This window comes from Diorhabda sublineata, chromosome 2, assembly GCF_026230105.1.
Source record: "Diorhabda sublineata isolate icDioSubl1.1 chromosome 2, icDioSubl1.1, whole genome shotgun sequence".
In the NCBI taxonomy this organism is placed as follows: domain Eukaryota; kingdom Metazoa; phylum Arthropoda; class Insecta; order Coleoptera; family Chrysomelidae; genus Diorhabda; species Diorhabda sublineata.
Window position 1 is genome coordinate 11,496,673 of NC_079475.1, and position 72,089 is coordinate 11,568,761.

Below are 72,089 nucleotides of genomic sequence, written 5' to 3' on the forward strand. Positions count from 1 at the left end.
GTTCATAAATTTTAGAAAATAAATGGTTTCGATTTTCAATGATTATTAGAGTTTTATGTGAGGTGGCCAAGGCCGGGTGGACGAGGACTCTAATACCGAACGAGACGACGCAATTCCTGACGAGGCATGGATCCTTTAGAAAATATAAATATGGAATAAAAAAAAAACCAGAGATGACCTATGTATTGGAGGTATTTGAGTGCCTGGTCCACGAGGAAGAACAATCTGATAGGCACCCTCGACTGCAAGACCATGATGATCGCTGCAATCAACAGTAAAAAAATTTACAACCAGGTTATTGAGATCGATACGGTGATAATGAAAGAAATTTTTATTTGTTTTTTGGGTTTTTCGTATTTTTTGCTTTTTGATTTTTTACTTAACCTATCGATTCAGTTGTCTTCTCATCTTATCGTTTTTCCTGTAACTCTCTGGTGTACTGTTAGAATATATTGCCAGCTCTGTGGTCCAGCACTTTTTGCGGCGCTGTTTCCTCTTATTTTCCAGCGGACATTTAATGATTGTTAGTTTTGTTGGGCTTGTCATAATGTCAAAATCGGTATAATCTTTATAAATATGAATTTTGTTTCCGTTTTTATCTTACTTTTTCAACCGATTAATCCGCATAGTCTTACTTGACACTTTAATGTTCACAATATACTTTTTCAACCACATCATCCTTATTTTTCAAATTAGCGATTAATTATTCCAATAATTATATTTTTAATACAATACTTGTTTCATTATCGTCCTGTATGTTGTTTTTGAACAACAATGTTCAGATAGTATTGCTAGTATTAACATTTAAAATATGAAAACATCATTTCTATCACAAATACTTTAAAAACATTATCATTTTAAATTTATTAAACCTAAATCAACGTTAATTGATGACTTGACATCGTTTGAAAATATTTCTCTCTAGCGGTATTCAGTTATCAATTCAGGAAGTCGAAGAAAAACGGGATGTTTAGTGACTCTTCGTTGTAGGTCGGTATATACTATTTGTTGAATCCGTATAAATTTAATGTGAAGACTGCCTTAAACTACCATTTTTTTTCTCTCGAATCTATACAAGTATATACTTTGATGTGTTCGTGTGCGCTGACATCGTAATGATGTCCTCTGTTAGCCAGATCCAAGAGATTTCAATTCTAGTCGAACATTTGATTGAAGATTGATTGATAGGTTCGAACAAGTTGGAAACATTAGTTGTTATTATCGGTTGAAATAATCGTGGGACTTTGGAAAAGTCTGGTTGCGGTGACATGTCTACCACAGCGACGTAGATTCTAGCGGGAATCGTTGAAAAATAACCGCAAGTTTTTTTTGTCATTGCGTTAGTTGAATAAATTGGTGTCGAATTTGATATTGTTAGAAAATTGATGATTCCGTCTTGTCAAAATATGAACAGAACTGAATTTCGTTTCCAAATTAAAATATTTGGTAGTTACGTTTAGAATTTTTTGAGATCTAAGACCTTCCAGATGATATATGAGATGCTATCGAATATACTCAACCCTTATATTTATACCTGATCCTAACAGGTTTCTGTATGATCCCAACGTACACCAAAGTGTATTCTTTTATTCAAGAAGACTAAATTCGCCGCAATATTAATGGAATATATGTAGAAAAAAAGTTATTATCACTTTCACAGAAACTGTTCCAGGCAGCCAAAAAAGTTTGAAAATGAAGATCTAGAAGCATTACTCGATGAAGATTGTTGCCAAACACAAGAAGAGCTCGCAGAATCTTTGCGTGTGACTCAAGCAGCCATTTCAGAAAGTTTGAAAGCAGCTGGATATATTCAAGAGCAAGGAAATTGGGTTCCTCAAGAACTCAAGCCTAGAGACGTCGAAAGTTGGTTTTGCATGTCCGAAATGATGCAGGGATGCTATATTGTTCTATGTCTCCGGTTCCAGTTTTCACCTTTGCAGTTTGGTTAGCATAAAGCGTCCCTATGATTATGAAGTCATTCTAGTCTAGACCTTTCCTGTAAAGGTAGTCCATCAGCTTATCGTATCTTACTTTGTCGAAAGCCTTTTCGTAATCAGTGAAACATAAGAAGAAGTTCTTTTACTGGTCTTGACATTTTTGTAGTAGTGTAATGAAACAGATCAAGGCTTTCCGTGTCCCAAATCCACTACGGAAACCAAACTGTTCATCGCTAATGTCTTGTTCACATTTCTTGTAGATGCGTTGGTGAATGCGACATTGAAGTAATAAGTCTAAAATCACTACATTTCTTGGTTTTGTTTGTCTTTGGGAGGCGGGTGAAAACTGACAAAAGCCAGTCTTGTCTAATGATAATGTTCAGATTTTTCTCCTCAAATAGTTTTATGACTTTTGTGTGTATGTCATCCGGTCCAGAAGCTTTACCATTTTCAGTATTTCGGATGGCTTTCTCCACTTCTTGTTTCAATATAGGAGAACTGTTCTCTTGTCTTTCATATTTCTAGTGGTCGGGCGTTATGTCTGACAATAATTTTTGTATATAATTTCCCCATACGTTATTTATTTCTCCTAATTCCGATACAGCTACTCTCTTGTTGTTTGTAAGTCTACAAGTAGGCCTTTGTTTTGTCATTCCTGCTAGTTATTTTATTTTCTTGTCTTTATGTTTCCTCATCAATTCCTCGATCTCCTGACAGATTTCAGGAAGTCAGAAAGTAATTCGGCTTCCACTATATTATTATAATTTCAATCCTATCGAATTAATATGGTACAGGAGGAAGGTTTGTTGGAGTTGGCCCAGATATAGGAATTGCTTCTCTGCAGGGTTTGAATTGTGGTTACTGTCCCGGCTGGAAAAGAGAACAAGCGAACGATCATTGAAAAACGAATAAAAAGCTCTGATATAAGTAAGAACGGTTCTTCTCGACTTGAGGATATACATTTTTTGTATTTGTGTTCTTTTTTTTAATTTAAATTGGGCGCAGGCGGGTACAACTGCGGCTACATTATAGAGAACCGGTTCACTAGGTTATAGTGTTATATTGTGCAAGAGTTAAAAAAAATATGACTGCTGAGAACTGGAGAAACTGTATAAAAAATGTGAAATAAATTTAAAACTCATATAGATATGTATGTGAAATATAAATAGTCTAGAATCCGTAAATTTAAAATTGTAAATCAACAGTCTTATTTAAATTTCAAACACAGCAATGATACAACAATGTTAACAAAATATATTCTATATTAAAACCAAATAAATTTCATAAAATTCAATTTTCTTTTTAAACTATAAGGAAAATTCCAGATATTATATTATGATAGTGAGGCCCTGCGTAATGGTCTCCCAATAAATAGCCATAAATTTTGTCTTATCGATTTTTACATATTTTTCGATTCCATATTGTGAAAAATACTGTTAATTGCGTTTTCTATATCAAAAGTATCAGTCTGATTCGTTATTGCCGCCTGACGAATCACCAGACGAAAGAATCTTCAATGTAGAATCTGCAAGCTTTCCAATAGTATGTGAATTAAAATTTAGGAACAACCCGAGAATGTTTGAATGGACAACAAAAACTGAGATTTCAAACAGTCAGACATGAAGAAGCTTCTACGTAAGCTATAATTATGAAAAAAAAATTAGCGTACACAAAAAAAAATCATATTTTATGACAAATAAAGATATCTATGTGAAAATCATGTTAAGTTATGATATAAATTAAGAATCAAATGTGAGAAGCGTTTGATCAAAACATATTTTAACATGGAAATCATTTATTTTAATAGATTGTTGTTGCTTAAGAAACATTTTAAGTTTTGAATTTTGGAACGATTTGAGATGTGTTGAGTACCTCAAAAGGAAGGATCTTCATTTACGTTAAGATCAAAACCATTGGAAGATTCAAAATTATTCAAAATTGAAATTTTTAAAGTTGTGTCCCTGATTCAAAAGTGCAGTTCTACGCCATTGTGGTAAGATAGACACTGCTACGCACATCTATATGTTCGGCAATTAAAAAAAATAACACGGATTTTATAGCAATAACAAAGTAAAAATTCGATCAAGATTGTGAGGACATCTAATCAAAGAAATTTAGATGGAAGAATTGAAGAAAGCGTATTCTACCGTTTGATTTAAACAGTTGTTAAAATAATTCTCATCGAATATATTTAAAACCGTATCTAATCTAAAACTACTAAATTCTTATCTCACATTTCTTTAGAATCGATAAAAGGTCCATTCCTTTCAGATACTTACGAGGAACATCGTTTCTAAAATTAATAATTTATTCGATCGTATAAAGTGAGTTCGGCGACAGTAGGATGAAATTTATGATATTGTCATGTTGATTTAGTCGTTAACTATATGTTAGTGATTAACAAAAGACCTTCTTCAATATCAGAGTGCTAACAAATCAACAGCAGTGCGAAATAAGAAAAAGAAACCAAATTAAGTAGGAAATTCTCGTCAAAGGGGGATACAGGACATTTATAACATATCAAAGAAGACTGAATACGAAGATAATGTAAACCTAAACCAGGTTGTAAAGAAAGATGATGTTAGAGTAGCTTAAAAAAACTCGCCGAAAATCAGAACTATTGAGGATAAGAGCAGAAGACATTAACAGTAAGAGAAATACCAAAGAAGCAAAGATAGTCGACAATAGAACATCAGATGAATTTGGAATACATATCACAATTAAAGAAGAAATGTTGGGTCAAAAGAAGGTGTGGAACATGCTATGTAACAGCAAAAAACAAGTAGTGAAACATAAAATGATCATGACAATACACTGAAAGATATCTCAGTGAATAATAATAATGATGAATCGTATTTAAATCTAAATGAAGTTAAAACGATGATAACAAAATTGAGAAATCGAAATGAACCTAGTACGTATTTACGAGGTTTAACTATTAAATAACTTCGCGCCTAGAGGGCGCCCTAAACGGGTGAGGTAAAAACGAGTAGTGCGTTGGGTATTTAGATATCTTGTCTATCTACGTTTTAAAACATGTTCCCGTCACTATTATAGTATTTGAGCAGTAGCGGTTTGAAACGAACGTGTTTTTTCTATCAAATTTTTCTTTAAATTGAAAAAAGATCTGACTGAGTGCTGTAAATTGTTGCAAGAGGCCCATGGGGACAATTCTCCATCACAAGCGCGTGTTCTTGAGCGGTGTACGTGAAGGCCGAGAGACCATTGAAGATAATCACCTTGTGACTGTTTCAACTCCGGAAACAGTAACCAAAATCAACCAAATTGTGCGTGCAGATCGTCGAATGAGCACCCAGATAATTGCCGAAGCCGTAAACGCCGATAAAGAAACGGTTAGAGAAATTTTACACGAGGAAAAAATCAAAAAATAAGGAAAAAGGATCCCATTAATATAAGAAACATTGTTAAGCTCAATTCTAAGATACGCTACTGAATATTATTGATTCGATATGTAGTTATGAATTTTATAATACCACACAGATATTTTTAGCGATAAATAGAATAAATCTAAACTTAATTACCTATCTACCGATAGCTTTCAATTGTTGTGTTGTATTCTTTCGTACGGTAGCCTTAGCCGTGGGCCTTTAGAATGCCAATTGCAACCGACTTGTTAGGCTTTAAACTAATTTCTTCATAACATATATGCATAATATCGATATTATATATGTACATGTTCATACCTACGCTAGCTAGAAATCTATCCTGCTTAAGGGTATTCCAATGCGCTTAGCACCAATGTCCGTGGGTATACATCACCTACTCTCACTTCATAACAATAAAACATTCATTTGATAGACAATGGTATAAAAAATAGAAAAAAAGTGAAACACTTTTGATTAACTGAAAATGTTTTAAACAGAAGGTAAATAACAATTGTTTTCTGGCTTTTAACAAAATCATAGCAATCTATCTATCTAGAAACAAGATATGTAATATGATTCATCTAATTCTATTTTCATTTATTATTTTTTATGAATTCAACGCGATGAATAACGAAAAATAGTTATAATGCACATTACATCACCTTACCGCTTTACTAGGTATTCAGTTTCAAAAGGGCACAATTTCCAAATTGCCCTGAGAAGGCAATAATCATACCTTAGAGAAAGAAGAGAGCAAGGCATCTAATTATCGCCTAATTGCCCTACTTCCCACGTTATCTAAGATCATAGAAATATTGGTCGAAAAAGGCTTTCGTCATTTCTGTTTAAACTCAAAATACTAGTCAACAATTTAGATTCTTGAGCTACAAAGGCATAAATAAAGATATTTTCCTCTTCTTAAATAATGTTTACTCCAGCCTAAACGACCACCACTCCACTACAAGAGCCATGTCTGGAGACATAAACACTCTTAAATCATGGTGCAATTTTATTTTTCTATGTCTCAACATTTCTAAAACTGAAGTTTTGACAAAAAAATACGTTGCGGTCTTTTGTGCCGTCCTTGAAATTGTAAAATTATCTGGGCCTGTTATAGAAAACTCTTTAAAATGAGTGCTACATCTAGCGAAAAATTTTCCCATGGGATTTCTCTGTTTCCAATAAATTTTTGCTACAATTTCATTTTGTCTGCTTTAATTATTCTATTAATTTCTTCTTATACTGTTCATAGGTACATATGCTTTTTCTTCTGTAGAGTAGCTCTTTTTTTTCTTTTCTTTCTGCAAATAGAGGATAATAGAAGCATTTCGATATCAATCAATCAATGAGGACAATTAATACGATTTCTATAGTAGAATATAGTTTTATTTCATCCTTATCGCTCTTTTTATATTTAGTTATAGATAAATATCGATCAATCTATTTAGAAGTTGATCTTCAATTGCTTTATTTCTTGTAAGTAGCGTGTTTTATAGTTTATTTTATTTTCTTATATCAAATACCAATCAATAATCATTCTTATCGTAGACAACGACATCACTAAATATCTTAATCAAGCAACTTTTATGTAGTCGTGAAAATGTCAAATTTGCAATTAAAAGATGATGCCGCTTGCTTTATGCAAGCTATTAATATGTTTTCCAACATGTATCGATAATAAACTTCAACTTTCACATTCAGTATGTTGTACAGTCTTTGGTTTGTATACAGGTGACAATAAATGAAATTGAATCAGCATGTGGTTCGAAATATTCTTCGAAGATCTAATGGTAATGAGATCTTCTTTGCGTTGCGAAGAAAATCTTCATTAAGTACCTGATTATATTTACACAAGAGTTGTAACGGTATTTCGTGACACATATTCATGAGATATTCATCAATAATCACAAATCAGCACCGATTTTATCAATGGATATTTCGTTTATCCACAGATAATTTTATATTTGTTTGAAACCGAGTCACAGCACGTTCAGACAGCATGGTTTCTAGAAAAGTCGAATCGCCTCGGAGCATAAAACGTTTTAAGTGTGCCTCGGATGGGAGGTGCCTCGTTTCGTTGCAGTGAAACGTACGAAGTGACGTGGGTGCAGGGACGTAAAAAGTTATTTTTATATCAATTTTAATATCACGATAAATAAATAAGTAGAAGTAAAAAACAAAGCGTAATACGAGCAATTATAATTGATGATTAAACTATGGACTTTTAATTCGAAATCCAAAAGAAATTCCATTTAGTGGCATCGGTACCAAAAAAAAGCAAAGATCACGAAAAGCGCCATAAAAGTGATGAGGCTACAATATTTTGAGACTGTCAAGGTATTGGCTTCCAGGACTCAAATACTCTGAATTACTAAGACTGTTGCGTAAGAAAAGTATTGAAAACTGATTCGTTTTCCAAGGATACTACACTTGAATACACAGAAATGAATCACCCATTATACAGCCCTGATTTGACCCAGTTTGACTATTTTTTGTTAACAAAGCTACAAGTCGAGTTAAGAGGTGGAATATTTAACAAGGACGATGAAATTAAACAGGTGGTGTACGAACAGTTTATTGTTTGGCTGTCTCGAGATATTCAACTTCTTTTACTCCTTTTTCTTTACAATAGTCCACAGAATCGTTACATTCTCATTTGTCATCAATGGCGAATCTCTGCAACTATTTTTGTTCAACTTCAACGTAATTCATTTCTATTGCTATAAAGTGAAAAACCTCAAAAGATAACGCCCGTTTTTTAGATCAAAATTTCGTTGGATCCAAGAAATTTATATCTTTTTTTTTTTAATATTTGATACTCACATGGTTTACGAGTATAGTACAGACCTTAAATTAAATTTGGCGGTTTTGATTTTCTAGATTCTGGGAGGTTTTGGAATATTGAATAAGTCCAGCAGCTCTTAACAAAATTACGTGCGAGGATTTTCGAAATTTCGGGACTCAAAGAAACTATAAGGAATTTGTAAAAAAAAACTGCCGCTACAAAAAATGTAGAATACAAAATTCTCTATAAATAAGAATACCAGGTATTTGTTCCTAGCCTCAAAATTTTCATCGTAAAATGGGTTCATGTATGTACTTAAAAACATTTTAAATTGTGGATAACTCGATTTCTACATAAATTACAAATACAAAGAAAGTTTCAATTTTTTCCTAACCCTAAAATTTCCAGTATAAAATTGGTTTGAACGCTCAAAAATATTTTGAATCGCGAATAACTCGAAAACTACGTAATTTATATTATGTTTATATGATGTTATGGAATACATCCATTGAAACTTCAAGTGCCTATATGACCAATATAACTTTTCATCTCTGAGATTTTCGAATAGTCGAAAAATATGTTAACTGACCCGAGTAGAAAATAGAGATTTTAACCATCATTATGCATTTTGATTTTTAGAAACTAAAGTAGTTTTTCAAGAGTTACAGTCGTTTCCATATCCGCCTAGCTTGAATTCTCACTGGCGGGAATTTGCGAGTGGAAGCTCCGACGTTGAGGGAGATTTACTCAGAAATAGTATTTCAAATGAAAAAATGACTTGAGATCTTTTTTGTAAAAAATTTTGTGCTCCACATTTTTTGTCAGAGTAATTTTTTTCGAATTCCTCTTAGTCTGCGAGTTATTCGCGTTTCAAAATTTTGTTGAGTTATAAGTCGCAAAATTTCGAAAATCCGTAATAATCAGAAATTTGTTAAGAGTTGCTAGACGGTGATCGAAATCCTCTGAGAATCTAGAGAATTAGAAGCGCCGAATTTAATTTCCGCTTTAATCCCAATTTTTTTGTACTATTTTCAAAGCGACTTTGAGACTGAATTTTATATAATTGCTTTTGAAAATATCAGTGATTTTACTGACTTTTTGAGAAAGGTGGTTCAGAGACTAGGTTCTTATGAAAATCTATGTTGGATGACGCCAAAATTCCTTCTAGATTTTAATGGTAACAAGGATGAACTCCAATTTTCTTAGAAAGTATCGATATAATTGCAAATTTTTACAATAACACAAATGCCGATAATTTTCAAATCGTTATCATTTTTAGAACTATATATTAAAATATTTCGCTCCATGTTCTTTGTGTCGTCTCATTTTTTCTCATCGACAATGTTTATACTTTCTCCTATCACGAATTTGTTAATATCATTTCAATAATGATGATTAAAAAAATCAATAAACATGAGAAAATCAACATTTACGCCGAATTATAAGAAATTAAATAGTTCGAAACTTGTCCTTGACATGGACAATTGGTGAGATAAAATCAAAAAAGTCAATTAAAACCGTGTGATATTACCTTAATGACGATACCGTTGAACTTTTCTCTGGGACATATTTATGCTTGAATCGAAAGCGACTCATGTCATTCAAAATTAACAAACTAATTTGCTTTATTTATATTTTTATCTTGGACCACCCAGGGAGTAATTGGCGTATTTTGTACAATTAAAATTAATGTGGGTGTTCTCTAATTAGTTTCGATATGAGTTATTCACTTAATTGTTTGTGAGAAGATACCATTTCATTTGGGTAATTATGACCAAACTACCAATTCTAGAACAAAAAAATAATATTACTTGATATGGACAGAACGTAATTGATCATAGTCTTAGTATTTACTTGATAACAATTATTACAAGAAACATTTTCTGTACGTAGTTTCTTCAACAAAAGTTTTGCTTGGTTCCTGTTGTTGTCGATTTCGATCTCTCGTGATTGAAATCGGTTTTTAAAAAATCGACATGAACGAAAACAGATTTTGAGGTTATACCCAGTTCAATAGTTGTCTTTTAATTAGGTCAATAAGCATACCCAAGAAAATGAAAATGAAAAACTGGGCTAGTGCAAGATTATATAGAGGGCATCACATAAATAATGTCAATATACAAGTTAATAAATATATTAAGGGAAAAAGGAGTTGATAGTTCCGACGTAACAATCATCGAAAAATTATATTGGCGCCAAAGAGCAGGCGTTTGAATCAACGGAAAATCAACAGAATGCAAAATCTTAAGAGGAGTCAGACAAGGTTGCATACTCTCACCACTTCTGTTTAAGATTTTTAAGTAATCTAGACACAACTTATGATATGGAGTAAAAATTAACGGCAAACTTATATGTAAATACAATTAGATACGCAGTTGTGTTGTGTGAAGACTTAAATGGACTTCAATGTCTTTTAAACGCCATTGACAGAGTGGTAAGAGACATGGGTCTAAACATTAACTGTTCTAAAACAAAATATTTGCGCTTGCCGTACCATGACACACAGCTACAGGTAAACGGACAAACGATTCAAAGAGTATCCAGTTTCAAATATCTTGGTTGCTACATTCCTGAACAACCGGATCTCGATAAGGAAATAAAATGTACAATTGAAGTAGCTCCTACATCATCCGGAAGCGGTCATATGGTCAGTTTTCTCATATGGTGTCGAAGCATGGACTTGTGGTTATATTGACGTAAGCTTAAAATACAGTGGAAAGCAATGCAAACACAACGATGCAGTCTTTAACAGAGCAAATTCAGTTCGTGAGTTGGTAGATAACATGCAGGAATAGCTTATTTGGGACACATAATGCGTGGTTGCCGGTTTAATATTCTCAGGTGGGTAAAGTTGAAGGTCGTAGAGGAATTGAAAGAAAACAAGCCTCTTAGTTGGAGACTATTAGAGAATGGACTGGGATAAAAGAAGCTGGACAGTTATTTAGACTGGCTCAAGTTAGAAAAAGTTTTGCCACGGTGATCGCCAACGTTAAGGGGACTTGATACGGCACGCTAAGAAAAATAAGAATACAATCTTCACTTTGTTTATTGAATAATTACACTTTCAATAACCAATTGATCGTTTTCAGACATTGAAGGTAAACTATATTGTGGGAAATCCAGATTTAATGTTCCTATTAAATCACATCAATAAAAAATAAATTGTATTGTAAATGTATTTCTCACAAAATCGACTACATTTTGGGACCTTTCATAACTATTTTTGTTATTTTCAAAATAAAATATAGAGCTCTTGAAACTGTGAAAATAAAAGTTACACGCCGCCGATGCTCTAGACGCTCCACTGCCCAATTAGTAAATCAGGCGTCGATTGCTTATCTTTTAGCGACTTCTGATGCCGCGTACGTCTATAGACCCTACGTTGCATGCGAAAACAAAGCTGACGACTCTTTAAAAACTAAAGATTTAGTTTAATACATATCTGTGATTCCTTCACACAAAATTGCGACTTCGAAAGGGTACTGAAAGCATATAATCAAGAAATATGTAAAGGTGATAGAAATGTTGAATGCTTAGGACGTTAATGGAATGAAAACAGACGAAGGGAAGATTGTGTAGCGCAGTAAGCGACCCACAGGAATCTATGTAAGTTTTGGCGAACGAAAAATTCTATAAAAAATAAAAGGCTAGATCTAACGTACGAACGATCTAACCTACTATTATCTTGAATGTTTTACTGCAAATCGATGTTATTCAAATATTCAGATATTCCAGTGTTTATCATTACACTTTCGCTACTTTCCAGTAGTGTCCTTATTTCATCAGTGAAAGATTTCTGTGGTTAAGTGACAAAATTTCATATTACAAAATAAAATTCAAGAACAAAAGAAAATGATGATGATACCTTGACATTTTTTTTGGATCATGCCTCTATCTAAGACCTCCATACACCAAGTCTTTCACTCACAAGGTCTCTAGAAATTTCTTCTGTGGTGGTTGATTTTTAGATAAAGAAAAGTTGCCTTCAAATGTGGGCCAAAACGTCAACATTGTTCTTTGCGACCTTATGAACATCTTATGAATAAATAAATAACGTAACGATAAAAGAGATCAAAACAGATTGAGTCGTGGAAGAGAGGAAATTACTCTCGCAAATCTACAAAAATGTGGAAAACGGGAGAAATGTGAGAGATACGAACCTTCAGATCAAGAAAAACATGGTTAAATAGTGAAGTGTCAGTTGTGATCAGAAATTTCTACCAATTCGAAAAAGCTTTATAGCTGTCGCTTGGAAAGCGTTCAATCATCCAGTGTACGAAGACTCTGAGCTTCAATTCTCACACCAAATGATTAATCAATCAATCCTCTTAGAAGTACTGTCTTTGATTAGCAATCTCTCACTATTATCTCAATTGTGACTTCAGCACTAAGTTAGTTTTTATTAGGATTCTTCTGAAATGACTTTCTTCTGGTGTGTTTTTACCTTCTCCATATTTTACTTTTACTCACAAGTATAGTCAGAGATCGCTTGGTGTTAAATTGTGTGACCAAGGCCAAAACGTCAACATTGTTCTTTGCGACCTTATGAACAACTTATGAATAAATAAATAGATGGTTCGAGAGAGACGCTAGATGTAGAGGCCTTTCTTAATGGAAAGTCTCTCGGAGAACAGAAGAAGGATTAGCAGGAAGTGGTTGGTATGGAAGCTACAGAATTTTTCTTCTGTAGAAAAACAATAAAATTTATTATTAGTTCAAAAATTTTATATTACAAATATGTCTTTTTAGTTCAATGATCCAGCGATGTTTTTGCAACTTTTCACTTTGAATAATAAGTGTACTTAAGGGCCAAATCTGGAAAATACGATGGATGAGGCAGTGTAGCCCATTTCTACTGGTTTGGCCGTGACTAGGATTGAGGTGTAAACTGATGTGTGGTCAGTGAGGAAAAGCAATTTCTTTACTCTTCCCCAAATAGTCCATTTATCTTCCAGAAACGTTCCGGACGATAAGACAATTTTTGACTTCTTAAGAGCGCGTTTTTTTGTTGAAGTCTACTGCTTCGACTATTCGTTGGTTTCGTTTAAGGTCACAAAACGATGACGCTTAAACAGCTCTGCTTTGATATTGTTTTAAAGTTATGAATGTTTTCCGAAATAAGCAAACACGGAACCAATTGCGTCGACTGTTTTCTCAAGTCGAAACTTTCTTGTGGCGAATTTTTGACATGCCTCGTGCACCTCAATAGGCGACATCGTAGATTTTTGTCACGTTATCCAGACATGGCTCGTCATAATCCTAACTGTGCGTCAGATACGGCTGACGTTCGACATTTCGACAGACGAAAATGTCGTATATTCCTAATATGATACTCAAATATCTATGCACAATATATAGAATTAAGAACTTGTAATCAGTCTACGTGGATGTTATAATTATTTAGTTTTATCCGAATAAAAAAAGATAATGTTTTAAATTTGATAATACAATATATAAAAATAAATTAATATTCATTGGGTGTTTACGTTGCTGTGTCCAGTGTCTTTGACCTTTGCTCATACAGAATATGTTTGTCGATATAAAAGTTTGCGTTAGTGATCAACTGCTATTTCTTATACTTAAATGCAATGGATTTGTTGTTCCTGATTACATATGGTAAGTGAACATTTATAGATTTACTGGATCAATTTTTTTCATTGTTTTGAATTTGCATTTTCGGTAGTCCCAACTCAATTATTGCATATTGAAATATTGAATACTAATCCTTCAAATAAGTTGATGACTTTTTTTGTTAGTAATAAGAATCAACAAATTTTAGGATTTATTGAAAAAGTTTTGACTGTGCTGTGAGATTATTAATATGTATATAATTAGTGGCTTTTTATATTCGAGGTGTCTCAAAAGAGAGTTCACATTCAAAAACAAAACATTTTTAAGAGAAGTGAAGAATTTATTGTGAAAATGATTGTTACATATCAACAAAATGCATTGCTTCGAAATTTCTTTCTTAAAAATGTGAGAAGTCTGTTTGTTAGAGTAAACTTTAGATTTAACATAACCTCACAGGAAAAAGTTCATAGGAATTAAATCGCGACTGCGTGAAGGTCACCTTATGTTACCTCTCTTGAACATCAAGTTGCCAAAAAAAATTTCACGAATTCTTGGATTCGAGATCTATGGGACGTGAATGAAGTTGCTCCGTCCTGCTGGAACCGTGTTCTTTCGTTAGAACTATTAAAGTTTTGCTGTTCAGACACGAAGAAGTCGTTCAAAGAAGTTATATGTAATTCCTGGCAACCCATACAGTCACTTTAGACGAATTCGGGAGTTTCTGATGTTTGTGTTTTGGATTGGTTGTAGTCCAGTAGCGGCAATTCTGCTTGCAGACGTATCCATTAAGAAAACAAGATGTCGGTAAGCTTGGAAAGCGTTCAATCATCCAGTGTACGAAGACTCTGAGCTTCAATTCTCACACCAAATGATTATTCAATCAATCCTCTTAGAAGTACTGTCTTTGATTAGCAAATTATCTCAAATTTGACTTTCATCACTAAGTCAATTTTTGTGAGGATTTTTCTGAAATGACTTTATTCTGTTGTGTTTTTACCTTCTCCATATTTTACTTTTACTCACAAGTAGTCAGAGATCGCATGGTGTTAAATCGTGTAACTAAGGCGGATGATGGAGAGACTTTTAGCAAGTCTGAAACTACTTGGGGCATGTGTCGGTGTTTATTATTGTGTTGATGGGGTGAAATTTGAATGAAACATGAAATGGGATACGAAACTATATCACGAATATTAATCAAACTATTTTATCAAAAAATGCTTACACAAAATCAAATTTTTCACCGTTAAATATACCAATAAGGAATTATGCTTTCATTTTTTCAGGTTTGGTGCATAATATAATGATGCACGACCATATGGTAAACTTTACGAAAGAACAACTAATTGTAAGTTTTAATATAATCAATAATATCGAATTTTGGTATCAAGGAATAGTATTTGGAATTGAATTGGATCAAATATGCATGGAAACAACTTACTATAATACTCGTAATTTGTTTTCTAATCAAATTTTATCTTTTAGTATTAATCAAATTATTGACTCAAATTCTGTATAATTTATGGTATACCTAATTATGAAATATTTATTTAATTCAATTTGATGATACAATTGATAAAATAATATAAATAATAAACAATTCTGCGTTGAAATCAAGCTCTTGTAATCTGTATCTATTTTATGTGAAAAAAATTGATCTAAAAACAAAAAATATTCTATATAGATATATACGAGGGTATTGTTTTCAACCTGCGATAGGGTATCAATAAAAAACAAGTTGAATTGAATTTTATTACTGTAAAAAACGTATTATTAAGGTCTCCGTAATGTAGTGGGTAGAGTAGGAGGCTCGAATGGGGATGTCACACATTGTAATAATTATTTCTAAGTGGCATTTATACATGCCGAAGAAAAGGATTTAATAACACAAATTCTTCTATTGTGTTCTTAATTTCTCCTAATCTCTAGTATTGTATCGAAACTACTTTACATACTTGTTACATAAATAAGTATTTTAGGATGGACGCGACTATATGGAAAATTGTACATTGAAATCAGATGCAGCATGGAAACTTAACCGTATATTGATATTTCCTTTAATGCCAGCTGATGCTTTATTAAATCTTAGATGTTCAGCAAGACCTATATATGATGAATGTGTGAATTCTCTCAACAATAGAATGCGAGTAAATTTGAATGCTACTCAAATAAACGCACTGAACTATTGGAGAAAAATCGATAGCGACATTTTAGATCATTCGTGTGATAAGATAGAAATGTTCAAGAGTGAGTATCTATTTTTCAATTTCTTCTATTCGGCAAGGATTTTTATAATGTTTGTTGTGTTTGTTAGCAATTTACTAAAGATGTTTGTAATATTGTTTACGGGGAGAATATGTGGACAGAGGATTCATTGGGAATTATTTGCAAAGCACGGAACGCGAGTCATCGCTCTCTCAGCCATCCATAACATACCTACATGCTCTTGATGTTTGTTTAAATTTTGTAACCAAGTATTTCCATTAAATTTAAGACTATTCAACCAATTTCTGTCAGTGTTTCTGCATGGAATTAAGCATCAACCTAAATCTTTTTTCACCTGCTTACTTTCTAATCGCATTTATCATCATCTATATCAAAATGACTAACATCCAAGGCCTAAAAAATAACCGTGGTATAATTCAGACAAAATTCCAAATGAATTTTTAATGACGTATCACAATATTTTCCAGATATGACACAAGAAGGCACGGCATGTAGCAGATCATCCAATAAAGCTTTAAAAGACTGTTCTGTACATCTCACAAGCTTAGATAACGTAGGATTCTATGATATTCCCGAATTTCAACAACGGTGCAGGTAAGTTCAGAAAATAGGTATTTGAGAATCTGTTTTTCACTCTTCATTGCTTTTAATCTTTACGTTAAACTCCAGAAATTATACCAATCACAAACATGTTTCACTATATAATGTGTAACAGTACAAGTAAGTTTTGAGGTATCATTCAGTCTGACATTTTGTGAAGTTTTAGTCGCAATGCAGGTATAAAATCAAAATTCGTCTAAAATGTAAAGTTTTTCTTATTTATTTATACGATTTATATTCGTGTGGTGAATCAATAAATACTGTCTTTTACGTTCTTAATTTATTTAAACACTATACACTACACTAATTCATAATAATTCACTTATCACTATCACTCCAGCTATATATCCCAAAATAATTTCTCAAAAGTTCGAGAAAATAAGGAAACAAAACAAATAAATATTTACTAGAAATTATTCAAAAGAAACAATGTAAATAAACCGCTTTCTATAATGAAATCTTATGTAAAACAAACATACGGATTCCGCGGTTTATAAAAAGTATGTTAACGGTGCCGTGCGCCTTCGCCGAATTTTATAAGTCCACTAGATCAAGGCAGGACCGGTTCCAGTGCGGACACGCGTTCGTAACAATATACATTCGAAAACTAAGCCAAACATTGATCATTGGAGATTGTGTTTATCGATTCGCTAGAAAAATTGGGTTCAAATATAAAATATTGAAAATACTCGTTAAAGGATGATTTTGAAGTTAGGGAAAACAAATTTTAAATCTAAACAACTTGGAAAAATGGGTTTTTAAAAATTTCCAAATATTCAATATTTAAAACTAAAATTATGTTAGATATTATTCTAGCCCGGGCAGGGCTGGACTCTAAAAAATGAAAATTGAAATCGAGAATTTCACGTCAAGTCGTCGCGTTTATTCGGGGGCTTATTATACGAGGGTTGCTACTTAAGTTTTGAAATATACAAATATTCATATTTGGATATGGTTTCATTGTTATTCAAAATATTCTTCATTAAAATCAATATACTTTTGGATGCATTTGACCCAATTGTCGAAGCATTTATTTCATTTCGATTGAGGTACCTCCAAAATATGTGATTTGAAAGCATTAATCACTTCCTCAGTTGTAGAAAAAAGGATTTTGGGCGAAAAGTCGAAGCGAGTTTATCGGCACACTGCTGTTGGTTTAATCCACGTCGAAAGTCATAGAAAATCATCGCACGAAAATTATTTGACCGACTATTTGAACGAAGGATAAATTTTTCAAGTATCTGTAAACAACTCAAATAACAATCGTATGACAACACGTGTTCTGAGTACGTTTACCATTAAAAATGTCAAACTTTTTAACAGCAATGTCAGATTTGACGTATCCATATCAGTGTTGCCATATTTTAAAACTTAAAGAGCAATCTTCGTAGATATATCGCTCAAAAGCACTTGAATAATTGATATATAATTCAATAGGAATAGAGAAATAATAATTACTAACAAGAAATTAATCGCACTTATTAGAATTGTAATAATTTAATATTTATAAAATGATTCTACATACAATGTTGTCAATTTTTTCAATGAATTCGTATAAAGCAACATTGATAATGATTTATTAATAAATAATATTGAAATTTGATGATTTTGCTGTTTTTTTACGTTTTCCAGTGATTTCGAGAAGTTTGAAACCTGTATGAAGATATCGTTTGCTAAAATTTGTCCACCAAATGTTAACGAGTACATTGGGGGTATAATACGCGCAATTTTATCCAATATTTGTCCCAAAAACGTTGTCTGAAAAGTGCCGATTCATTATTGGATTTGCAGTCGACTTATTATATTATTAATTGTGAACTGACAGCTTAAAAAATAAAGCTTTTGATTTTTCAACTGAGAATTTTATTTATAAACATTAAACCTATTAGTTTTTCCACCTTTCATTCGTATTTTACTTATTTATTTATAGGTTGTCTCAACTTAGAGTGATCAAAGACATTGATATGATTCTTTTTTCGATATGAAGAATCTGTTATAACAAGACGGAAAAAGTCACTTATTAAACATTAACTGATTTATCAAGTTATATCAATAGAAATACTTATAATATATTAATTTGGAGTCTCTTTCTAATGATACAGAAAAGTATTTAAACTGTTTAATCAAAAAGTATCTGGTTGACCGGCATTTTGAGTTTTTTAGAATAATATTCTTCGATCGTGCCGATTTAATAATAAAAAATATGAACTGGTTATTTAAATAAAAATTCTCGAGTGGAATTAATTCAGTATATTTGTCATCACAGTTTTAATTTTGAAATCATATCTTAATTTAATACTTCTTTCCATATTATATTGCGAGTATGTCGATGATTTTCTTTTGGAAGATAAACTTTTAACGTAGTTGGTCGATCAAATCTAGAAAATGCTACATAAAACTTGTCATGCATGAATACCGGACTTGAAGTCAACCCCAACAGATTTGAAAGTGTATCCTTGAGATTCGTTGATTGTCGTGGCAATTGCAGGTCTAATGGAAAATTAATTACTGTATAGTATACATCATTGGTATATATATAGATTTTTACCGGATTGTTCATCATTAAAAATTTTTAACCATTTTTTTAACATCTTTGTTTATTAAGTCATTCATTAGTTCTACAAGAATTGTTAGATTTTGTTTTAATACCTCCTGTAAGTATTTTAAATAAATAATTATAATTTATAATAATTTTCTTCAGAATGTTTCTTTGTGGCGAAAAAGTCTGATATGACCCCCCGTGTCTGAGTTATAGGAATTTAAAGTTGCAAAATCGGAACTTATATAAGTAAATCTTCTAGGTTTATATTCGAACATTATGACTTTTTAATAGATATTTAGAAAAACCAAAATACCGGAAAGCCAAATATTGGTAGAGATTTGGGGCTTACCATTACAAATAAAGTTTCAAAAATCCCCATCGATCCTCTGTGTGCTACAAAAGTTATTCGGGGTCAAAGGTCATAATTTGGGTTTTTTCGAATTTTTCTCGAAAACGGTGAGTTTTATCCAAAAAATCTTCTAAGCAAAGTTGTAGACCTTAAAATGATTTTTTTTCTTACTATTCCTGAGATATCTCGACTCTTCTATATATATTATACCATTCTGAAAACATTTGGTTGGGAATTAATAGATCTGGATCCTATTAAAAATGTACCTGTACCTGCTCTAGAAAAATTCCTCAATATAATTTTTGCAAAAAATGAAGTCGTAGTGCCAAATGTGTCTGTAAAAATGCTGGGTTGCAGTATTATCCAGCGGGTATCAATTGCCAAGTCTTGCTCAAATGTCCAGTTGAGTACAATAGAGGGAGAGATTTCTGTGATTTTAATAAAGAGACCAATGACTCAGCCGCATTTAAACAATTTATGAACATCCAGCAAGAGGAAGTAGAAGAAGAAGAAATCGAAGAAGACATAATTGTTGCAGTAGACTTTCAACAGTGTGAATCTGATTAAAATGTTAGTGGATTAGACCTACAGGGAAAACCACGGTAAAAGAAACGACTCACAGATGGTGTGGAAATGTGTACCGGGTGTTCCAATAAGAATGGCTCTCGGCTATATCTCGGGAACCGTTTATATATTATTTCACTTTTATTATAATTTGTACTATAGTACAAATTATAATAAAAGTGACCTCCAGAAAAACCTGGAAATTATTTACAGAGTTGTAGGTCCACCGCCAGGGGTCGTAGTTAAATACCAAAAATTAGAAAATGAATATATTACAAATTTTGCCCAATTAAGATGCATTTAAACTATGATTATCGTATTCTTCAAGAAATTCAGCGTATATTTAATTTTACAAGTTTTAGTCTATGAAAAAACTCCTGTAAGTCCAGTTCTACTCAGCCTATCTATGCAAACTTAGTCTTTTTGAAGAGAGCTCCTTTCTACCAATGTAAGAATTATAATTTCGAAACAACCTAATTAGTAACGTTTACTCTATTTATTTATTTTTTAAATCTAACTATCCTTGAAAAATGTTGAATGGAAACATGCAGTTTTAATCAAGGAATATAAAAGATCAAATTAGCAACAGAATAGCGAAAACCATATGTCGATATCTTTTTCGTATTACGAGATATCTTAAGAAATGTGTAAATTTTAAGCATTTACCTCTAAACATAAATTACTCTGGTTTGACTGAACGGATTTTAACATTTTTTGACTACTCAAAATTGTCTTTCCTTGTTCTATTAATAGTAGTTCCAATTATTATGTCAATATTACTTATGCTGTCACCGCGAAACTGCGTTATGGAAGTTAAAATGGAAATATAGCTTAAGGTACCTAGTGACGACCTAAATGTTCAAATCGTCGCCCATCATTTTCGATACAAGCGTTTATTCTTTGAAGAATAGATTGAACAGAAGTCTCAATTTCTGTTCTCGAAATACTCTGAACGGCGTTTCATATTTTCTCGATCATGTTATCTCTAGTACAGTACATACTAATTGCACAAACAAGGTCTTTAATCCGGCCCCAAAGATAAAAACCTAAGACGGTTAAGTCTGGTGACCTGGTTGGCCAAAAAAAATAGGCCTCCAAGTTCTATCCACTCATCAGGGTGAGCATTATCTAAAAATTCTCTAATTTGTCTGGAGAAATATTTCCATTATTATAACTCCCATCTCGTAATACGAAAAAGATATCGACATGCGGTTTTCGCTATTCTGTTGCTAATTTGGTCTACTTTTATATTCCTTAATTAAAACTGTATGTTTCCATTTAACATTTTTCAAGGATAGCCAGATTCAAACAAATAAATAAATAGCGCCCTCTAGCGTATACATTGGTAGAAAGAAGCTCTCTTCAAAAAGACTAAGTTTGCATAGATAGGTTAAGTAGAACTGGACTTTTTTTCATAATAAAGTTCCCGCCTCCCCCCACCTCTTATTTGAAGAGATAGACTGAGACTTGTCAAATCAAATATTCGATGAATTTCCTGAAGAATATGATGATCATAGTTTAAATGCATCTTAATTCGGCAAAAATTGTAAATTATTCATTTTATATTTTTTGTTATTTAATGACGCTCTCTGGCAGTGGACCTCCAACTCTGTAAATAATTTCCAGGCTTTTCTCGAGTTCACTTTTGTCATGAATTTTTTTTTCCCGAATCTGTTCTACAAACGTTTCCCGAGATATGGCCGAGAGCCATTCTTATTGGGACATCCGGTACATATCATGTATAATATGACTCTTAGTATCGCTATATCTAAAAATTATTGGAATCATTTGTATAGAGAATTTCAAGATCTACAACTTTAGTAAAATGTTTTCTTTGTTAAAAGTTATCGTTTTCGAGAAAAATTTCAAAATCCTTAAATTTTGACCTTTTACCCCGAAAGGTGGGGATGTTTGAAACTTTATATGTAATGGTAAACTGCAGTTCTCCACCAATATTATGCTTTACGGGAATTATTATTATTTTAAAGTCTATTAAAGTCTATATTGATCGGACTAATACGTGATCATCCATTAAAAATTCATAATATTCGATTTAGAAAATATACTTAAATATTAGTTCATATTTCTCAACTTTAAAGGCCTATTACTCAGAAACGAGGGGTCATATGAAGAATTTTTTGTATAAGTCCCCTGTATATATATATATATATATATATATATATATATATATATATATATATATATATACAAGAATTGCTTATTTAAAGATATAATATAGGCTGCATTAGGGTGACAAGTGAAAAGTGGAAAAATAATTGGAATGATCAACGTCAATATCAACGAAGTGATTGTCAATTTTCCATTTTTAGGAATTTTTATTTAAAATTTGATCCAAAAAAGAGACTATATCGGTTCAGAACGAGCAGAACAGAGCTTCCATTCACCCTGTCTCTTTTGGTCGAGACTCAATAATGGTAGAGGGCACTAATAGATCTACTGGTGATTGACGATGCTTTGTATACACGTGGATGAATTGAAAAATTTCTCCTAGTGGATAGCAGCGCCTTCTATCGATGGAGAGTTGAACAATAACAACTCGTTGTGTTTACGTTTTTTTCAACATTGATATACATAAAATAATTTAGCTATGTTTTCTTTTACACAATACAATAGAGCCTATTTGAGACATGTTTAAATCAGAATTACTGCAGTAGAAAATCGAGCGCAACTGACAGCTACTCTAATTGGCATTAACCTGCAACAAATTATTATCGATAATGTTATTCTGATAATGGGAAGATTGTTGATTGATAGTCAAAAGTGTTGCTATCATGTCTTTGAAATATATGCTCCCGAGACAATCTAAGTGAAGAGGGATGGGAAACAAAAATTTAATTTATTTAAACTTTAAAATCATTTAATGTTAAACACCGGTCTCCAATAATTAAATACAAAATGAGGTTTGTTTTGTGTGGAACCCGGACATTTGAAAATGACGTCAACACTAATGCCTCGGTCAGAGTAGTACCGACAGAACTTAATTTCGGCCGTGTAAGTGTTCATTTATGAACAAACATTGATAAGGATACTGTATTTCTGGTGATGTATTCTCGTGGTCGTTCTTCAATATACATTTGACCTTCTGGAAATTCTGTAAATGCCAAAATATATAAAAAATAGTGTGCTAGATCTAGACTAATGCAGTTCGTAAAGAAAAATCTAGGTAATTTGATGTTTTGAACAGATATGGAAACGGTTCATCATGCAAAGGACGTTGTGGAAGCTTTTGCAGAGTTTCGTGAAAATTAAACTCAACTCTGGCAAACACCAGATTTAGTATTTCATAATTTAATTCAACATTTAAAATCAAACATTACGAAAGCAAGCAGACAGAGATCTGTCTCAAAAGAACAAAAAAAAAAACAGAAGCTATAACGTTAATGACATTTATTATCACAAAAAGATGTTTGGTAACTATCATACACTTTTTCCACAATCACGGGATGAATCAGATCCAAGTTTTTTGAGGACATTGAATAGGCAAAGAAACGTTTCATTAGATTTTGAAAAGAATTTAGGACACCAAAAATATTCTACTTGATCCAGAGAATTTAAAAGAAAAAACTAGCACTGGATTTATCAAATTGCAGCGAATAAGATGGGTAGGACCCTTAGGAAACTCGCCCAGAGGAAGACCAAAAAGTTAATGGGAAACTCAAGTCCGTGGATGGCGGGGTAAAGCCCAGGAAAGAAAAAAAATAGCCAAAACATGCAAGGATCTTTGATTTGGAAAAATGAATAGAACGTTGATTGACTCACCACATGAAACTAGTCAAAGAGCTCATGATTGAGCGGTTACTATTTCTATTGGAAAATGCAATAGATAATATATGTCTCCAGTGGAAACGCTTCTTGTTACTTCAATCTAAACTAATTTAATTTGACATTACACTATGTTTAACACGCTGAGCCCTAACGAAAATCGAAAAACTTTTCCCTGAGCCCAAATATTTTTTTTGGATGTTCACACTCCATGGAAAAATAGAAAAAAAAATATTTGAAATAAAAAGTGCGAAAAAATGTTTTTTGTGTGGAGTTGATGTTCCCGCTCTGGACTCGAAGTAAATTTTACCACTAAAACTTTTCCCAGGGCCCCGAAAATGAGGTGTTGATGCTTTCTGCAAAGCATGCTTATAACAAAGACCTTCTATACATCTATCGGAACAAATGGCAAGTTATAACACTTCTTTCAAAAAGACGTCGAAGTGGTATAGGAAAAGAAGAAACAAACTATGGATGCTGGTGATCAAGAGATACCAAAACCAAAAAACCTATTTCCTAATGAAAAAAAAGCTCTAAATCAAAAAGTGAGAAGAGTTGGTCTAGGGTACAGTGAAAAAAATTATTGTAAAATTCAAGATGAAAAAAGTTATTACTTATTGCAGTGTTTGTTTTGGAAAACCACAATTTTTTAATGTTATATTTATATATTGATATGTTTGTCGTCATGTTTTTTATACCATTAAATGTATAATTAACAAAAATAGATACAGGTAATGTGAAGCCTAGAGCAAATTAAAAAATATAATCAAATATTTAAATTATGTCGAAGACAACAAAACAAAATATGAAAACTAAAACAAACCAAATGAGTCAAGTGTAGGGTAATGTTCCAAGAATCCAAGATGGTCCAACCTAACTGTAAAATTTATTTAAATACTGTTACTTGGGCCGTGAAGAAGTTTTGGAATAAAATATGTCGTTGGGTCCACTCTAGGTTATGGGGAAAGTTCAGTTGCGGGCCTATGAATTGCACCAGGGCCCAACGTCTTAATATTAAATGCAAGCAAATTTCATCTCAATGGAACACTTTACAATGAATATATCAATGTTTGTTAAAAAATGAAACGAACAAAATAATCGGCTGATATGAAGTTTGGTGCCGAAAACTCTGATCGAGGCCTAATGCGACGCATAACATCAACGGGTTTCACTTAACACCACAAGGTTTCTTGACGGCGTTCATAAAATCATTCTCAAATTTTGTTAGTTCCGGAGAGCTTTTGCAATGTTTGTGTACTTCGGTGATGAAACACTGATTGAGCGGAATGAATCTCCTGAAATAATATAAAGAATTGTAATGAAATATGTTTTTGATTAGTGAATTGGCACCTACTCGCAAAATTCACTCTTCGAATCTACCAGTTCGTCTTTAGTATTCTCCATAATCTTTTCGACGCATTCCTGATAAGTCCTGTTACTTTTTTCTTCTTGTAACTTTGGAAGACATGGCGTAAGCTCCGCTGGAATATTGGATAGCGTTAGAGTTCAAGATTATTATAAGCGGTTTTGATGTGATTTAAAATACTCATTCAACGCTAAGACCATATACGGATTGCTATCTTTTAGACTAATGTCAACTAGTGAGGAATTTCGATTAGCACTCTTCAAAACAGGATTTCGATTTCGTGAAAACGAATTCAAAAGGAATAATTGATCTCGATTCCTTGGAAAGAATATAACAATCTGATTCTTCTGAAACATTTTAACTTTTGAAAGAATCTAAAACTGTTTATAAAATATAGAAGCACTGGAAACGGTTTATACTTATTTAAAAGGCATTAAAATCTGCCAAGTTAATATTTAATAGTTTATAGCTGGGCAGGTTTGACCTTAATCCGTTTAGATGTTTTGTCACTTTAACATCTAACACAGTCTACGTAAATATTCGTATAGTATTCAACGTTACTTAGAGGCTCACATGGCCCAAAAATATCCCGGAATACAATACAGGACCTCGGAGTTTGTATGTACAATGAAATACAGAAATTTTCGATGCTTCAAAAGCTGCTTTGTATTTAATCAACACAATAGTTGCAGTACAGAATATTTTTCGCTCGCTGGGCTCCAACGATTTTGACTGACAACCACAGAACTCGCCCAATTTGAAGCAGCTATGGAGTTTCTTGATCATTGATGGAGAAGATTTTTAAAAATCTATTATGACATGGATTCTGTTGAGATGAAACGACAATCAAAACCATGGATACACATAAATTCTTTAACACGACCCACAAAATTACAACGAACCTTCAACAGTCTGGAATAATAATTAGACCAGATTCAATATGGGGAGTGAATCAAAATAAACGAAGATTTGATACATTGAACACATTCTTTTTCATCTTTTTGAGTTTTCATATACTCAGTGACATTCAGGAGGAATAATATATTGATTTCTTTCATATGACTTGTTAAAAGAATGAAATGGTAATATCTACGAAAAATATTATCCAAATATATACAGAAAAAAAAATGAAGATGCGTTTCATAAGTTCATATCCTTCTGTAAACTTTTAGGAATTGGCAAAAGGTGATGTAATCATTTGGACTTTGTATTCGACTGAACCAGAGTTTGTAGAAGATGTTGAACTTAGAGATTTCAAAATTGATAAACATATGTTCCTATTGAAAATTGATGATTGGAAATATCGACAAAAAAATGTTTTGTATACTTACAGCTAATGATGGTGAAGTCATCATACAAGAAACTGACCATTGAATCAATTATATCAAATATCAATTTCGGAAGGTATTTATATTTTTCTGGTAAGCATGATTTGAAAAGATGAATAGCGTCCTTTGTACAATTATCCATATGTGCTATATATTCGCTTTTGGGTACTAAGAAAATGTTTTTTTCTCGAATACAAATTTTCATTTTAGTCAAAGTGTTCTAAAATAAGAATAATAATCATATTTAATTCTTTTTTCACGCATCTATTCTTTCTATTTATGTTATAATTCGTTACTGTTCATGGATTGTTCAGTGTAGTCCAGAAGATATAGACAAAATCTCATCATTTCGTGTAGTTTTCTACAAAAAGAAAACTTAGTGTTCAAGAGCTACTAAATAAAATAATACTTAATCGTTTACCTGGAAGATAATATTTTTCATTGCTTAATAAAATCATGTTTTGTCTTATATCTTGATCAATATTAACAGTACAAAGAAGGAAAAATATGTAAGTTACCTCAAGTTTTTCTGTTAGTTCTCCATTTTTAACACAAGCATTTTTCACGTGGTACTCGATTCTTTGCATTTTCTCAGACATGCCAAGATCTCTAACAATTCGATGTAAGCTTTTTGGTTTCTTCTGTGAGTGTATATTCTTTTTCAAAATTTTCATTGTAGATGAAATAACATTCTTCACATTCTCAGAGCATTGAGAGGATATAACATCATTCATACATTTTTCTGATTCTTCAAACTCACTGCAATAATTCGAAAATTTGATTAAAGATTTCGGGATATGATAAATTATCTGAAAAGTATTTACTAGTTCAACTAAGACAACTCGAAGGACATCTCAGTGGTAATCGAGAAAGTTAATACTGAACCAAATTTTCAAGCAATGTATTTTTATGTGTAACAAACATTTTTTTAATCAACTCTTTAGTTTCCTTGAAGATATTTGTTTTTAATGTGAACTTTCTTTTAAAAGACGCCTTGTATAAATGTCTGTTTTGAAGAAAAAGATGTCATTTGAAAGTGTTAATAAACTTAGAGCAACGAGGGACTAAATGCTTAGACTTAAAAGGAGACTATGTTGAAAAATAAAAATAATTATAGAAAGAAATATCTTGTTTCATTTTTAGTTTGGAAACTTTTCAAATAACCCTCGTATAGCTATTTAGACCATGGAAACTTTGACTTACCTCAAAGTGGAAGTTGCTATATTATGGAACGTATTGCCAGTGGAGTTTAAGTTAAAACATTTTTCGATTCCTTCTCTCAATCCAACAAAACAACTTTCATTCAGTTCTTCAAAATATTCTAAAATTTTAATAATTAATAATTTTAATATTATCGGTGATTTGGAAAAGTAAGTACATGGTTCTTGTTTATAATTTTACAACCATAATTTTGTGAATAAATAAGATAAATCAAAATATTTCATACAATTTTTCATGAAATTTTCTCCGGAATCTATTTACGAAATAAATCGAATACGATTTCATTTTTTATGTGTCTATATGTCGATAAAATTCTCTGAATAGATCATTCCTGATGTGAGATTTTCAAAGTTGAATTATTCCTTTTGGGCATCACTAAAGCCGGTACCACATCGTCGTGTGGTCGTGTTATCATTCGACAATGGTTGGCATTGTTGGCCATGGAAAGTTGTTTTTTCCGCATCGAAGGAGTATCCAACATTGGAATAAAATTTAAACACTTGTGGTATAACTACACACATTTCTGGTCCTCTTGAGAGTGAATGCTACGTGTTTTATATGAAAAACCAAAGTTTCCAGTGCCATCCAGTGTATTTTAAAAGAATTTCTATCTGTTGTATGCCGATCCTCACTGTTTTGCCACGTTTTCTTTTCTTCCAGCCTTCGTGCAATGTTCAGTCAACATTGGAAGGTGAATGTTGGCGCAAACGTTGAATATATCATGTAGTTGTAGTACTGCATCCAGCCTTCCTTCCAATGTCCAGCTATATGTATATGCATCGTGTAGTACCGGCTTAAGTCTTTGTCTCAAAATCCTATAAATTTAACCAAGTTTCCAACTTCAAATCTACCTTTAAATAACAATAATTCTCGGTGAACTAAACCTTGATTGCCCTTAGTTCTAACGTTTTATTAATCAGATTTAATGGATAACTAGAAGAGTACAGTTCACAAAATACCAACTTGTTAGTTCTTTTTCGTTTTTACAAACATATGAGGTTAGTGCGTCGTCTAAGTTTTCTAAAATTTTCAACATCTCTTTTTCGGTTTTGTTCAAACACATCTTGGATTCTTCGACTATATTCTCATAGCATCTTATTTTTACATCAGGTTCAGAACATGTAACTTGGAAAAAAAGCTTCAGTTCACTTTCGGATTTAATATTCGAACCATCTGCGAGGAATCTTTCCAGTTTATTTTGAAAACATAGCGGACGAGTTCCCGTTTCCTGGAAACATTTGAATTACCAGACAAAATACACATAAACATCTTTTCAAAATGCAGCTTTTTTTAGAATTATACAAAAAATTAAACACTCCACATTTCAAGGTGGAAAATGATATAGTGAAAGCAATTCTTCAATTTATTGAGAGCATTGAAGAAAGTGACTGATTTTTAGTTATTACTTTAAACATATAATGAATAATTTTTCTGAAAAGACAAAAAGTATATCATGAAAACAAAAGAAATATGTACTTACAAGAAGATGACCAATTTTGATATAAGTTAAAGGATGACACAAACGTATGTCAAAGGGAGCTTCTGTCTTCAGATACAATAACCGAGTGAATCCTAATCAAAATAAAAAAAGAAAAAAGCATATATATTCATAAAAAAATGTGTGCAATCAAATTTCCTGATTTACAAATGAATAGTTGATCGAAGTCTTTGCCAGAATTTTCCTAAGGGGATTGTGGCAAAATTGAGCACTAAAGTGTTCTAATTCTAATATATTTCTGAGCTTTTGAAAACTAATGTATTCATCGTTTGAGATTAAATTAGATGAGAATTGAATTTTGAGGTTGATGCATCTAATTTAAAAGATATTACAAAATTTATCACATCGCAATTCGTAACTAATTGATTTTCAGACAATGAATACATAAGTATACGAAAACTCGGAATATATTAGAGTTAGTACACTTTGCTGTTCAATTTTGCCACAATCTCACTACGATAACGAAAACATATAGTTTCTTTCGAAAAAGGTAGTACAGAATCATGGATATTAATTTTTAGAACTAACACTACGTCATGAGTCAAGTTTATGCTTTATGTACAATTTTTTTGATTTTTTTTGGGATTGAGAAGTTGATATGTGATTATGATGAATTAGGTCATATGTGAGCAACCTCCTGCCCCCGATTTGGTCAGTCCCTTCGTAAGTGTCAATTCGGCCCGCGGGAGATTCATAAAAATCAAATAATGCGCCAAAATATAGAGTTGACCAAATTGGAAACTATATTTTACATCATATGAAGACCAAAATCGAATAATAATATTCTTAAACGTATGTATAGATCGTGTCAGAAATAGTTATTATCTTGATACTCAGTTGTATAATAAATTCTCAGCCATTCTAATTTGATTTCTTTTGTTATTAATTTTTAAGAGAAAGTGGTGAATCCAATAGTAACACCACAATCATCCAGACAGCTTTGAAAGCAATAACATCTGAAATGAAAAAAAGAGAAGTGGTGATGAGCTTTCGCGAGACACTCTCCTGGAATCGTGACACGTTGGAACGAAGGAAAAGAATATGAAGTAAGCACACTACTACCGTTGAAACTGTTGAATTGCACGATGTTCACAGCGATATTGCAAAAGATCAATGAATAGAATACAAAAAAGATAATAACGAAAATAATAACGAAGTTAATAACAAAGATAATGACAAACATAATAACAAAGATAATAACGAAGATAATAACGAAACATTTAATCTAGAAGACTATTGGGACGATCACTGAACATTGCACTATAGGCACAAGAATTCAGAAATGCAAAATTTGCTAGCATGGATATCTCAACCTAGTAGTTATTCACCTTCCTGTAGTATTGTGAAAAACTATTTCAAAAGCGAAATATCAGAGTGTCAGCTTGCGAAACTCCCCATTAGTGCTACCTGGCCTTTCAATACATTCAACTTGCTTCTGAGAGTTTTAAAATTGTCATACTAAAAGTCTACTTTACAAATCTAGCAATTGATTTCGAAGTGATTCTTCAAATCTGAATAGCTTCATGTTGGTTAATGCGGGAATAGTTTGAAGCACTAGAAAAGGAGAATTCCTGGATTCTGCGGGACGGTTGGCAACCATGTTATAAATTTCATTATTCGAGAGTCAATCAAATATAAACCGGAATTTTGCTAGAGAAAATTTTAGTAACAAGTTAGAAAACTGAATTGTCTTATAGTTTTTCGAGATAGTCTCTTCATTACACTATATACAGGAGATCTCCAGATACAGTTACCATAAAAATCTTTCTACTTGCAATCCCCCATGCGCATCTTTCAATGAACCAAATAAATAATATTCACAGTGCGACCATATCGGGACTATATGGAGGATGTCTCATTCCAATTCATTGAACGTTTCCATCGTAAGCTGAGCTTACGGTCTGGCATTACCGCACTGTGGATTAGAATATCGCGTTGTTTTTATCTACACACAGGTTTCATCGTGTTTTTAGGAGGTTACTAAAACATTCCGCGATCCCCAGTTCGTTTTTCAGTGAAAAAATCAACCGCAATTACTTTTCTCATGTCGAACAACACGTTCTTTGCTTCGTGTGTCTTCTTCCACTCCATAGGTGCGCGTTTGCTTTCCAGAGTATAATAGTGTACTTGTAATAAATTTGCACGTGCAAACTTCCCAGCGTGTGAATTTCTACTGAAAATTCAGAAGCTTGGCACACATCTTACTAAAATTTTTCAGTAATCGATTAATTATTTGCTCAATATTACATACGTTGATGCCCAATTCTTCAGCCATATCGCATACAGTACTGCGTCTTTCTTCCAAAAATTAGTTCTTGGCTTTTTTGAAAAGCGTGACTCCATTCAGTCTTGGAGAGGCACTCATCCCCGAATTGCTTGAGTAATTATCGATAAATATCCGCGGATTTTACAATATTTTTGACCAAAAAAACAAGTCAAGCATACAGTGCAGCAAAGTAAATTTTTCGCGCGTTTATTCAAAAATTTCGGTTCATATTTGAACCATTCTCGTATTATATTGCAAATTGCCGACACCTGTTGCTGTACATAATTCTGAACTACCTTAAACGTTCTCTATTTCGAAATTGATTTACGATGAACTCAACTTTAGATTTCATCTTAAGATCTCATTTTGTACCGTTCAAAAATATTAGGAATTGGTTAAATTTTCGTAGCTGGAATTTTTGATGGAAAAATGAAAAATACATATATTAAAAAGGATCAGCTCAATTTTAAGAATTCAGAATACAAAATAATGCTTCTTAAATCACAATTTGTTAATAATATTAATTGTGACAATATTAATCAGTTCTTTATCAACGAATGGTGGAATAGTGAAATAATGAAGTAAAATATATTTTTACCTGAAAACACAATAAGCGCATGAAAAAATATCATGGTTAGAAAGTGTCTTTAAAACTACTGATCAAAACAACTAAACATAATGGCTTTTATATATTATCGTTGAAGTTTATTAACGAATTGACCTTTGGAAGTCATCGCTGAATTATAATCTAAACGTATTACTGGTCTGCTACAATTTATAACATTGAGAAACTAAAAATAAATATTTATTATCACTTACAAAAATGGAAGATATTAATTTAGCATGAAACAAAATACCCAGAGACTGGTAAGCAAATCAATTTATGAACCTAAACAAAAAATGATGATGAAAAAGTTGATTCTCAGATAGGGAAGCAAACGATTAAAAACATATAAATAAGTTTAATATAAGGAAGACTGAGCAGGGAGAAAAGTTACTTATATCGATTCAAAAGCAGAAGGAAACAATAATAGAAATAACGAAAAAAATATATGGAAACATGACAAGAAAGGTTGTTATAGACGCAAGAAGATTGGGAGAGCTGAATATGGTTTGAAGCAATGAGACTGTCGAATATCGAAAACATGAGGAAAATCTACTAATTGGAAAATAAAAAATAGATGAAGTGAACACCTTTGATACCTGATGGAAATAAGACAATATTCGGGAAAAAAGAGATTGGCGAAGACATAAAATGAAGGTATAGATAGCACTCGTTCCCAGTGCACACCTCAAAATAATATGGAAGTTGAACCTTGTTAATAAACAGAAAGATACAAGCAAAAATAACAGTATAAAAGATGAAACAACTAAGAAGAAATTCAGAGAAAACAAGTATTGACCTGACTATAATAACAAATAGTTGAAAGATGTTGGTATGGACACATGAAAAAAGAAGGAAACCGAAAAGCCTGATAAGAAGTAACAGATGAAAAGAGACATAAGAAAAGAAAGCGTGGCTAAAGCAAGTAGCATAGAAAGAAGGAAGAAAGAGAAAAAATACGACAAATGAATGAAGTAGCAACGGACTTGAAAGAGTAAAGAACATAGATAAAAAGATAGTGGAAACTAAAACCCCAATTCTTTAATACTTAAAATGAAAACAAAATGAGTTATAGAGAGAAGAAAAAATTTTAAATAATTTTTGAAAAAATGGTTCCAAAGGAGGATTAGATGCTTTTAGTTACTTTCATATTAATAAATGAATGAATGAAAGCTCTATATATTCCATTTACTGCCTTTAGTAACACGGATGTAAAAACTATTAATTATATTATTGAGACTTATGAACTAATATCATGTAGGTAATATAACTAACTGAAAATTTGGATATGAGAAAGCTGTGTGCAAGGTGCCGCGTTTGCTTCCGATTAATCCAAAACAGCGTCGTGAAGAACGAAGAACGAAGCCGTCAAGTCTTTCACTCCAAGCCATAAACAATAAAACATTGAAAGCAATGGACTGTAAAGGAAGAACCGGCTACAAAGAAGGCAGGTGTGGGGTATTTTTAACTGACTAAGTCAAAAAAGGAAAAACCACCGACGACGAGTATCTTCTGAACTTATTGCAACGTTTGAGCGAAGAAATCAAGCAAAAACTTGGCTAAAAAGATAGATAATGCACCAGCTCACACATCCGTTTTTTAAATGGCCAAAATTAATGAATTAAAGTTTGAATTGTCACCTGATGTAACCTATGTGCCAGATTCAACTCCCTTAGATCATTTTCTATTCTTAGACTTAAAAGTACGGCTTTTTGGTCAAAGATTCGGCAGGTACTTAGAATCCAATAATTATGCGAACATCACGACTAATGCAGCAGTTTCACCATACAAAAAAAGCCGATAGAGACTTGACATTTAATGAAATCCTTGAACTGACCCTCGCTTTAACAAGATTTGCGGACAGAATGCGTGAACTATAACTAGGATCTGAATCAGTTCCAGGACAAACATATTGAGCTAAAAATCTATCAAAATAAGTTCATCGTCAATTACCAGAAAAGAATTTTGGCCCGCAAATCGAATCCAGTGAATGAAATTATTTAATTTCAAATTTTTCCATATTATACTGTACTTGAAGTGGTATTTTTGTTCAGAATAAATTTAAACATTTCTAATTTCCAGAACATTAAATTTAGGATGAATTTTATTTCACGTAATTTGAAAAATAGGAATCATTTTAGCATAGTCAATCAAACTAATCGATTATCTTGTAGACAAGTTTCGTTATCTGCTACTAAATCACGATGCATCTGATGAGTGCTTTACATGCATCACTTGATTTCGCAAAGTAAAAACCTAAAGATAAATCATGTTGGTCGGAAATAGCTCGAATAGTCTCGGTGATCATAATTTTATACCAGGAAAATTACTAAGAGCAAGTGGACCATGTGGTAGTGCAATAATTTTTGTGAATCAGACGTAAATACAATTATTATATTGAAGTAGCGGCAATTAGAACATATGTGGGTAGACTAAACAATCTAATGGTTTATCTAGACGTTTTCTTGGCAATCTAGGACATCCAAGCACCTGGCTGGAAGACATTTGACATGGATTCGTTAATAGAATACGTTGTTCTTATTATACAGGAGCTTGATACTAAAAATTCTGGAACCGAATAGAAGAGGTTGGATAGAAGCATTAAAGTTCTTTTAATAAAAATTCTGGAGATGTCTGGAGAAAATTCGAAGTATCCATTTAATGTTTTTACTATAAAATAATTTATATTTAAGTACTAGTGTTGGCGGTGTGGTCTGATTTATTTAGATGAAAAATTATTTGAATTTATTTAAATAAAATTATTGTGGTACGAAGAGCTTCAACCATTATAAATTATCCCTTGGAAGTATGAATTATGTATCAAGAGATAATGCCAACGAATTATTCTACTATTAGCAATATTCTATTGTCAGAAGAAGGTTGTTATGGAAGAAAAAACTAAGAAAATTGCGCCGAAAATTAGAGAATTTAAAAATACTCAACGATCGTTCTTATCTAACCTTAGCGCTTTGGACAATATAAACTTTCTTAATCAATATTCATAATTAGGACAGGACAATGTCTGTCGAGTCATCTAGAATAAGATATAATTGGTATTCAATTACAAATATTTCATTGGAGATCAAAAAAGAGTTCCCTCACAATGGGCCTTATGAAAATTTTCAAAAAATGAGTCTTTTCGTTTCTTTTTGTTCAAGATAATTTTTTTGATAAAGTCAAAACTTTTTGAGTTATTTGTGCTTGCTGAAAATGCTAAATTTAATTTAATAACTATTAACTATTAATAAGTGGAAAGGCATCAATTAATAAAAAAATTCAAATAAAAGATTCTTAGAATTATTTAACATATCGATTTTGGAAGTAACAGTAGCCATAGAAATTTTTACCGCCAGTCGGTAGAGGCACCAAAAGAATGAGTTATAAGAAAAAAGTTGATTTCTTACAATTACTTCAAAGTATACTAATTGATTTGATAAAAAACTTCAGAGGTCTCTCTCTCTCAGAAGTCAAAAAAATTTCGAAGATCATTTTGATTTTTAAAATTTCCCATTACTCCAGTCTATGATTAAGGTGGAAGGAAATGAAAAATACCACGTTGTAGGGTAAGTTTCTCCCTTACACTTTTTTTTGTAAAAGCTAGAGTTTTCTCGGAAAAAACTCGTAAATCTATCAAGTCGTTTTTCTAAGGCAATCAAGCTTATAAATACCCCCTGTATAAGCTAAAATTATCAATTTTCATTGAATCATTCATGAAATTACTTTGGTAGAAATGAACATTTCTGTTTTTTCAAGCAAACAATTGAAAATTTTGGAAAAATTTCCAATTTTCCCAAAAATTTTGAAAAAATATTCAATTATTTTTTTTTTAATTTTGTTAATTAATTGTAGGCAAAATTGAAAAAATCAATAAACACAAAAATTTCTTTTCATTATTAAATATGCTATTGAAAATTTAGAAAACTCATCTAGAATCTACATCTTCATCAATATCGGAATCTGATGTTTCATTCTCAGATTCGTCGTCACTTGACTCATTTAAGAGTTGGGAGAATTTTTAAAATAATCAGGGTCACAAGTTTTACAAGCTGAAGAACATAGCAACTGCTGGGATCTTTATATTTTGTACCTGGAAACTTTCTTATCTGTACGATACTTTGAACCCCCTTGTATATGTTATAGCAAAGAAATCGATAAGCCTCCGAAGTTTTTTTGTGAAACAATTTTCAGCCTTTTTGTTTATAACTTGTACCTGTGGCCTCTAGCAACTGGACTATTACTAGTGTTCAAACTTTCAAGAAATCGGTGTTGTTTCTCAAAATTCCACGGGTAAATGGCTAGTGACTGAACTGGTTTTATGAGGCAAATACATCTGAAGAAATATGAACAATAATTTTGAATGAAAATTTATTAGAATTACACAAACCAAAGGTGATTTATAAAAGATTAGTAGCTTTACACATACCTTCTTTTTCCCCTAATATTCTCCTTTTAATGTAAGATGAAAATATAACGAAAAATAGTTGGATGGTTCTTTTTGATTATGAATCATAATGTATGCTAATTATCGATTTAGCTCTCCATTGGAGAGACAATTTATTAAATCAGTTCGAGTCTACCCTGACCTCATCTATAACAAACAAATAATAAAATTTCTATTTGCTTGCTATAAGAGTATTGATGTAAATAGCAAAATTTGAAATCTATCGATAACCATTAACCTCATAATAGTTCATTCAAAATACAAAAATGTTATTATTGATAAACGGTTCTAGAAAATCTCACAAGATGTTTGTGTTAATATTTCCAATAGGTACTTCAATCTTGATACTTAATTAAATAAATATCTTATAATGTTTATGCAGTGATTCAATTTTTTTATTAATTTTATAATTTTGATATATGATACTCTTATGTAAATCTTTGCATCTTTGTCTCGACAGAATTCTTACTATTCACCTCTAAAAGCTATTTCCTAGCTTTCCTAGCTAATGCCTCGATGAGTATTGAAATACATCTCCTCTGAAGACCTTTTTGTCGATATCAAGACCACAATGGCTCGCAGGGTCTTAACCACTGATTAGTTTCGACGTTATTACATCTCATCAGAGTGGTGTAACAACCTTTCGTTCCGGTAGATATCTCGAATTGAAGACAACGTCAAGAAGCGCAGGTTCAAGTAGTTAAACATTCCTCAATGAACGCTATTTGGCGCCTGAAGAAAGGCAGTTATTTTCGAAATAATAAATTTGTGGTGTGTAGTACGAACACACCTCATATACAATCGAAATGAAATCTAGATTATCGGCGAATTCGCTTGATTTCTACCTGACTAATGGAACTTAGTTGGAGGTGACGACAGAATTCCCTGGGGAGTCTTTAGCAACACGAACAAAATAGCTGCGCTCCTCGACGTTGTTTTTAATTTGGGTCCCTACTCGAACGAGAATTTGTTAAACCACTCTGATGAGACGTGATAACGTCGAAACTAGTGTGTGGTTATAACCCTGGGAGCCATTGGGGTGTTGATGTCGACAAAAAGATCGAGGTATTAGCCAGGAAATTAGTTGTTTTTTTCTTTAAAGAGCGGAAAAATCGTAGGAATCATATTTTGCCGTACATTTTGCTAATTTTACTAATCACAGCAATGCTTTTATAGTTTTCGCATTCGTGACTGCTCTATTGTAGATTGTACGTCCGTGTTGTTCCTACAATTTTGAAATAATTTTCTTATATTCGTATAGCGTTTGTTTCATCCTGTATACTAGACGTATATTATTACATTCGAATAACTTTCATTTTTCACGTTAAATTGATCTGATGGTTTAAAATAGTGCAAGTTATTAAATAGAAGTGATTTGCTTGTCAAAGTATCTGAGAAATTTATGCTTCTCATTAGTTTTAGTAATAACAAACAATGTGGGGGTTGAACTTGCATATTAATTGTATGCGGGTTGAGTTTAGACTGATGAGCACCATTGGGAAAAATTTGCATACGTAGAAAAAGCGAGACAGTGAAACGGTACCCCCTATGGTTCTATTCGAAGCTTCACACCAGGAGTTTGATCGCGAGGATTCAACCAATAACGAGCATTCCTTGGAAAATTATACGAAATGTAGAGCAAGAACATTTGTTATAGTACAGGGTTTTTTTATTATTAACTCCCTTTTCACGCTAATTTAAATGAAAATATACAAAGTGTTTTCAAAAATTTTAGTGAGTTGCGTAATAAAATTAGAGGACATTGAGAAATGCTTGTAAATATAATTTACTACGCTTTTTATTCTTTTACTCATGTGATTAACTGATGTGAAGCAAGACATTTTACCAATCCCTGTTTTGTGCGTAAACTCCTTCCACTCCCTTTAGTTCGATGGGATATTCTGGAGGTCTTTTTTTTGTTGAAAGTTAGTAAGTGGGCTTTCTCGGTAACCTAGGATCATATAATCATGTGATTTTTGTGTGTATTCTGTGTTTTTTTCTGTAATATGTATTTCTTTACTCAATTAAATTAACCTTACACAACGTATCGATTGTTCCTTCGGTCTTCCGTGCTTCCTGTTGTCCTCTCTAGCATACTTGATGAGTTTCCTTAACTCCTGGTTAGGATGTTTATTTGCTGCCTCTACTAACAGTGGCACAGTGATATCTATGGCATCAGATCTTCCTCCTTGCAGTGTGAAGTTTGTTGATCTTGCCGATCCTACCGCTTGATAGAATCGGTGATCCTCTATGATCTTTTCCAGATTTCTTCCGTGTCTGTTTGCTCTTGTGCAGTACTACCCAGGGGACTTGGTATTCAGATCTCCAATGATGATGCCTTTCGTTTATGTCATATTTTCAAGCATATCTTTGAACATTGTAGCATAGCCAGGAGTGTCTGTATGTGTCATCTAGCAGTTTCGTTTCTTGGAGTGAAAAGATATCAAAATCTTCTTTCTCCAAGATCACTCCCATGGTATTTTGATTTGTTTGTATCTATTTATTTGAGAAGGTTGTCCACCATTTTATTTTGCCTGTTGCGCAATCAATGTTGCTATAAGTATCTGTATATTCTACTCAATAGTGTTTTGTTTATTTAGCATCGACATTTTTAAAATTTTTAGGCCACCTCCTATAGTTGACCGGATGCTCTCTCTCACTTTTTTGGCATTTTGGTTTCACTGTTTTGCTTAGGGTTCGGTTTAGTCAGTTGGCTAGGTTGGGTTAGGCATAAGTACATCAATTCCTTGTATGTCCTGGTCTTCTTCAGGCTCTATAAGTACCATCAATATTGGTAGTAATATCTGTGGGTATTACCTGGTTTTTCTGCGTGCGGCTTGTCAATTGCGAACGTACCGCATTTTGAACATTTTGAAAATATCCTCCATCGTCGACTTTTAGGCGATGGGTAAACCTAGTATCGGTAGTTACTATTCAATCGTAGCAAAAACAACCAAAAGGTGTTGACTGACGCATGTTCAGATCCAAAGTTACAAAAATTAATTACGTTATATTTGACACACTTTTCACATTCAAATGGATTACGATTTGTAGAAAATGAAAACGTTAAACTTAAAGCAATGCAAAAATTTATTCACAACTCAAAAAATTATTTCTAAGCCATTTATAATCATTAATGTTTTCCGTAATTTGTTGGATTGATTAACTTCTGTTTTTCTTGGTTAAAATTGAAACATTGAAAAATTACAACTGCTAATAAGGCATGTGTAAACAAGTCTGTTCAACATCTCACAAGAAACGGACAGAAGACCGGAAATTATCCAATGAGCATCTGTAGTTATAGTTATTACTCATTATCCTTGTTATTAAAATGAAAAATTTGAGTATTTATCAAAATAACACACAATTTCCAGAAGTCATTAATTTGTCTGTCGATTTTAATAATATACAAACGTTGATTGGAAATTTTAAAAAAGTTTCCTAAAACATCAGTAATGAATTGTACTGCAAATATCTTTCACATTTTCCTCTAAATTTATTCTTACTATTAAGCTAAACATACTAAACACTTTTCAGTTCAATTTCTCTTCTTTCGAAGTACACTAAATTCACCTTCTCACTTTTCTGATAATAATGAATCTCATTATTCGACGTCTTAGTCCTGTCAAAAGTAAAATATGACTCGTCTTCGATAATTATTTCCAAACCTCTAGTGTTCTTATAAGTTTTGATTTTGGTTACATTTGTTGCTTCTTAGAATATTTGGGTGCCGATTTTCTTGATTTTTGAACTAAATTATGTTTCTCTAAAATATTACTTACATGTTTCTTATCGATTTCGAATTTTCTGCCCAATTATCACAAACTCACAATTTTCCTTGAGTCGCTCTTTTCGATCGACTCGATTCTCTCTTCTTTTTCTTACCATTTTTTTTTCACTCCTTTGCTTGATCCTGGCTTTTTTCCATCGAACTACTTATCTCAAATCTCTGACTGATATCTCAATTTGTTTGTCTGTCTATTCCGTATCTTACGACGTAGTTTTATTTATCTATACACTTACACTAAACACTACAATAATTAACTATATTATATAATCAAATATTCACTGCTTTCATAATTTATTTAAATTCTTCAGCTATTTTATATTTTATTCTGTTCACTATGACTTATATATGACTTATAAACTAACTCTAGCTGCTAAACAAGTACGTGTTTATATTCAAAAGCAGCTCTCGAACAATTCTAGAAAGTAAACAAACAAACAAATAAATAAAAAGGCCTCCCTAGAAATTATTTTAGAATAATTGTGATAAAAACATGTAAAAAGAACAATTTCAAAGTCGCACATCCGAGAATCAACCTATCCACTTTCGTTATGACCGGTCAGAACTGGTTTCACGGTCCATATCGGGGACGAATTTGTAACAATATTTTCTAAAAGAGAAGCAATTTAAGACTTTTGACATTTGACGCCTAATTTACTAACTAAGATGTGATTTTAAGTTGACTTCTACTGATTTATCTGTATCCAAACAGTTCATGTCGAATTTATAATTGAATTAGGTGAAATAAAACGCGACTTGTGATATTATGAATAGGTACTGAAAAAGTCATCATAGAGCAATATCATGATTAAAATCCAACGATAAACTATTCGTTGACTGATTGATTATTTGATTAATCGGCTCGTTAACCGAAAGAGTGGACATGGGTTCGACTAATCGACTTACTGATTAACTTAACAAATTGAACGGTTAACTGAAAGTAACAATCGATGACAATCTTCTGCAGACGCGAAACAATTTCAAACTTGTTTGAATGATTTGGTACTGCATGAAGTACCAGGTTTAGTAAATGAAAGTATTATATCATAATGTCGCATAATATAGGAAACCACTTGATGTAAGTATGTTGAAAAATTATTACTTTAATATGGTTTTATCACCAAAAATTTTTGTATGTGGAAATACATCTCATATTTAATGGTAAATAAATTATATAAGGATACGTTTCTTGACTGAATTTCGGTTTATATACCATCAGATATCGAAATTACCGGTATCGGAACCTTCTAGAGAATTAATATGTACATCACTTCGATTTGGTTTTAACAGATCACTCGTACACATTTCGGAACTTTCCAGATCAATCCAAAAATTTCTAGAACTTTTTATAACATTTGAATAGCTTATAAAAAATTACACTAATCTTAGAATTTTCTAGATCATTCTAGAAATTTCTGAAACATTTTACATCGCTTATAATAAATTGCACTGATTTTAGAATTTCATAAATCATTCTAAAACTTTCTAGAACGTTCTCGAACATTCTAAATCGCTTATAAAAAATTACCCTAATTTTGGAATTTTCTAGATCATTCTAGAAATTTCTAGAACTTTCTCAAACATATTGAATCGCTTATAATAAATTGCACTCAGTTTAGAATTTTATAAATAATTTTAAAAATTTCTAGAACGTTCTCGAACATTCTAAATCGCTTATAAAAAATTACGCTAATTTTGGAATTTTTTAGATCATTCTAGAAATTTCTAGAGCTCTCTCGAACATTCTAACTTTTCAGATCATTTTTTAACTTTCTAGAACATTTTCAAATCGATTTTAATAGTTGAGACATTTTCAAACTTCCTAGATCATTCCAAAAATTTTGAAATCAGAAGTCCACATGCGTTAGAAAAGGACAAAAATACATGTTTTCCAATTTTCGTCATCCCTTTATATAACCTAGAGATCAAGGTATTTACCATCCCTACGCGAAGTTTATTGGAGAAATAAAAACTGATATTTGAATAGAAATTTCATTGTTTTGAGTTTTGATTGCAATTTGATAGTAAATTAACTTGTTCTCCTCCTGAAACAAGAGAGTTAACAACAGAAGATATGAAAATATTGAATGAAGAAGTATTGCCGGAACAATCAAAAGGTTTATACCTTAAAACCTTTTAAAAACTGGCGCAACAATAAAAACTTACCTGTGTTTAGTCAAAACGTGCTGCTAGCTAACTTTCAAGAATATTCAAAAGACGAAAAAACTTCCAGTCTGTGGTCTCATTATTCGATGTTGAGAGCCATCGACATATCCAAATTTTGAAAGGTAAAATGACAATCACAACCTTTTGTCTTTTCACAAGAGGACATCATCAAATATAACACCTGATGAATGTTATATTGCAATTAAAGTAACTTTTTTCATTCCTTAAAACCCTTCTCTAATAATCAATAATTTCAGGCTGTTTTGGCAATTGGAGTGGCCGGTGCTTGTCGTTGTGATTAATAAGTAACTTGCTGCTCTCTGTTGTGATAACAAAAGATGATATCATTAATATTAATATTAGAACAAGTAAAAATAGCTCGTAAATTTGTGATTACGGATAGCGAAAGAAAATACTAAAGTTTTAGAAAGTCATCTGCTACTAATTTAGCTGGTACTAAAACAACATGGGGGCTGGAAATCGGAAGTAGTAGGGGACGGATATGTTGAAGACAGCCTTGTTGTTAAAAAAAAAACAATTGCAAAAATATGGTACAAAGAACATCAACTTCTTTGACTACATCAATACTAGCTTCAACTTTCACTTCAACTCCCGTTAAACCTGCTCCTGGTCTTGCTACTCTGTGAATAAAACTGTCATCAAAACAGATCAGAACCAGCGATTATAATTTCTATGAATAATAATTGATGTACAACTAACCTAACCTAACCTCAAAACAAGCATGATTTGTTATTATAGACGCTCATTAGCAAAAATCAAATCAAGCACGAATTTTAAATTTACCATAATTTCAAACTAAAATTTTGTTGTTGGAGTGAGTAACTTAGTATAGTTAACGCTTTAATTACAATCTCCTAGCTATAGAACATTATGTTCTATGAGCTTTTTCTTCTTTTTTTTTCTTAATACTTGTTTTGGCGGCCATTTTGACCATCGATCTTCCCTCATTCTATCGACGTGGTCTCTCCAATATAGTCGTCTCGATCTCGTGAATCAGATCTTCTTTAATAATTTCGCTTCTTATTTGATTTCTTAGACTCATTCCTTGATAACATTGAGTTCATCTCTACTGCCTTCGTTTTTGTTGAATCCGCTGTCTTACAATTATTTACTAACAGTGGACAAATATTTGTTTTTCCATATGAGGTCTCACAGATAGCCAAAGATTCTTGGGGCCTACTACGATCGTTTCTCTTGTTGTAAGTTCTGGCGTGATCTCGACTCCTAAGTACGTACACTGGTGAATGGGGTTGCCATTTACCTTCAGTCTCTGAAGACGATAACTTGGTTATCGAAACGAGCGATAACCATTGCTAAAAACATAGTTTTGGTGATTAGTAGTGGAGAAATAGTTATAATTTATTTCTATATTTCGAATGTTTGTTTGGAATTCCAAAAATATATTTTTGATATTCACGGTGATGAGTAATTAAATGTTTGTTCTAGTTTGATTATAGCGCGAGTTCTCATCACATTTACAATGCTATAATATTAAAATGTAAAATATCAACGAACATCTTGAATACTGTATTACTTATATCTCTGAGATCACAGCTGCCGACCCTTTAGTCATATCATCACCTTATATCTTTAACATTCAACTAGCTGTGGCTATGTATACCTCAAAACAAACAAGACAGCGAGAATCTGGCAGACTAAATAGTGTCGTTAAATGTCTCTTCAGTGCGATACATCTGGACTTCGGAATGTCGTACAGACTATATAATTCAAGTGAAAACAACTAATACAAACATACGAATAAATGTTATGCATCAGACTACACGAATTCTCAGACTTGCCAAAACTTCTGAAAAAAATTTTACCGTCATTGTATCCCAGACGTAACTAAATAGAATGTTACGGTTTTGTTCATTTATTTCACATATTCGAATTTACAGATATATACTGTTAAGTTTATTGTTATTAAAGTCTAAAACAACAAATAACAAAAGAAATAATATTATATATCAAGTGTTTTGTACTAATTGTGACGTTGTCTACATAGGGCAGACATCTCAGTATTTAGAAAATAGAATAAAAGGTCATCAATACTATAAAAAAAAAAATAAAACTGCGTTAACGAACTATGAAATATCGAAAAAACATAAATTCGATTATAAACATTTAAAAATTCTTGGAACGGAATCTAATCCACGAAAAAAAAAGAATTTTTCTAAATTGTTCATATTCATAAAAACTAAAAAGCTATAAATGATAAAAAAACTACATAATTTGAGTAAAATTCATTATTTTGTAAATTCTAATAAAACTAGAACTAATTTAATTGATTACTGCTACAAATTTGAGCTGTAAGGACTAAGGAAAAATTAATTTTTCTTATTAGAATAAATTTCTAGTTGATTTTATTCTTGATCAATATAAATAGGCTAATTGCCAGTGTCAATATTATATTTTGATAAAGACTGAAGTTGAGTCGAAACGTCAATTTTTTATCAATCTTTCAAAAATTATTAAAAAAACTAATTTTAAAACATAAGAGACCTAAAATAAAGAATATTTATCCCAAAACAATTCTCAAAACTTCTTGAAAATGAAGAAACAAAAAACAAAACAAATAAATACATAGACCTCCCTAGAAATAATTCTGAAGAAACAATGTAAATAAACCGCCTGCTATAATGAAAACTTATATAAAACAAATATCAAACGGATTTATAAAAGTCGAAACGTCAACTTTCATTTATCTTTTGAAAATTATTAAAAGAAATTAACTTTGAAACAGAGAAATATTTAGAAACATAAACATATCAAAAGGTCTAGGAAATAAGAAATTAAAGTAGTTTATTGTTACTTTTGAATTTTTTCTAGTTTTGTACAAATATGTAAATCTGATAAAAGGTAGTAAGCGTCTTGAACTTGTTTTTCCCTAAATGCAAAAAATAAGCTCCAGATGTATTCACCTATTTTTTTCTATATAAGGGATTTCGATCAATCTTGTTCTAGATATTTGTAGTAAAATTAATCACAATCTTTTTGGTTGATACAACTTGAATTGATTCAAAAAATAACTGGACGAAAGATTTTAATTTGATTATTTGCCGCTAAAAGCAGTAATTAAGTTCAGTACTACTAATAAACCAAGAGATGGTATCTTAATAGAAATTGTGGTAATGTTTATTGTTTACGATACGTTAAACTTAAATATTTAGCTATAACGACTCTTGGTAGTTAATTATTTCATACCGTAGATCGACGAGGAATATTGTCAGGTTTAATTAAACATAATTATGTCAATGTTTTCGCTAAAGCTCGTTTGTCAGAGCTCCGTCGACATATTTACTCAAATTTCTTAATATTTATGATACTTTTAAATTCAAATTTGTTTTCTCAACCAAATATTTATTTTAAATATACCACAGGTATCACTTATCAGTCAGTACATGGAACCTTCTGATTTCCCCAAATTTCATTAATCCTATTATCTGCTGATTGTAATTCCTTTCTCAAGCAATGATCTTTTACGTTCATCTACGACATTAGACTTGAAAACAAAAGTTTAATAACTTTTCATTTTGTAGTATTTATACAAAAAATCCAACTGTGAGCATTATCAATTTGATTACTAATTGCTATTGGTACTTGAATTGGCAATATTTCGAGTTCAAAGAAATAATATTGTTTTTTATTGAGTCGTCTACGTACCCTCCGCTACTGTGTTGGATTTCCACCCACCGTGATTCTTTAGTTGAATTATATCATCGTCGGAATCCTGTAATAGAGCCGAAGAACGTCGAAATGTATGCCCAATGTAATGTTTTGAATTAGGTAAATTCAAATATGTTGCGATAAAAGAGGGAATTTTTGAAAATGTATTGACACCTACAACTTGATTTTTGCATTTTCTATACTGCAAAAAGAAATGATCTGTTTTGACATTTGCAAGAGCTTCATTATTTAGAGAGTCTACCGACTACAAAAAAAAAGCAGCGTTCGACAAGCTAAAAAACATAGAGAAATGCGTTATTTCTGCCCAGCATGTAAAGAAAAGCCAGCCCTTTTTGTGGAAGATTGCTTTAAGAAGTTCCACAAACAATAAAATATCATTTTATTTCGTGAATTTGAAATAATTTTGATAATTATATTTTTTGTTCGTTTTTTAATAAATTTTCTGTTTATGCAAGCCAGCATTGATTTTTTGTTCTTTTCCCAGAAGCTATTTATCGATATCAGCACTTATATATTTCGAGTTTGTATAAAAATAGCAAGTAAACACCGGACGAGTTAGCTCGTAGGTGGCAGTCAACGTGTTAAAGGAATATCAAGAAATAAAAGTCTGACAGTTTATCGAAGAAACCAATTGACACGAGAAAGAAAACGTTCACTGCCTACTATATTGATAAAAAAATTTTATAATTGGGTTAAAACGGCACGTTTTTAACGCTTTTTGGCCGATTCACATATTACATTTTTTATTATTGCAAATGAAGAAAGAAAACGTGAATATTATAACGAACGTAGAAAAATATAATTTTTAGTTTCCTTAATATAAATATAGTCAATAAGTAAATTGAGAAAACTTTTTTTTAATGATTATCGAACCATTCAACGTACTTAATATATTATAAAAAAAATGTATGTCATTTTTTCAATCAATCAGTGTGATTACTGAGAAAATATATCTTCAACTACTCTTTCCATACAAATCCAACCACGTATTACAAAAAAATTGTTTTCTCTTAAAGTTATCTTCATAGAAGAAAAAACTTAATTATTAATAAATCATTAGTTTTTCACTTGAAATAACTGTTGATGATTTAAATCGTACAAATATTGCACCTACAGTAGGTGAGTGATATTAGTACACTTTAAATGACTCATCTTGTGGTTCTGAATCGACTATATATCACGGAAAAAACAGTTCAAAGAGTCGTAATGCGTTTTATACTCTGCATTATTGGAAGACATTGATCTAGTGGTCTCTCACTTTAATAGCTCAGCTTCATGAATCGTTAGATTCATTGACGTAGATTATAGGGCCTTTAATACAGATAAAACAAACATGTTTCAAATTTGAATATATCAAATATAAACGAAGTGTATTGGTTTTATTGAGTATTACATGACTTTAACAATTTCGAAACAAATATACATCGATTACATTATTTTTATTTTACACCTACTCAAACTTCGTCACGAATTTGAATTATTTCGATAATTTTTCATTATAAACTAAGCAATTATAAAGAAATTCATATTTTGAAATCCCGGTTACTCAACAGACCTACAAAAGAAATGATCTACCGTTTAAACCTAGGCCAGCTCTGAAACCTGAGCAATTATTTATAGAGACGAACTGAGACTCAACTCGTGCGAAAGGAAAGTTCCAAGCGTGTGTACTGGAAGAAGCCGTAAACTACCAGGACGAACACGCATAAGTTAGCAGGACTAGAAAAACTAGGGACATTACTTTCACTAAACGATATAGAAGACAAGGATGCGGATGCGGTCTTCAAGCCCCGTTTTCGCCTTGAAAATACCGCACCGCCCTAAAACCTCCTGGGATAGCTGGGCGTACCAAATAAATCAAGAAGAAAATCAGAGACTACTGGAACACGATATATATGATACTAAGGAAATAAGTACCTGAACCGTACAGAGAAGTCTGAAATATACTTGTGCTAACATGATATTATGGCGACTACGCCATGTGCACTCAGAATTGAAAATAAATCATACAGGTACACAGTAATTCAGGATATTTTTGTCCTTTGACTACTCCTGCGAACAACCTCAATAAAACAAAAATCCTTCGACACCGAGAATTTCATGTTGTCTTCTTTTATAACCTCCTTAATGTTCCAATAGCGTGCAATTATCTTAATCATTTCCGAAATAACTGGTACACGTTTTAGGAAAAATCAATACACTTACACTAACCCGAGCGAGACGTTTGGAATCGAAGAGACAACGAAGCGACAACGCCAAAAAGAGCTCCGGCGTTCAGAGCGACGAAACTCGTTTCGTACAACTTTATCAAGCCGGGGTTTCGTGAACACAGATTCATACGTACAATCATCACCACACCATGTGCTATAACCTCAAAAATACTCAATACAAATACACATAAAACAATAATCATTCGATCCTGAGAATTCCAAGATTTGTTTTGGGAACCCCAACTTAATTTTCTCCGATATACCTGGTGCACTTTTTAGGAAAAACCAACATAGTTGCACGATGACAGGCGAGACGTTGTGAATGGAAGAGAAATTCAGTATTCTCTGCGGAGCTACGCTACTTTTAGAGGTTCGGCTCGCGTTACTTAGCTCAGTTTCTCGTTAAGTATATTATATTATTTGTTATTCATCTAAGTTAGTAATTATCCCACTTTTATTACTGTGCAAACCGTGACCCTAAGACTAGCGTGCACAATATGACAGATCATATTAGCTTTTTGATCAAATCAGAACGCCTGGTTGAAGAGAAAGACGGCAACTATTATTTGGAAGGATTAAAAACATCAGAGCCCCGCTTAGATTTGAAATCGATCTTGTTTAAAATAGAAGTTGATTGTGAAAAAAAAAATATCTTTTTTTGTTATCTTGAAACTTTTCAGACAGTCTTTGTATAATAACGTATATTCGCTGAGGTTCTTTAATCCACCTAATTATAAAAACCATACAGTAAAGTCACAGAATTATTAAAAAAAATTGTATTTGTAGAATATACCACTGTCATGATAGACTCCATGTAAAAATTGTAGATATTCTTGTAGAAAAGTTAACAACGTTAAAAAATTTTCATTTATAGATTGAAGGCCTATTCATAAACTTGATTGCCGTTTGCCGTCGCATTTGACGTTTGTTAATACAAATTAAAAACATTGAAATGCATAAGACGATTCGTAGTTGCCGTTTGACATCGAGGACGTCAACATAAATTTTATATTTTCGAGTCGCTGTGTTTAGCAACTTACGTAGCAGTAGAAAAGGGCCAATCACATACGTTTGTGTTTCTCACGTGATTTTTTTAATGCTCCTTATAAAAAAACTCTTCTTTATTTTTTATAAATATCGAATTACAAACAAGAACCCAAAAATATCATGAAAACAATAAGCAGTACACACGTCTAACAGAATAACAAAATTTTTAGGTTAACGGTTAGTTAGAGTCAATAGACGTCAAACAGCAAACGTCACCGCGAATGGCAACGGCAAACGGAAAGTCAAGTTTATGAATCGACCTTGAATATAATTTCTTATGTTGTCGTTCTTCACCTCACATGCAAATATTTTTTCAGTACCTATTTTCGTTTATTATTCTAGTTTTATGGCATTTGAACTTTTTATGGTGAAGACATTACAATTTTTCCTGAGAAAAGGTGCGAAGGTTGGAGCGATTTGAAGTGTAGCAGTTGCTTTGACACCTGCTTTATCGCGAGTGAGAATCAGTTTTATCATGAAATAAAACCAGTGTCGCGGTTCATGTAATAACGAGATATTTATTACTGTGTTGTCGTTTTTCGCTATTTTATCCAAATTCTCTGAAAAACAAATGTTGAAGATACAAGGTGGACAAAAATTTCATTTGCGAATAGAAATTTTCAATCTAAACAGTAATTTTTGATATTTAGTTAAATTAATAAACAACGTATATTTAACAAGCTTTATAACATATGTCAGCGAAATACAGCAGACAAAACAATCGACGGAAAAATGTTAATAACGATCGAAATGGACTTCTGGAGAAGAGCAGCGGGCAAATCCAAGAGAGACAGAATAAGAAATAACGAAATAAGTGAGATTATGGACACACATATTAATCGATGGCAACAATCTGGTATGATCTTGTATAAAGAAGATTAGGCAACAGAATATTATTATTGTCCGTCGGTTCATAGATCCTGTTTCTCTTTTAGTTCCGGCACTATATAAATTAACGGTGCTGCTATTGGCACCCTCCACGGAAATTTTTGTGGCTCTTAGACACACGGATCACAATAAAGCTTTTTCCGTATCTCCAAGTCTTATGGCGTGATATGAAATCGCCACTCTCCACGGAAAAATCCTTGCCCATCATTTTAACCTTATAGAGAGGGAAATTTTTATAGAAACGGATCAGAATGAAGTTTTTTCCGTGTCTCTAAATCTCACAATATGATCCAAAATCACCACCCTCCACGGAAAAAACCATAGTCTAATTTTAATCTTAGAAACACGGAAATTTTAAAACTAACCTAACCTACGTTAACCTAACATAATGATCCGTATTCATTTGCCACGGTTATTAGTCACTCGTGTAACGTTTTGCACTATCAGCAAGCTTAGAATAAGAGTCAGAAAATAAATTACGAGATATACATCGCACTATCATCAATTCATTATTTCTTAGGTTATTCTCACAATGTAATTATTTATTATTATTTTTTTAAATTCATTCTAAATGGATGATTGTCAGAAATTAAAAAGCTTGTTGATGGTATTCATCCGTGGACAGTATTCATAGTTGGACAGACAGTATTCATCCCTGGACAGTATTCATCCGTTAGCTAAAGCTAAAAATGTCCGTGTCTCTATAGTTGAAATTAGAGTCACGGACTTTTCCGTGGAGAGTACCAACAGAGGCTTCGATCATTTAGTTACAGTATAATAATGTTGAATAAATCGGACGGACCAAAATTCTTTATATTCCATTGACTAAATAATTAATTTCGTAGTTTTTTTTTTGAAATATAAAGTTTAAAGTTTTTTCTACACTGGCAACCCCGTTTAAAACAGCTGAATGACATAACTCACTTGTCAATTGTCATTTTTCAGCATGGCGCCACGCGGTCGGACTACTTTGAATATGTAATATTTTCAATTTTTTTCGTCAATTTTTACAATAAACATTCAAAAAATCTATTGTTTTTGTTGATATAGTGTTTACCTATGCATACGTAAGTTTTTTTTCGTGTCAAAATAATTAGTTCGTTTTTTATGTCACTTCACTGCCCTCCCTCAAATCGGACGTCATCCATATTGGGTATTGGTTTTGCTTGCTTGATGATGTATGAAATTTTATCGGCTTGAGAATGCGAGGATGATAATGAGACTGCGAAAAACTTTATTTATATTAAAGAACCTATTGAACGAGGTGATTAGGCATAACGCCAGCCTAAGCCACTTGAGACGCAAATTGCTGAAAAGTGGATGCTAACAACAATGTGTCCAAGCAAATGGAGATAATGTTAACATCTTCAGGTTTCCAAACGTCAAATACCAGAACTTTGCGACCACTTTCATCGAGAGAAGAAAGCAATAATGAAGATGACTAACCCCTTTCTTCTCTGAAAGCGCGGAATAACCTATCAAAAAAGACACAGATTAAGAAGAAAATGACGACTTTGTGGGAAAAACAATTCTCATTCACTTCATCTGTCAGGATTGGAAAGACCCCCTAGAATACTTCAGACTCTTTTTCGACAAGATTTAGTGGAACATATTGTAGACCAAATAAACCTCTAAGCGAAAAATTACTCATTGATGATTACAGAAGAAGAGATTTACGTAATTTTGTGAAGTGAATTTAGCAAATAGAAGATAGAAGGAACATGATGTGCCGAAGTTCTTGCGGAAAGTATGAGATGTAACATATTTGAAGCGATACTTCACAACTTACATTCGAATGATAATACGCATTTATCAACTTCTTCTGACAGAATATATAAGTTAAGTTGTCTGCTAAACTGCTTTGGAGAATCATTCCAAAAACATTACGGTTTAAATGAGCATTACAGCGTCGACGAAAGCATGATTCCCTACTAAGGAAAGCATCAAGCCAAATAATTAATCAGGGGAATGCGCATTAAATTGGGCTACAAACATTGGGCTATGTGTGGCTTTACTGGTTACATAGCGGCTTTTAGTTTGTACACGGAGTAAAGCTTCGGATTAGGCGGAGTTGTAGTTCTCACCCTCATAAAGCTCGGAAATTTGCCAGCCCAAGAGTTATAGAATTTGCTAATTTTTGGGCTACACTCCTAAAGTAATTATTAAAGTTATCAGGTGAAGTAGAGATTATGCTTGAAAAAAAACCATATTTCTTAAATCAATAGTTATTTTTCCAAATTCCCTATCGTTTCTATTTGTGACTTTTCATCATACTGCGACTAAACTAAACTGTTAAGAAATAACAACTTGGACCTCTTTACCAAATGAAAAAAAAAACATTTAAACGCATTTTCAGTGAGTTTTAACGGAAAGAGATTCTTAAAATTAGAATAAAGCTAAATTTCCAAATTATAAATCTTATAATTTGGCTATCTTATCTTTTATACCCAGGGCTTTGAACCAGTGCAAACTTTTATTTTTATTTTTCTGTACAGCTTATGGTTACAAAACACTGATTCTTCTTCTTCTGCTATCAATTAACGGACATTTGAGAATCAAATCTGACCATTTTATCATGTCTCCGGCGGTATAAATTAATTCTTCTGCGGTCCTTATCCCCGTCCACGACATCTGCCCAATTAAATTAGAAGTTCCTTATCGCATTTCCCAGCTATGCTGTTTTCCTTAGTTTTATCCTGCCCAGCAATTTACATTTTCTTCTTATCCTTCTCAGAATTCTTTCGTTGTTTTTTTTTGCCGTTCATGGAAATCCAATTTCTTCATGGTGTTAACTTCCCATAGCGTACGATAGTAGAGACCATACATAGGTGAGATATACTTTGATGATAATTTTTTCACATCGTTGTCATTGATAAGAGTTGGGCTACTATGCGACCGGGCTAACCTAAAGATATTATCAGTTCAAGAAGGAAGAACATGGCTACAGCGATTACAATTTTTCCTCGCTAATACCACGTAGAAATTGAATTACACCCCCTCCGAAGAACGTAAATGGAATGGAATTTTAAAACTAAGCGAATTCGCGCGGTGCCTTTCATCTGTTTTTATAAATGACGAACGCATCTTTTTTTAGGATTATAGAAGACAGTATTTCTTTTAAATAATTACTAGGAAAGTCTATTTATTTATTTCTCTTTGTTCTAGAACTTTGTAGAATTCTATTTAGGTATATAAATGATTTTTGTAAAAGCAGTTCAGTTCAGTTTTAAATGAATAGCCGTAGCGAAAAGAACAAATCTTTATTTATTGTCTATTTTTTCAATTTAAATGTATATCGAAGAGTGGAAGGCCCAAATCGCTAGTTCTTTTCCTGTGCCATAATCATTTTTTCAGCCCGCATCATTACTAATAAAAAATTGATCGAGTTTTTTTTTTGTTATTATTGAAATTCTTTTTTCTAATAATTATTTCGATTCCATCTTTATTTATATTACAAACAAATCAAACTTGCACTGAAATTCTCACTCAATTCAACTGTTCATTAGTTTTTTCAAGTCAATCGAAATTTATGTTATTCTCATCTGCATTACACTCGTAAGAATCCATAAAAACAATTTGCATATAAATTTGTGTTGAACTGATTGGATATAAACTTACACACGTTGATGTGTACGAACTAGCGCTCATGGGCACCTGCCTTAGGCCTAAATACAATCCCACAGTGCCTCAAGCCCACCTGCCAAAGCGCCAACGCTTAATTAACAATTAAATGGACGGTTTCTGGCACGCTTGATCTTAATATGAAGGGGTAGTTCCTAAAATACACCTGTAAAGGTTAGTTACAGCGATAAGGTCTTCAAACTCAAATGTTGTTTGGTCCAATACTTATTACTGGATATTGGAATGAATTCTAAACATTGACTTATTAAAAAGAAACTTCTTCAAACAAGTTCTTCTGTGTATATTGCAGTAATCATCAGGAATAGGGTTCATTACCAAAAATTGAATGAGGTGAATGTATATATAACTTCAAGTTGAAACGACCTGATGGATAATCAGATTATCTCCGCGTTATTTATTTCTAAGTTTGTTGGGTTTTTGAGTAGTTTAAATTTTTATTTAGGAAAATGTGCACCTGAGATACAAGAATTTTTTTTATAAAGATGAAAAATGATTTTACCTTCACTGAAATATTCCTATGAATGTACTTAATGTACTGAAGGTTAATAAATACTTGACAATTAATAAGGAGAAGAAAAAATCAGATAGTGGTGATCTCAATTACATTTTTTTCGGATGCAGCAATCACATTCATAAAACAAATAATTTGTTATAGTAACTTATTGAACAAATCTACTCCCTACGTCTAAACCTCACCACCAATAATTTTGTCAATCTGTAATTTTACGAAAAGAACTGACACCTAGTGTCTAGGTACCTTTATTTGAAGTTTTTGTACTAATAGAGGCCCTAGATTCAAGTTATGAAAATATGCTTTGAAAGAAAGACATCTATTTTTGTAATATCTACAACTACTTCCAATTCTTGTTAATGGTATTCAATTTTATTTATTCCTTATAGATTTCTTGCTTTGTATACTATATAGATACTCACAAATACCTTGACAAACGCGTATTTTCATCATCAAATTATCGTCTCCGGTGATAATATTAACACGATATCTTACAATTTCAACAATATTTTGAATTGAAAGTTGGAGAGAAATCCACATTTTTATCGAAAAATTTTGTTCAGCGGCGAAGCTCATTTCTGGTTGAATGGATACGTCAACGAGTAAAGTTGCCGCATCTGGAGTGAAGTCCAGCAAGAAGCATTGCAAGAGCTACACCAATGCATCCCGAAAAAGCCACTGTTTGGTGTGGATTAAGGACCGGTGGCATCATTTTCAAAAGCCCCATGCCACATGGCACACGAAACCATGGCCAAATTAAGAACCGCTTTCAGAGAACAGTTCATCTCACGTTTTGGATCTGTCAATTGGCTATCTAGATCGTGTGATTTAACGCATTTGGACTATTTCTTGTGGGGCCATGTTAAGACTAATGTCTACAGGAATAAACCAGCAACGATTGACGCCAATATTTAGGCATTTATTCGTGAATTACCGGCCGATATGTTGAAGAGAGTGTGCCAAAATTGGACCTTGCTCATGGGATATCTAAAGCGGAGCCGCGGCCAACATTTGCATGAAATTATCTTCAAAAATCAAATTATACTGATCGTTTTATCGGTTCCGATAAATATTTTTTCTAAATTTTTCGTGGTTTTTTTTCAAAATCAAATACTAAACCTCTTCAAAAATCACTAATTATGAAATATTTTTATGCAGATGATTTGTTGAGTTTATTTAGTGACTTAAAACTCTCTTATCATTTAGATCGAGACGTTTGGTACTTGGTAAAAATTATTAAGAAAGAACTAAACATATTTCTGAAAAATTTTATCATCGAAACATACTGTGGCTGATGGATTTGTTTCCAAGCCATTTTTTTTCACACACACACACACATCTTCTTTTGAGGAAGGCTGACGGTAACCCCAGCAAAGTCATTTCTGTCTCTGGCCCTTCTCATCAGCGTCTAAGAGTCTAAACCGGTCCACTCGCGAATATTCTTAATATTCTTCAGCCATGAAGCCTGTCGTCTGCCAGGATCATCTAACCTAACCCCACCTAACCCAACACATACGCATACATCAAAATTTACAAATTAACGACTTGCTCCATGACCTTGGCAATGACTGTGACTGAAGCAGTCTTTTTACTTCTTTCTTTCCCGAGAAGACTGGCATTTAGTACATATAGGTAAGTAAACTCATCAATTTTTTGGTACCTGAAGATGATGATTTGTAATTTTTCCAACGTACTTCAGAAAGTGTAATTGTGACTGTTTTTATGGTGGCAGTAGTCAACAGTATATTTAGTAGCAATATCACTAACGGCTCTAAGAATTCGAAATCTACATGAACAATAAGATGATAAGTTGTGTAAAATTTCAAAAATAATAATTAAGACCTCTTCCATTGTCGAAAGTTTGTGAATGAATAATATCTTGGTGAAACGTTCAAAACTATGAACCAAATAGCATAAGGTAAATCTCCTAATATACCCGTTTAGTCATTATTAGCCTCGAATGGATTATTTTATAGGTAATCCGAAACGATCCTTCGTATATTAATATTCCAAAATTATCTAACGGAAGATACTTTATTTCATTATTGTCCCTTTGCTTGAAGATAAGTTAACAACTTTTGGTGTCTCGATGACGACTGTTACACACACGTACACCGAGTCACACCTTGCGGTGTTGTAAAGTCAATTAATGTTTATATTTCGATAAAAATCAATTACAGCGTCTTTTAAATGTTTTTTTTAATGCTCACTGAATATTTTCATCATTGTCACGCAAGATTAATCCCATTTTCTTGGTGTCCAATGTACTATATTTTTTAATACTTATTTGAATCATTTCAGCATATGAAAACTATTCTTCTTGCGATAAATAATAATCACTCATTAAATCGTGTAATGAATTATTTTGTAAAAAATCGAGTTTATTCATCGTGTTTGTAGAAGGATTTGTCTTTTGCTGCTAAATAGGCTTCAGTTCTAGCAATTTCTTCTTTGGATTGTGAATATAATGTAATTCTTCTCATTAAAAACATTAGTTAAACTATGAGGTTAGAATTTTTTTTAAACTAAACTTTATTTGAAATGCCTTAAAAACAAGTCTTTGGCATAAATATTGGAAGAATTAGCATATAATTTGCATAATAATAATGATGAAAAATATATTGGGATAATATAGGTACAAAAATATGAAGAAAAATTCGTTATATAGCAGTTCTTTTTTTCTAATTAGCTGGAAAATCCCTTCGAGACTTTAGGATTCAAATCTATAACATCATCCAATAAGTCATGTGACTAACTACGAAAACACATTGTTTTGTCAAAAATCGATTTAATTTTTAATAAAATCTCCTTCAAAAGCAATACAATCATTCCAACGCTTCTCGATCTCGATGCCGTGCTTGTAGATGGATTTGTCTTTTGCCTCAATTTCAACAATTGCTTCTTAGTTTGAGCCGGCGAGCGTTTTTATAGGATCAGCGAATAGCCAGCAGTCATTGGGGGCCAGATCTGGGCTATAAGGTGGATAAGGCAGCAACTCGAAAACTAATTCGTTGAATTGAACCATCGTTACCATCGACTTTGTAAATCGGTGGATTGTCTTGATGAAACAGTGATTTTTGCTTCGACATATTCTTCTTCTTTTAATGCTTATCCATTAATGGATGTTCGCGATCACATTTTTCATGGCTTCTCTATCTCTAGCGGTATGGATCAATATCTGAATATCTTGTATACCCGTCCACTGCCTCACGTTCCGCAACCATGACATCCTCTTACGTCCGAATCCTCTCCTACCTTCAATCTTGCCCTCGACTATCAGCTGAAGGAATTGATATTTATGGCCTCGCATTATATGGCCAAGATATGCAATCTTTCGTTTCTTCACAATGTTAAAGAGTTCACGGTCTTTATTGATACGCCTGAGAATATCCTCATTTCTCACTTTGGCAGTCCATGGTATCTTCAGGATTCTACGATATAGCCACATTTCAAATGCCTCTAATTTGTTGATGTTTTTTACCTTAAGGGTCCAACCCTCCATCCCGCAAAGAAGCACTGACCAAACGTAGCACCGTACAAGCCTCAGTCTAAGATCAAGATCAAAGTCGGTACATGTAAATACATTTTTAAATTTTATGAATGTACTTCGAGCTTGTTCAATTCGGCATTTTATTTCACCGTCCGACGACCATTCTTCATAGAGCCATGTTCCTAGATATTTAAATTTTTCTACCCGTTCTATAGGTTTTCCATTAAATGTTACTCTAGATTTTCTAAACGTATTCGCTTCCCTAGTGATAATCATGAATTAATTTTTTTTGATGTGGATGTTTAATCCCATGTTTTGGCTATGTCCGCCTACTATATTAATTAGTTGTTGTAGGTCATCTATATTATCTGTAATCAGCACTGTGTCATCGGCGTAACGTATGTTGTTGACCCAGACTCCATTGACTTTGATCTTAATGTCTCTATTTTCAAGTGACTCTCGAAATATGTCTTCAGAGTATATATTAAACAGGAGCGGCGACAATATATAACCTTGACGTACTCCTCTGCGAATACGAACTTGCTCAGTTAGACCATGATTTACTTTGACTTGCGCTTTTTGGTGCAAGTACAGATTTTCGATACAACGAATGTTCTTTTCGTCCAAATCCAATTTTTTAAGGAGCTGCATAAGTTTGTGATGATGAACTTTATCGAAAGCTTTTTCGTAGTCTATGAAGCATAGACAAACATTTTTTCTTTGGTCACAGCAGTTCTGTACAAGGACCTGTGTTGCGACTATTGCCTCTCTTGTACCTAACCCCTGTCTAAATCCAAATTGCGAGTCGCTTATATTATTATCACATTTTCTATAAAATCTTTGGTGTATTTTTCTTAGGAATATTTTTAGGGGGTGGCTCATAAGGCTAATTAGCCTATGATCTTCACACTTTCTTGCGTACGATTTTTTTGGGTTAGGAATAAAAACTGAAGATAGCCAATGTTCACTGTTCGACATATGAGGCCGTTTATTTCTCCATTTTAGAAATAGTCAATGAACAATATTCAATGCGCCTTCTAATACAATTCTGGGTATATTTGCATAGGGTAGTTATCTATATACTTTGATATTGTACTACTTCTTCACCATTCTCGACCATCTGATATATAGATGTATGTAAATATTAAAGAGAATTTAATGAATAACTATAAATTACGTTTCTATTAACAACGGAGACACTTGATAATTGAAATTTACTTGTGATATCCTCCAATTTTGACATTTAGTTCTCTTAAGTCCTTTTTGCCATTCAGGTTTCTTATCAAATAATCTGGCTACTCTATTTAAAGTATTATGTTCATAAATATCGATTTTGAGTCTATTCTGTTTCAAAATTAGTTTTTCCAAATAATTTTTGAAATATAGATAAAATTGACGTTTCGACATTTCTTTAGGTCTTCAATAAAATATTTCCTTTATCTATCTTCATTAATTTATTAAAAAAAACTAATTTTGAAACAGAGAGACCTAACACAAGAAGATTCAGAAACACAAACATATCAAAAGGTCTAAGGAATAAGAAATTGAAGAAATTTAAAGTATTATTCCCATACGGATCCGTGAAATTATGAAATCATAAATAATTATATTTATATACATTGTATAATTAGTGAAAATACGATTTGTACTTACTAATAATCATAAGCGAATAATAAAGAATAAATTTTAGGATGTGTTGTAACAAAGCGTTTACTATCTTCTTGCCAGTGTCCTAAGAACTATATTTGAAGTTAAACTCGAAACTTTCCATATTTCTATGAATTATCAGTTTATCTTTTTCCAGTGAGACTTTGTCCACTAAGATGATAATCGTTTTGATTCCGGACTGATTTGATAAAAACAAAGGAACTGAAATTAAATGTTTCAATTTCTCTGAAAAAGATAGGACTCGAATTTTTAAGCTTTTCTTTAGACAGGGACAAAAACTTATGTACCTTCTAAGTCTAAAAAAGCAGGAGATAGAAACTCCCAGACGATTAGAGAACGAGTACTACGATTCTCATGTTCAAAATAGCATCTAATTATAGAGAAATCAATTTGCTGGGTACCACTCTGAAACTTACAACAAAAGTCATCACAAACAAAATAAACAGTCGGGCACAGTTGCGATCTTCGTCAGCAGGCAGATCACAGAAAAATCGATTGAGAACAACAGACCAGCATTTATGTGCTTTATAGTTCTACAAAAAGCCTCCAATCGAGTACAACTAAAAGACGTAGTACTTACATCTACTATACGATAAACAAATGACTTGATAAAAACCATTGAAAATATTTACAAGGACAACAAAATCCAAGCCAAAGTGAACGGAGTGCTAAAGGAACAAATAGCAGTACACAAAGGGAGACTCCTCGAGCTCTTTCCTTTTCAATATCATTATAGACGAAATAATCAAGAAGTAAGGAAGCTAAGGGGTTACCAGATAGGGGGACCGAAATATTACAATATTATGTTACGCTGATGATGCTGCTCTAGTCGCAAAAAATGAAGATGATCTTCTAAATTTTTTACATGTATTCAATCGCACAACTAAATCTTTCAATTTGGTAATATCTGCGTCCAAAACAAAATGTATAACCACATCCAAAACTCCGATAAGATGTAAGCTAGTCGTCGACGGCCAGATAATTGACCAAGTAATGAAATTCAAATATCTAGGAATTGAGATTTCAGGATTTGGAGACGTAGTGAACGAAGTAAGAACAACTAAAGCCTTAAGAATAGCAGCATGTTTTAACCAAGCCATATGACGAATTAAACATATCGGAATAGAAGCCAAATCGAGAATATGAGGGTGAAAACCTACTGGACAGGGAAAGAAGTGAGAACATCAGAAGATTATGCAAAATAGATGACGTCAACGATTGGGATCTATCAAGAAAGAAAGAATGGAACGAGCGCCGTATGGATAACAACAAACTGGTCAAGATAGCGCGCGATAAAACCCCATTGGGCCGAAGGAGTACCCGCCTACCTAGAAAAAGGTGGAGCGAAAACCTTGAAACAGGATAGGAGGCAAGGATGTCGAAGATAAAACAGGCGACTACGCCAATACACGAAAGAAGAAGAAGAAGAAAAAGGTAACGTGGGGATGTGTAGAAATGGTAAAAGAAACATGTTTGCAAAACCATACTTTGTAAAGGAAAATTAGTTGAAAGACATAACTACCCCAACGAAATATGATTAGCAATATAGAGGTAGGGAAATGAAAATGCAAAGGAAAGATTTAAGGTTTCGGGAGGAGAAACAAAATTTGAAAAACTCTCTGGGAAACGTATCTAACGTGAGTTTAATATACAACAATATACAACGAAATTTAGTCTGGAACCTCGTTATAAAACGAAATTGAATATTTCCTCATTTATACATACTTTTAAGGACATGACTATTAGTATATTATTCTGAAAAAAGAACGAGTGTGTCTTGAGGGTGCTGGATTTATCATAAAAAATATTGAGAAATCTATTTAGGATTAGCCCATTGTTAAGAACAATAGTAATGATTTGAATATCCAGGAAATTTTTCTCAATAAGATGCCATGGGATAGAGTTTTGACCTTCCTAATTACCCGTTTTGGACTTTTCTGAATATTAGACATTCTTTAAACTAGTTTCACTATTTTGTGTTCCATTACCAACAAAATGATCACATTTCCTATCTGTCTGTATTGAATTGAAATTAAAAACTTTAAAATGTTTGTATTGTATGTAGTATTCGTATCTGAAGCTTACGGTTTCATTTGAACGAACCGAATGGTACTTCTTAACTATGTTCTTTCAAGAATCGAATGTCGAAATGGACAGACAGACGTATATTAATATAGTGCAGGTGCTTCTTTGTCTTAGACTTCCGACTTCGATATATATGTAATATCTATTGATAAATAACGAATGTATTCTCATTCCAAAAAAGATTAGATCAGTTGGATACCGTATTACTATTTCAAAACAAATAGTTTGATTATTTATCGTTAATGAGATCTGTATACTACTTGTGAGCTACTTGAATTCTGATATTGATACTTAATCTAAAAAATTACACAATTATTTATAGGGTATTCGTTATAATGAGTTTTAGTATATAAACCCATAAAAGATGATGATCCAAGAGAAAAAATAATAATATCAGGTATTTAAATTTCCAGGTAGAATATGATTACGTATTAATGTTACTTGAAGCTGCTAAAATATAATTTCAGAGAGAGGGATGGACTTGATGGATTGCCAGTAAATTATCAATGTTTGGCGTAAATTTTGTAAGGAATAACCGCAACAAAATTTTTCTCAATATCTTGGTTGAATCAATTTTTTTTTCGTTGAATTTATATTTTATGTTGTGATTCGGACCTTTTGCACGTTTACCAATCCATCGATTCGGAAAATTATCACGACACCTTCTATCGAAGTGCAGTGGAGCTCCGTCGTGCATAAAAATAAGAAATCTTCCCTCGTTTAACTCTAAATCTTCTAATATATCCAATAAGTGATTGCTTGAAAAATCCAGGTACATATCACCATTTAAATTTCCAGTTAAAATGTGATAACCTATTAATTTGTTACCTAAAATAGCTAAATGTTGGATTTTGCTTAGCTAAATTTTATTAATATTTTCTTTATTAATGGTTCTTGTTGTTCGTGGCCTACCAGAATTTTTTTTAGTACCACATTTCCAGTTTCTCGACAACGTCGTTCAAAGGCTCTAAATCTATTTTTACTTGGTAAGTTTCTTCAAGGAATAACCCATATAGGATTTCACGATGGGCTCAGTATAGGTCCAGACTAGGGCCAAGAATGTACAACTCCTTAGCTTGGAAGCCGTTATTGGCCCAGACTTGGTGGGACTTTGGGATGATAACAATTTCCCTCGCTTGGTTTGCAAGCCTGGACCAGGCCTTAAAAATATTACATATTACTTTTAATGTTAAGATATCTATTATGAATAAGATATTAGAACAAAACTTTATCTAGTTATTCAAATTTCTGCCAAGCCTGTCTGATTATAGGATGGCCGGGGCTAAGTTACCCAGGCTTGGGCCATTATGGGTTTGCTAAGGCCGGTTTTCCCAGCGTTGGTCCAAGCTAAGCACCGTCTTTCAAGTCTGGGTGCTCCTACATGGGACCGTGTAGTTCAAAATTTGAGTACATTCTCAATAACAATACATAATTTGATAAATAAGGTTTCAGAAAAGTAATTATTATTGACTATGAATGGCAGTTTTCTAATTGCAAACTCAATAAAAAAGCCATTACCGTGTAAAATTCAAAGTTAAATAATTATGAGCACGAAGCTATTGGGGGCCTTAGTATGAATCAAGCAAAAGTTTGAGTCCTATAACCGTAATAGATTCAAATTGTTGTTTGTTTCGTACTAACGCCTCCAATAGCTCAATTAACAAACTTATTTAACTTTGAAAAACAAGATTCTATATTGATTAGACTGGATTTTTGTGAAACGTTACAACAAACGAAAGCCTTCAATTTTTTTTAATGTATACGTTTTATCGATTGGGTCTCATATACGCGACAAAAAATTTCAAATCGACAGCATCAACAGAAAAAATCTGTGCGCCAAATTTGAAACTTTTTCATATCCTATAATTCACAAAAAAAATTGAACTTCCTATTTTTTATGTAACTCCATTAATTTTGAATCTATTACATCCTACAAAAAAACATTTCAAAAGTAATTTTCAGAGCTACAAGCCTATGTATGTTAGAAGGGCTTGAGACCCTCCATATTTTATTAATAGCTATGGATAAGCAATCCTCGCACTATAGTGACAGATTAATTTCGTTATAACTCCGTCAATGTTCATGCTACAAAAAAAAATAAAAAAAGCAAAATAATTGTCATAAAAAATGCTTAAATTTGATTGTTTATCTGTTTTTGTATATCTTCTAGTTTTTTTGAAAAATCAAAAAAAGTATGCTCATTTTTTTCAAAATTATGCAATTCTAATCAGCCAAACTTTCAGATGTCACAGATAACATCCAAATAAAGTATTTAGTACAAGGAATAAGTTTAATTTTGATTTTCAATGAAATGGCATTAATTATAGTGCAATTTTTTATTTTATGTCATATCTCACTGAAATTTCAGTCGAAACGACTTTTATCAGTGAGCATTCGAAAGGTATTTTTAAGCCCTTTAAAGAGTATTCTATGACATTTTGTTGAAAAATGTACCCTTTTCCCGTTATTTGAGGTTAAATGCTCAATTACATAAAACAAAAGCTATTCAAGTATCTATAACTTGTTTTAGGTAGAACATTAAGATCTTAAAAAATAGCTTAATTTCATTGTTTTTTATAAGCTTCATTTTTGTTCATCACACTTTTTTCGATAAAATGCATAATTACAAAGTTTTACATAAAAAACTATTGAAAAAAGGGTTTTTTTGACGGAAAATCGTACTTTTCAATTACGAATAACTTAAAAATGATCGATCTGGCGAAAAAGCATTATATAACATTTTTTACATGGAATTTGGTGATCTTTCGATTTCTGGGAAAAAACTTTTCACCCCCGAATACCATGTAGATCTCGCTTTTTCAATACACACCTGTCAAAATTCTACATAAATAAAGAATTTGGAGGCGAAATGCTTGAATACCTGGCTTAATATTTCAATGTGCATTCGTCTTCAACGCCCTTTATGTTGAAGACGAATAACGTTACGAAAATTTTGTACTGAGCAAACCTCAAATATTTTTCAGTTTTCTATCTATCCTAGAGACATCTAGAGAGTGCATCTACTTCTTTTGAAACACCCTGTATTTCAACAAAACTAAAGAATTGTAAATTCTTGAAACAAACACACAAATTACAATATAACTGACTATAAATCATATAAAATCTCAATAAATTTAGAATAAAATTACCCTTCGAATGAAATGTATTTGTTTTCGAATTACAGGTTGTACTGCTGCTCGTTTAGTATGAAAATTACACTGTTTAAATTTCCATTTAAGATCTTCGGCTATAAATGGTTTTGAAATAATTGCCTTAATGCCTGGTTGTGTGTATATCTTGACGAAATAAACTCTAAGCTCGGGGGCGTATAGCACGTGCATAATTTTAACCCAGACAATGAAAATCTGCAATTCCGTTTTAAAATTTGAATATGATTCTCCATAAAAAATGCCCAAAGGAGCAATCGTACCAGCTACAAAGTACCACTTTACACGAAAGTTCTTAGAAATACGAACTTGGATGTTGAATTTATAAGCAGGTACTATTTATTAATTATTCACAATATCAAATAGTTTAAACGAGGTGAAAAAAATGATACTGGCTAGAATGTTAGGAATTTGGATATTCAAGGAAATAGAAATTTATTATGGAACATGTTCCAAGAGGGACGAAATTTTTTCACTGGGCTATATTATCCATTGAATGAAGTATTATCAAATTCTAAGTCGTAATTCACCCATAACAAACTAAAAACTTAAACATTTGCACTAAACTTACCTGATTTATATGATAATCAATTAAAATTTCTTTAATCTGTTTTTCTAATTCATTACTCCCACTTTTTTATTGAGTTTTGTTCATTATGATTCTTAAAAATAAACTAATACTAGCTGCTAAACAAACTTGAATATATATCAGAAAGAAATTCTAGAATTCTAGATAGTAAATAAACAAACAAATAAATAAAATGGCTTTTCTAAGAATCGTATAAAAAACATTGTCAAAAAATTGCCGTTGCGATAAAAACAAAACAACAAATGAACCGACACATTCACCAAATTTTAGACTTCCATTATAACAGAAAAGAACCGGCGGCACTGTGCATGTTATGGACGAGTTCGTAACAATAAACTTTTTGTCGGGATTAAACGAATGAGCACTACTTGATACTAAGCTGTGTGATAAATATTTATCATGAAGGATTTGTCCTTCGGTACCTTCTTCTATCCATTATATTTCTACTTTTTTTCTCCATAACTATCAATCAACAACTTCCTTTTCCGATTTCTTGAAATCTCCTCGCACTTTGTACGTCCTATCCCATAATCTCCTGGTTAAATTCTCAAACTGGTGTAGGGGATGAGGGTAGCTCTAATTTTTTTGAGAAAAAAACCAAGCCAACATCTTTGGCCATCACAAGACCCTGAATGTAAAACTTGTAATAATAAAAATTGTAATTTCTACTTAATGCTTTATGGACAATGGATAGAGATCCCCGATGAGTATGGGTGAAAGTATACCTTATCAAATGGTTCTTGTCTGATGAGCGCCCCAGTTTCCAGTACTACCAATACGATCCAGACTCAACAACACTCAAAAGTACCCTTTTACTGCCTGGTGAAACTTTCCTATTTCTTCCTTCGGTTTGCTCTTATAATTATCTCTTCTACTTAGATAATTGTCATCTACCATCAGGTGAAAAGCCACTACTAAACCCCACATATGCAGTCATCGCTATTGTGGGTTCCTGCGATTTTCTGGTGAACTCGTTTATCAGCTAAATAGCCTCACTTACACTAATTAATCATTCTTATCAATTTTTATGCATATTTTATTCCCTCGCGTGATAATTAGAACCTGTTTTTGGTTTTTCCCTGATTCTTACTAAGGGTTGTTCTTCTTTCTTCCACAGTATATCCTTTCCCCTTCTTCGGTGTATGTATCTGTACCCTTATGAATTTGTTTATGTCTTCTCCATTGTTTTTCAGAACAAAATTGATCCATGAATTTTTCTTTTAAACATTTTCAGTTGGCAGAAGAACACGAGCTATGGTACTTCATTTTCCAACAAGATGGTGCGCCACCTCACTGGCATAACGGCTAGACGCCACTGTATCCAATGACAGAGCTTGCTTTACAGGGCCTCTACATTTACCAGATTTAACGCTTTGTGATTTCTACCTTTTGGAGCTTTATGAAGAATCGTTTGTATGTACATCCGCTACAGGTTCACTTTCCGGTGTCAAGAAATAAGATTGAAGTAGCTGGTGCAACAATTATTGAAGATCAAAATTCGAGAATAACTCGGCTAAAGACGCTTTATGTGTCCCATGTGACATATTGTACGCAAAGGATAATTTTTTTATCAAGGTCTCTACATGGTCAGCCCACTGAAGGGAAGGGAAGAGACATTTCGCGTCAGATTAGGACTTAATAGTAATGAGATCTTTGCCCATTGTAGAATGTAAAGTTTGTATATCTGAACCACTGGTTTCTTCCACGAATGTGTGTGAATTTATCATTAATTCGAAATCGGTGACATCTTTAATGAATACCAAAAAAAGAAAAGTAAATTAATAAAAACTTTACCATTACCTTGTAACAGTTGTTTTCTACATTCAAGGTAAGGTACAAACCATTTTGAATCAATACGTCGAATGCCATAATACTCTAATTTGTTAATAATAATTTGGAAATCCATACAATCGAAGGCTTTAGTGAAATCACAAAAAGCCAAACCGTAAAAAATTTTCTCGCCATCCTTGTACAAGGGAACAATTATAGCTGTTTGTAGAGAGCTAGGGAAAACTTCTTTTCAAAGGATTCGTTGATTAGGAGATAAAACCTTACAGTCTTCTGTCGAAGTACTGTGAATTTGATAAATTCATGTAAATGTTGAGATATCGATTTCGAAATCATCATCAATGCAATTCTTGAAGAAAAAACAACCTGAAGGGAAGATTGGGCTTTCGCCACATTATGCAATGTAAGTTACGGAAGCTTTTGCAATTTTTGGCAAAATTTGAAACGAAACGTATATTCTTAATATTGGAAAGCAACTACACATGAAGAAATAAAGGAAGAGTTTCGAGGAAACGCAAACGCAGCGTTTAAAAACAAAAATTAGGAAAGCGAGCTGACTGGGTGGTGATTCATTTATATAAAATGTGTACAATTATAGTGTGGAAAGCATTATTTCTTAGAGTAAAATGCAAATAATTGAATTCAAAGAGTTTGTAGAGATTTTTTGTTTCCGCAACCTTATATATCTATTTTTAAATATGTATAAATTAACATCCAAATGAATAGGAAAACGACTTCTTCTATACTGTCAAAGAACTTGTTCTTTTAGTTGTGTCTGAAGTGTTTTTATTTGTCATCCTAAAGTTTCTTTGTTTGTTATTTACTGTTACAAATTAATTAATATCAAAAACGTTCTATCGACTTGTATGTGGCTTGCGACGATTGATGAAATTGACACATATTTATGGTTATTCGCTAATTTATAAATAGGAAAGACCCTAGCTCCTGATAAACTTTTGAGTAGGTGGCCACAATCAATAGCTATGAAAGTGGTCTCATAGCTACTGATTTGAATTTACATTTACTAACTTTAATATTTATATCGTTTATGCAATTCTCCATTAGTGAAAATATTTTATTGCCACGGTATTATAAACACAGGATATCTAAGGAATTTAGGGAATTATGTAAATCAATTTATTAATATAGTAAATCTGCCGTTCCTCGTTAGATATAATATACGATGGTAGTGAGAACAAAAAAATAGAACGGCATTCCAAATAAACATAAATAGAACAAGAATTATTAACAATATAATAATACGTAGTGCAGTCCATGAGTTTTTAGCCTAACATAGACTAATTATTTTTCAATACACTCTCTTTTTAATCCCACACACTTTTCATTATGTCTAACTGCAGCTTCCATTATTTTTGGTTTCTAATGTTATACCGAGCTGATGGACATGTATCAGAACATTTCTTCGTTAAAAAATTTGTTGTCTTTAGCTATCTCAGGAAATTTCAATTGTATATGCTGGAGATGCTACGAAACTTGAGGAGTTGGCAACATTGTATTTTTAACTATCACCATCCTTAAATGCTAAGTAAAACTACAGTTGAGTCGCCGCTATGACTATCAAGAGAACATGTGCGAATAATGATTTACTATGATCATATTGATGTTGCTTTATGATGATGCATGGTCACGCACTGCAGAATGATTACATGAAAATAATGTCAATGAAAACCACTCTATTCGACTGATTTGGTTATGTGTGATTTGTTGGTTATTCTTTCATCTATAAAACACTTAATGGCCTACATTTTATGATAAAAGATGGGATAGATGACGTTTATTAATTTAAAATCCACTATATTAGCCTGATTTGGCCATGTGTGCTTTCTAGTTATTCTTTATCTATAAAAACATTCACGTGTACTACATTTTATGACAGAGAATCAGATAGAAGACTCATATTCACTGAGAACCCAATCTATTCGGCTGATTTGGCCTTGTGTGATTTGTTGGTTATTCTATTATATATAAAAACATTCACGTAGTCTACATTTTATGACAGGGACGATTCGAAAAGATGACTGACTTTGAGTTCTTAAGTTGTGGAATATTTTGTTAAAACTGTGTATTTATGTAGATGGCGATTTATTCATGGCGAATAAAATCATCTTCCTAAAAAGACATGCGTCACCATTTTGTAACATATTCCTAAGAAACTTCTCGTAACACTGACCGTTCATCATTCAAAATAGAAATAATTCAGAATGCAGCTCCACGTTTATAACTTACCTCCATTATTGAAAATTCTGATTTCCATGACCTCAACCTGATTTCATGTGAAGTTTACGGAACTTCCTTCTGTATAACAACCTTCTTCAGAGGTTCATGGAATAAATAAAATCAAATGTTAACGTTCTGAGTATTAAATAAAATAATTCAATTTAGTTCAAGTTCTATGCACTTTGAAATTTATTTTAATTTTTCTTTTATTCTACGAGAGTTCAAATGAGGCCCTACGGCCTGCGAAAATCAGCATCGCAGTGGTCGACAGAATGAGCTGAAGATTCCAGAAATGTTGAAGAAAATCTACGAAGTTGTTCTGGATGATTGTCGACTGAAAGTGGGGGAGCTAGCAGCAGCACAAAAACTGTCATACATCGTATATTAACTTAATATTTGGACATGAGAAAGCTGTGCGCAAGATGGGTGCCACGTTTGTTCACAATGGAACAAAAACATCTTCATGAAGATGTTTCCATTTGTATTGGCAATGTTTCATAGAAATAAAGCCTAACTTTTCCATCTAAATCAAAAGAACCATCAAAATAATGGACTTAAAAGGGAGAACCAGCTCCAAAGACGGCAAAGACCGTTCCATCTGTAGGCAAGGTCATGGCGTCGGTTTTTTGGGATGCGCGTGAGATAATTTCCATTGACTATCTTGAAGAAGGAAATCAGCGATATAAGAAAGTATAATTTAATCAAGACAATGCTCCAGCTTATATATCCGTTATTGCAATGGCCAAAATTGATGAATTAAAGTTTGAATTGCTACTTCATGCAACCTTTATGCAAGATTTGAACCCCTCGGATTATTTTCTGTTCCCAGACTTGAAAAAATGGTGTGGTCAAAGATGAAGAGGTGATGTCTGCATTTGATGTCTATTATTTGTATGCCAAGGACTGAAAGTGCTACTTTATTGGACGAGTCTGAAAATTGCGAGACGAGCGAAGCGAGGGGAGCAACAGAATGTAACAAGAATTCTATTATATTTTCTCTGGTTAAAGTTTTTGATTTTTTTGCAGTGTACCCTTTGTTTTTTTTCAGGAAATTGATTGATTTTTTCTTAATCTTCATTCATTGTTATTCATTAATTTAGACAAAACTTCGGATAAAAAATAATTTCAGAAAATTAAAAATTTGAGGCTATGCAAAATCATCGAAGTGAAACTGTCAACTGTCAACATTGAAGTGGCTACTCTAGACCGTCCCGGAAGTGTTTTGCAGTTCGGAACTGTCACTTTCACTACATGGAACACTCAAAACGCAACTTTCGGTATGCAGATGAACAACTTTCAGATAGCGCTGTCTAAAAATATATTTTTTTTCAAAATTTTAGTATTTTTTTTGTTGGACCAGGTACTTCTAGGACCATTCTCGTATGATTCAAGTAACCAATTAATAAAATAATTACTTCATTTAAAGAATTTTGTCTTTGATTCACGTAACTGCATCTACAATTAGAAAATTATTAAATCTATTCCTTTAATTTGGTAAACGTTGTCACTTGTTCATATATCAAACTTATCTTTGCACTCATATTTTTATATATAAATTTTTTTTCAGTTCAGTAAAAAACGAAAACTGTTTATCGATACTTTTGTTTTATTTCAAAACTAACCAGTGTATCTATTAGAAATTAATAACTATAATAATACATAATCGAGAGTAACGCCTTAAGACATAAATAAATATGAGTGACCGTTCAGTTATGAAATTATCGATATAGTTAGAGTTAGTTTCCGGTGTTCTCTTAAAACGTGATACAATTATTATCTTTACTCCAGATATGCAATAATGTTATTATTTCATTTCCTCCAATTCCCAATGAAACTTCAATTAACATAAATTTGTGCAACAGATATAAATCAAAAGAATATTTTTCTTCAATAATACACCCCGAGGTATCTCAAACGTTTATAATTCTAAATATAATTGATTATTTCTTAAATTGAAACCCAGAATACACGAGATTAGAATAATTTAAAATGATTACAGTCATGGGGTATTTTTCTTTAAGTCCCATAGTAGAATTTCAATAGACACCAATTTAATTTTCGAATTTGGGCAAGCCATCAAATGTTTTTATAGGCCTGTCCTCTATAACTATTGATGGGAGTTAGAGCCTTATCTCATTGGGATGCTATGACGACGTCGACCTCTGGCTACCTACGGTTACCAAATGAAGTAACCAGAGGCGTCCATCCATCAGTCAGTTCTGTCAGTCTTCGTGCATCGCAAAAAGTTAAACAATGGGCAATCTAAGAAGCTATGAGTTTATCCTTTTATATCAAATCGAAGCTAACTTATATGAAGATTGTAGAAAACTATTCTGATGAATTATTAAGCTTATTTATGAAAATTATGTTGTAGTTACCTACTAGCAATCATATACGGCTATAGCTGCAAGATGGTAGTCCATGACTAAAAGTTGAATCGTAGCTCATAGTGGATAGAATTTCAAAACATCCGCGACTAGTGGAATACCCGTAGTTATAGCTTCGAGTTTGTGGATTTGCTAGTTGTGAGCAGTATTTTCGTGTATTCTTAGCAGGAAAAATACGAGTTTCTTCATCGAGAGCAGTCTGTCTATGTAAAAAGTCGAACCGTGTTAATCGGCACCCTCCTGTTGGTTTAATC

General features: G+C 32.4%; 2 protein-coding genes across 2 annotated transcripts; one reads left to right on the forward strand and one right to left on the reverse strand.

The window, feature by feature from the left end:
- Positions 1–13,655: 13,655 nt before the first annotated feature.
- Positions 13,656–18,356, forward strand: LOC130440758 (uncharacterized). Its single transcript, XM_056774079.1, has 5 exons — positions 13,656–13,724; positions 14,963–15,024; positions 15,656–15,923; positions 16,370–16,496; positions 18,135–18,356. Exons 1-5 carry the CDS (start codon positions 13,697–13,699, stop codon positions 18,262–18,264), a joined length of 615 nt encoding a protein of 204 aa, XP_056630057.1. The 5' UTR covers positions 13,656–13,696; the 3' UTR covers positions 18,265–18,356.
- A 4,438-nt stretch (positions 18,357–22,794) lies between these two features.
- On the reverse strand, positions 22,795–32,204 carry LOC130440757 (uncharacterized). Its single transcript, XM_056774078.1, has 8 exons — positions 32,018–32,204; positions 29,136–29,227; positions 28,619–28,883; positions 27,638–27,755; positions 26,953–27,193; positions 26,438–26,654; positions 25,095–25,221; positions 22,795–25,035 (listed from the first exon to the last, which is right to left on the reverse strand). Exons 1-8 carry the CDS (start codon positions 32,049–32,051, stop codon positions 24,909–24,911), a joined length of 1,221 nt encoding a protein of 406 aa, XP_056630056.1. The 5' UTR covers positions 32,052–32,204; the 3' UTR covers positions 22,795–24,908.
- Positions 32,205–72,089: the final 39,885 nt, after the last annotated feature.

Coding starts and splice junctions, on each gene's coding strand:
- LOC130440758 (XM_056774079.1), top strand. CDS start 13,697: ATGGATTTGTTGTTCCTGATTACATATG. Junction 13,725..14,962: donor GTTGTTCCTGATTACATATG/GTAAGTGAACAT, acceptor TCATTTTTTCAG/GTTTGGTGCATAATATAATG. Junction 15,025..15,655: donor TTACGAAAGAACAACTAATT/GTAAGTTTTAAT, acceptor TAAGTATTTTAG/GATGGACGCGACTATATGGA.
- LOC130440757 (XM_056774078.1), bottom strand. CDS start 32,051: ATGATATTTTTTCATGCGCTTATTGTGTTTTCAG. Junction 27,756..28,618: donor AAACGAAAAAGAACTAACAA/GTTGGTATTTTG, acceptor TTAAAATTTTAG/AATATTTTGAAGAACTGAAT. Junction 27,194..27,637: donor ATAGCAACTTCCACTTTGAG/GTAAGTCAAAGT, acceptor GAATTATTGCAG/TGAGTTTGAAGAATCAGAAA.